Source organism: Marmota marmota, unplaced genomic scaffold (genome assembly GCF_001458135.2).
Source record: "Marmota marmota marmota unplaced genomic scaffold, marMar, whole genome shotgun sequence".
NCBI classification, from domain to species: domain Eukaryota; kingdom Metazoa; phylum Chordata; class Mammalia; order Rodentia; family Sciuridae; genus Marmota; species Marmota marmota.
Genome location: NW_026000242.1, coordinates 6,128,752 through 6,189,699, shown reverse-complemented (window position 1 = coordinate 6,189,699; position 60,948 = coordinate 6,128,752). Strand labels below are relative to the sequence as shown.

General features: G+C 48.3%; 1 protein-coding gene across 1 annotated transcript; it reads right to left on the bottom strand.

The window, feature by feature from the left end:
- Positions 1–12,123: 12,123 nt before the first annotated feature.
- Tmprss13 (transmembrane serine protease 13) lies at positions 12,124–42,919 on the bottom strand. Its single transcript, XM_015489663.2, has 13 exons — positions 42,765–42,919; positions 31,615–31,849; positions 30,728–30,832; positions 28,169–28,291; positions 27,064–27,193; positions 25,168–25,260; positions 23,290–23,333; positions 21,838–22,000; positions 20,838–21,010; positions 16,204–16,302; positions 14,869–15,011; positions 14,583–14,735; positions 12,124–13,979 (listed from the first exon to the last, which is right to left on the bottom strand). The coding sequence occupies exons 1-13, from the start codon at positions 42,858–42,860 to the stop codon at positions 13,953–13,955; spliced, it is 1,584 nt and encodes a 527-aa protein (XP_015345149.2). The 5' UTR covers positions 42,861–42,919; the 3' UTR covers positions 12,124–13,952.
- Positions 42,920–60,948: the final 18,029 nt, after the last annotated feature.

Here is a 60,948-nt window from a genome sequence, read left to right as displayed (position 1 = left end):
TTTGTCTTATCTGGTTCCTCCACCAGCAGCAGCGGGCAGCAAGGACTGGCTGCTGGCACGAGGGAGGGACACAACAGGCTCCCCCCCCCTGCCCCCAGGGGCCACTGTGCTGATAGGAACCCTGCCAGGGCCTGAGAAGCAGACCAGCCCCGGGGCACAGTCGGCAGGCCCAGGGCTCCTATACTGGGGGTCCCACTCTCTGACTCTCTCTCCCCTCAAAGCACTGTCAGGGGGCACTTTCCCCTGACACCAGTCCCCCTTTATTGTGGGACCACCAGGCCGAGTTTAGTTTTAGTGTCCCATTCCCCAAAGGACCTCTGGGTATGGAGCAAGCTGCATGAATGTGCCCAGCTGCCCTTTGCAGCGAGAAGGGATTTTGCCTCTATTAGGAGAGGTCGAGGTCAAGGTCAGATAGCAGGAAGGACTCTCCCAGTGGGCAGAACGGGCAAGATGAGCCAGGGTGGTAAAAATGTCCTTGCTCAACAGATCAGTAATACCATGTGCAGTTTCTATGCCAAAGAACAAGGCTCTTTAGGAAGGCAATAGAAGGCCAGTAGAGCGAGCATGCATAATCCTTAATTGGAATTCATTAATTACATTTGGCCTTGAACAAGTTCCTCAACTTCTCTGAGCAGCCGTTCCCTCATTTGTTATGAGAGTATTAATAATGGGTGTTACTAGGCCTATCCCTAGGCCTCCTGTGCACATTGAATGGTATCCTGTATATAAAGAAGCTGCTGCGGTGCCTGGCAATGCTAACGGCTCAATGGATTCTCATTTCTTAACTTTCCTGTATTAACTGAACCCACTTTGACCAGCCCCAAGATAGAATTTCATCTTTCACCAACACTCATTGTGTACTATGTGCCAGGCATGAACCAAGTACGTCACACACATTAACACTCACAAGAACCTGGCAGGTTGGGTGTCTCTCATCACCGTCCAACCTGAGACTCTCTTTGTGGTGAACTCCATCCTGGAGCCAACCATGATGGCAGTTCACGGTGGATGCAGAGAGGCAAGATGGCGGGCACCGTGGTGTCAGGGGAAAGTGCCCCTTCTTCCGATCTTCCCAGGCTGCCTGGAAACGGAGGGATCCAGGAGGCAAGAGTGAGCCATTGACCCTGGCTCCAAGTTAGGGGCCCTGAGCAGCCCCCTTTGACGGGGAACAGGAGAACTGAAGGGAATCCTCTGCTGGGGAGGAGTTCTGGAGAAGTAACGCAAACACAACAGCCAGCTGTGAGCCTTTCTCCTGTGCCTAGCACGACTCTAATTAGTTGAAGTTTGTCACCTCATTTCTGTACAACAGCCCTGACATATGGATTCTGTGGCTATCCCCACTTCAGACACAAGGAGACAAAGCCTGAAAGAGTAGATCTATCTTACCGGAAGTCCTCAGTTGGCAAAAGTAGAACCAGGACTAGAATCTGGATCTAAAGCAGGTATTTGCTCTGCGTCTCCTTTGGAGAAGAAGTGACCTTGGTTCATGGGTTTTGGACGTTTTCTACTCCTGGTCCCTGCTTCCCGTGAGGAGATCCTGCTCCACAGGGGACCTAGACACATGGTCCTGTAACACAGGGCCCCCTCCCCCACCAACAGCCATCCCTGGCCCTGCCCCTGCTGAGGTCCTGGCACTGGCTCCTGCCCTGTCTCCACACACCCAGAGCCATTTAGCCAAGGGTGGGAAGACATTGTTTCCCGTGTCCAGGCAATCTGTCTAAGGAAGGAGCAGCATGTTTTTCTGCTCTGAATAGGCATTTTTCTTGCTCTCCTAATGTGAACTTCCTGCTTTCTGCCCTCTCAGATTAGATTTCTGTCCATGATTAAAAAAAAAAAAAGTGCACTTGGCTGCTCGACCTGGAGACTGTAAGGAAGGGTGTCTCAGCTGCTGGAGATGGAGCTGGAACCATCATTATTATCATCGTTTAGTCTTGGCTAAGTACCCCAGAGTACCTGTCCTCGACCCCAGGAGGACAAGGTCGAGTGAGATGGAGTAGGCTTCTCGCCACAAGGATGCTCAGGTGCAAATCTCCACCTGCAAGTCAAATATCCCCAAGCCTCAACCACACGAGTGCATTCAAACAAATGCGTCCTCCAGGCCAGGTTCTCACACAGAGAGGCCATCGCTGAGGCCTTGTTAAAGCTCCCATCGACCCCTGGCCCTGCCCCATGTGTTGCTGATGCTGATGCTTCTGGCCAAGGAACAGCACTTTGAGAACCAGTGTGTGCTCATGCCCCTACCAAAGGCACTCAGATCTTCACACACGCGCTCAAATGCAGGTCCACATCCGGAATGCAGGGTCAGCCACAGGCCTCTGCCCACCTGTCTTCATCCTGTGGCCGCAAGTTCCCAGCACGTGGGAATTCTCTCCATTCTCAAAGACATAGTGTCCAACCTCCAGAGGAGAAAGACAGCAAACCAAGGCAGGCCAGCAGGGCCACTCACATATGGGAACAGCAGTAGAGTTCCTGGCAAGATGGTCCCCACTGAGGGCGGAGCAAGAGATCTCTCCTGCCCTCGGTCAAGCGAATGCCACCGCACCGTTAACTCTTAGCTATACTGTCCTCTTTGCAAGAACGCTTTATCTGACCTCCCCATACCACCCCAACCACCATCCCAGACCAGGGCAAATCCTTACTATAGGTGATCATGTCTTTTTATGGTTTGTCTTGTACACTGATGGCAGGTTGTTTGTTTGTTTGTTTTTGTTTTTTTTGTGTCAGAGATTGAACCCAGGGGCACTTAACCATTGAGCCACATTCACAGCCTTTTTTAAAAAATATTTTCTAGTTGTCGGCAGGGGATATAGCTCAGTTGGTAGAGTGCTTGCCCCTAGCACCACCACCACCAAAAAAAAAAAAAAAAAAAATTCTTAGTTGTCAATGGATCTTTTTATTTATTTATTTATTTATATGCCATGCTAAGGATTGAACCCAGGGCCTCACACATGCCAGGCAAACACTCTACCTCTGAGCCACAACCCAGCCACCCCCAGCACCTTTTTTATATATTTTATTTAGAGAAAGTGTCTTGCTAAGTTGCTTTAGAGCCTCACTAAGTTGCTGAGGCTAACTTTGAATTTGCAATCCTTCTGCCTCAGCCTCCAGAGCCTCTGGGAGTTTTTTGCTGTTGTTGTTGTTGTTTTGTTTTTTTTAATTGTATGCAGCATTCTTTCTTTTTATTTTTTTGCTGGGGCTGGGAATAGAACTCAGTACCTTGCACATGCTAGGGAAGCATTCTACCACTGAGCTACATCCCCAGCAGTTTTTTGGTTTTTTAAATACATGTTTGACTCCACGTCAGCTGAGATCATATTCAGTTTTCCACATCGCTAGGTGGCTGCTTCATCATAGATGCTCAAAAATATATCATAAATAAATAAATGAATAGCTCACATGTGCACCTAGGTATTCATACAAGAACACATTCACAGTACCTGTACATCAGCCTTTAGCATTTTTTGAAGCATGGAGTAGCAGACTTGGATGCTGTTGGAGGAATAGCAATTAGTTCAACTCTTCTGAAAAACAGATTAGTATTTTGGGTAAAAATGTAAACAATCCTTCTTATAAGAATTGATCCTTTGGAGATTATTGATTCAAGATGAAGATGTGCACACACAAAGAAATTAATTGCAGTAGTGTTTATATTAAACACTATTGAAGCTGCAGCTGGGCATGGTGGTTCAGGCCTGTAATCCCAGGGACTAGGGAGGCTGAGGCAGGAGGATCTCAAGTTCAAGACCAGCCTCAGCAATTTAGCAAGACCCTAAGCAACTCAGTGAGACCCAGTATCAAAATAAAAAAATAAAAAGGGCTGGGGATGTAGTCCAGTGGTAAAGCATCGCTGGGTTCAATCTCCAGTACCATTTAAAACAAAATTGGAAGCTACCCTAATTAGATACCCACTTAAATGAATGAACTGATACATCCATGTAACAGGATAGTCTAAAACCATTAGAAATGATCATCTAACCCTACAAGAAAGAGGTTCACCTCATAAAGTTGAAAGAAAGAAACCAAGATAGAAAAGGCCTGTATAATATGATCTCACTGGTTTAAAAATCATAGACCTCTGTTATGGTTCAGACATTAGGTGTCCCCCCAGATCTCATGTGTGAGACAATGCAAGAGAGTTTCGAGGTGAAACGATTGGGTTCTGGGAGCCTTAACCTAATCACTGCATTAGTCCTCTGATGGGGTTAACTGGGCGGTAACTGTAGGCAGGTAGGGTGTGGCTGCAGGAGGTGGGTTTCAGAGTATGTGCCTTGGGGTTTGTATTTTGTGCCTGGTGAGTGCGGTCTCTGCTTCCTGGTTGTCCTGTCCTGAGCTGCCTTCCTCCACTGCTTTGATGTTCTGCCCCACCTTTGGCCCAGAGTAATGGAGCCGGCCGTTTATGGCTGAGACCTCTGAGGGCACCCCATAAACTGTTCCTCCTTTAAAATTGTTCTTGTCAGGTCTTTTGGTCACAGTGACAAAGAAGCTGACTAAAACATTCCCTGACTATGAACATGTAGAAAGATTTCCAGAAAGAGTTCACCAAAATGTTGACAACCTTTTCCTCTGCGTGGTGGGACTTTAAATGATTTTTACTTTCTTCCTTGTAATAGTACTTTTTTCATAATGTTGTTGAGAGATTAAATGAGATGAAGTATGTGACGATGTTAAGAGTTTAATACAAATAAATGGTATCTTTTTATTGTTTTTATAGTTTTCAGGATTTTTTTTTTTATTTTTAAAGAGCAATAAGAGCTAAATTGCAAAATTTTAAAAACAATCAAGCTTTTAAAAGAAAAAAAAGGAAAACAGCCGTAGAAAGAGCCAACAATGTGATATTGTGATAAATTGCCTGTAGAAGTGCATCCCCTACCCCAAACTCAAATCCCTGCTCCCAGCATCTAATACTGTGTCAGCCCTAGTAAGCACCTGTGATAACTCACTGAATTCAATTGAGCCTGGGTCATCAGTTATACAGTTAGAGGGATTTTCTGAGAAGGACTGGTGGATTCCTCATCTCTAGTCCCAAACACAGAGCAGATCCCACCTAGACACATTGACATTAAGGACATCAGTCCTGCTTCCCCAAACCTGGGGAGATGATTGAAGTATTTCTAGTGAGAATCAGAGCACGCACATGGAGTGCATCAAGCCCAGGAAATTAAGAACATGCAAATCCCCAATCACTCTTCTTCTCCCACCCACTGGGCTCTTCATTAAACTGCAATTAGATTATCATCCCTCTTCTCTAATGAGACCAGAATCACAGCATGAAGCTGTCTAACCTTAGACCTCTTCAGATGATAGACCTTGGCTTTCCCCCCCCCAAGAACAGGAAGTGAAGCCGTGGTTCCAGTAGAATTTTCAGCAAGTATCTATTCAAAATCAGTATCAGCAGATTTCCCTTTCTGGTCTCATATGGTCTCAGGCAGCAGTACTCAAAGTTTGATCTGAGGACACACTGCAGGGATGGGGGTCAGAGAGACAAATTCAGGTATCAACAGGGTCAATTATTTTCATAATTGGAGTATAATATCATTTGCCTTTTTCATTGTGTTGACATTAACACCGATGCACAAAAGCAGTGATGAGTAAAACCACTTGCTCTTTAACATGAATCAAAGCACTGGCACCCTCTGTACTTGTCACTATGTCCTTTGCCTCCACACACTTGTTAGTTTTACTGAAGAACATTCTTGACGAAGCAGTAAAATTATTAAGTATTACAATTAAATTTTAACATTGAGCAAACATTTTTACAATTTGCTGTGACCTAATGGGGAGTTTGCACAAAGCACTTCTGTAGCACACCAAAGTACTATTTTTCTGGAGGCATTCTGAGCTGCTGCCCCAGCCATTGTGTGTGTGTGTGTGTGTGTGTGTGTGTGTGAAACTATTTTTACTTAAATGAAGATTGATGGACAAACTGTGATTATTTTAGACTGGGTAGTTGGAATCCTTGGCTCAGAAATGAACAAAATAAGCTGCCATCTCAAGGAAAACAGGTGACAAGATTTGTTGCTAATGGTAGAAATTAAGTTCTGTTGAAAATTAGAATTTTAGAGAAAACACATCCTTCACCACGAGTTTGACAGCGTTCCAACCTTTAAAGGCTTTTCTGATGAGATCAGTGGTGATATTAATTACTGTAATTTTTGACATTGTATAATAAAATAGATCAGCGTTGGAAGACATTCAGAAATGATATTTTCTGAATGACCACTGAATAATGCTACAAAATTAGCTATGAGTAAAATACCCAATAGACCAAATATTTTAATTTAACCCATTAGAAAAAGTTCATGGATATGGTTTCTTACTCCACATTGTCAAATTTGAGTGTAGTATCAAAGAAAAGTATCCACAAAGATCTGAAAAATCTACTAATACTTTTCCACTTCCAAACTTTTTATCTTTGTGAAATCATTTTTTTTTGCATATTTCAACCAAACATTTCACAACAGGTTGAATATAATAAGTCTAACAAACTAGGTACAGGCTTTGTAAGCTGAAAATTATAGGATCTATAAGAAAGTAAACAAAGAAGATCTAAAGAAATGCAGCAACATACCATGTTCATGGATTGGATGATTCATTAATCTATAGATTTAACATAATCCCAATAAAAATTCCAACATGATTCTTTATAAACAAGCTGGTTCTAAAACGTATGGAAATGTAAAGGAACTACCCTAGCTAAAAAATTTGGGACAAGGAAAAATGTGGAGGATCCATTCTACTCAATTTTAAGACATCATACTACAAAACAAGAATAATTAACACAGGATGTTATTGGTGAAAGAATAAAACATAGATTAACAGAACACAGCTGAATTTTTTGACAAAATGCAAAGGCAATCGGATAGAAAAATACAATATTTTCAACAAATGCTGATAGAATAAGTGGACATCCATTTCTAATAAAACAAATAAAAATGAACCTCAATGTAAACTTTATCAGTGTTCAAAATTAATTCAGAGTGGGTCATTGGCCAATCGTAAAGCATAAGCAATAAAATTCTTAAGAGAAAACATCAGAAAAAATCTTCAAAAATTTGGATATGGCAAAGAGTTCTCAGCTATAACATCAAAACACAACCTGAAAAGAAAACATTAATAAATTGGACTTTACAAAATTACAGTTTTTTTGTTCTTGTCAAGGACACAATTAAATGAATAAAAAGACAAGCCACACAGGGAGAAAATATTTGCAAATCACATATCCAACAAAGACTTGTATCCTGAATATATAAAGAACTCTAAAATTTCAACAATGAGAAAAAAGCAATGCAACAAAGAAATGGCAAAATTGTAAAACAGACACTTCACCCAAGAGGACATACAGATGGCACGTAAATATATTAAAAGATTCTCAACATCATTGGTCATCAGGAAAATACAACTTAAAACCACAATGAGATGCCATTAGATATCTATTTGAATGGTTGCCATAAAAAATACTGACAAGCCAAGAGCTGGTGAGGATGTGAGGCAAAAGGAACTCTTATATTACAGATGAAAATGGAAAATGCCACAGCCATTTTCACCAGATAATTTCACTTATAGTAATTTACCCTAAAGGAATGAAAATTTTATATTCGTATGAAAACCCATACACAGTTATTGAAACCTATACTTATCTTGAGTTCTGTTATGATCTAATCTGGAAGGAATGACTTTGACTCCAAAGAGAATTTATAGGACTTTGTGCAATGTTCTTAAGAGAGATGAGCCAGAACTGTCTGCTAAGAGAAGGGGACTTGGGAGCTGAGAGAGAGGAGCAGCCTGAGTCTGACGCAGGGAGAGGGGGATTTCTGTAGACACTGGCAGTTTTGGAAGCTTCTCCCTGTTATCTGGACATTATTCTGAGGGGGTCTGGGAAGGCACAGAGTGTGGGAGGCCAACCTTACAGGTGACTGAGTTACACTCCCCAGTTGGGTGCTGAGGCGCTCAGTCACAGAAATGGGTGTGTCTTGCTACAGCCCCATGGGTGAAGCTATGCTCACCTGTTCCTTTGTAATATAACCCCTTGCCCTGTTTAGGATAGAATCTTCCATGGAAGTGCCTTGTGTGTGTCCCCTCCTCTTACTGTGCCCTTGGGTGTGGCCTACCCAGGTGTCAGTCAACCTGCTGACAGTGGACATCATGAAGATAGACTCAGCCCCCTGAAACCTGACCCCTTGCCTCATTTGAATAGCTTCTCCTCAATAAAAGGGGTCAGCACGTGCTCTCTCTCTCTTTCTTTGGACCCTTAAGGTCAGAGGAGCCGTCACAGCGACCCCAAAGAAAAAGGTATTTGTGTCTCTTGTGTGGTTATTTCGTCGCGAGAACAGAAACCTGGCAACAGAGCCTGGAGAGCAGTGGGCAAGTTCTCTTGGGAAAAAGGATTTTATTCAGCCAGACTTCAGTAGTTCAAAGTCAGGTTAATCTGGTTTCAAGAAGAAAGGTGAGATTTCTTACACCTTAGTGACATGGAGCAAATTCCTGCTGCTTCTTAGAGGTTAGTTGGAAACCCAGGAAATGGATGTGATGACCCAGAATTTACCAAGCACCATGAGGAGAGAGCTGTGGGTGATCTCCTGGCAGCGCCACCACAGACTTTGTAGAAGACTGAGAAAGAGCAGCCAGAGGGCCAGAAGGGGAACTGGAGAGCTCAGGGTGGTCCCTGAAGGAGGGACTACTCGGCATTAAAGGCTGTGGAGAATTCCAGGAAGATGGGAACTCAGAAGGTCTACCATGCATGGCAACACAAGGGTTCACTGGTGTCATGGGGTGGGAGCCCCATGCTGTGGTGTGAGGAGTGGTGAGGGGCCAGCTGAGGATGTGTGCCCCTCTCAGATCTGAACTGCCTGACTCCATTGGTGAAGCAGAGGTCACCAGGGCAGGGTACTAACTTCTCCTAGAAGAGAATTCTTCCAGGGACAGGCAGCTGCCCTGGTCCCAGTGATGACAAGAAAGAGCAGGGTGACTTCAACTCAGAGGAGATCCATGAGTTAAAGAAACCACCCGCTGGAAGATCCATCTGCCCTAGATGGTAGTATCAACTCCTAGAAGGTCACCCCATTGCTACAAAAAAACTAAGAGGAAAGTTTCTACAGAGAAAGAGCTAATATTCTAGGACCTGAAGATTTATCCACATTTCCTTCTCACCTCATTTTTTTGGTGAAAGAATATAGTGATAAAAGATTGGCTCTTTATTTATTTATTTATTTATTTAGTTGTAAACCACAATACCTTTATTTTATTTATATATTTTTATGTGGTCCTGGGGATCGAACCCAGGGCCTCATACTTGTGAGGCAAGTGCTCTACCACTGAGCCACAATCCCAGCTCATCTTTTTTATTTATTTATCTATTTATTTCTGCAAATTCAACATTTGTTCAAAGGTCACAACATACCAATCACTTTGCCTGGCATGTTTACATGTATTGTTCCATTTAATTTTGCAACAACATGTGGGATTGATATACCCATTTTAATTATGAAGAAACAAAGATGCTGACTTGCTCAAGATCACATTGCTAAAATCATGGAGTCCAAGATCACATACCTGAGTAAGCGGTGGAGCTGGAATTTGTACCTCCAGGTACCTGATTCCAACCCCAGTGCTCATTCCTCAACAATGGTGTAATTAAGAGGAATTATTCAAAGCAGATTCCCACATCCTTCCTTGCTTGAGAAGTGAAGAACCACTTGTAAGACTCAGGGCTTGGACAGAGAAGGCATCCTATTGTGTCCACATCCCCTGCCCTGCTAAAAGGAGCTGAGTTGGGGAGGATCAAAAAACCAGGCTGTGCCCTGACCTTTCTAAGACATGTCATCTAACAAAGCCTCCTTCCTGAGTGGTCCAGAGCTGCTTATCTCCAGAGCAGGTCCACCCCCCCACACACCCCCCTTCTGTGGACAGACCCATTGTAAGGCCACCAAGGTGCTTACTTCTTGCACTGGGCAACATCATTTTCAAGCAACAGGAAGCCTGTACCAATGAAGAGGAGGTTAGGGAATGAAAGGCATGTGCCTTTCAGAGCCACCCACCCTCACTGAGGAGACATGGAGGTGTCCTGGGTGATGGCCTGTCATGGCTCAGGAGGGTGACCTGGAAACCAACTTCTTCAGCTGAAGCTGGGGGAGGGGCCTCCTCCCACTCAGGATGCCCTAGTCCATGCTTCCAGACACTACCTAGACTAAGCTCTGGTCATGTGACATTCTGAGGAGTGTGCCCAGTCTTCTCTGGGGAGTTGCCCCTGTCCCTGGAAAGATCCAGAGCCAGATGGTGAGCCTAGGAGGTCATAGCCAGGAGGCCTCTGCCTGACACTGGAAAGCAGCGTGTGTGGAGTGCAGAAAAGCAGCTCTTCCAACCAGACAGGCCGGTTCAAAGTCCAACTCTGCCACTTGGTTGTTGCGTTGTTCGGGGAGGTTTATTTCAGTTCTCGTGGCCTTTGTGTTCTCATCTGTAAAATCAGGAGCTCAACACTGCCTACTTCACGGGGTCACTCTGCTTAGAGGAGAGAGAGCACATCAGGTGTTCAGCCCGGCGTCTGGCACCTAGCAAACGTTCAGCAAGTGCTGGCTGTTATCATCATTTTCCTCATCATTATCCTTATGAGAAACCCGCCACATGCAACACCCCAAAACAACAGCTAAGCCATTGTGGGAAACAATGGCTCTTGGGAATTTAACCAAACCCCAGAGGCAGCTGGATCTCCAGTTAGGCTGTAAGTGACTCCTTTGCCCAAGAGCCATCATCTGCCCTACACCTGATACACTCATTTGGCTTCCCTCTCCTTCCCCAGGGAAATTTCATGGAAATTCAGCGTTCAATAGAGTTGGCAAAGCCAGAGGCTCTGACTGGTACTTGGCAATGCCTGGAATCAGGGACACAAAACAGTGTCCCTGTACCCCATCACCACCATAGACCTCCCTGTAGATTCTGGACCACTCAGGGAAGCCCATCACCCTTCTTCTGTGAGTTTTGAAGACTTTATAGATGTCCTGGGCCAAAGGAATGTGTTTTTCTTTTTCTATCTAGAGGTAGCTTTTTCTCTATTCTATTTTTCTGCTCACTCCCCCATACACACCTGCCAATCAACTTATGCCCCAGAAAGCCTGAGAGCCATGGGAAAGGGCCTGATTTCTGAGGAGAAAGGAGTAGAAATAGCCCAAGTCCTAACCTTCTGTCCACGGCCTGGCTTCTGAGGTGATCACCAGCTGCCTCTGGTGGGCAGAGATGTCTGGTTGTTCTCCAAAATAAGTGCTGGTTCTCCCATGGGAATCGGCCAATGAGGACAGTTCCCAGTATGACCTCATCTACTTGGTGTCATGCGACATGCTTGCACATATGAAATGTGAATGGAAATGGCATGCACCACTTTGGGCCAGAGCATTTCAGAAGTGAATATGCCTTCTTCATGTTTCTTTTCTTTTTTTTTTTCCTGGTGAGAAGCAGACAGTAATGGAAATGACAACATCACAAGATGGGAAGCGAAAGTCCTTGGAAAACCATGTGCAAGAAAGCCTACTACTAATCAGAACGGCTTTACCAGACTAGCGGGTGAAAAACAAGCTTTGATTGGGTTAAACCACGGCAACTGTGGGAACCGTTAGAGTAGGTACGTGTTACTCCGCCTAGGCCACCATCTCCTTCCCACACCTTTTTGCTCCAAGAAAAGAATCAGAGGAAGGATTTGCCCTGGCATTGATAGAAGAGACTAGAACAAACAAAACTGAGGCATCCAAAGGCCTCACACTTGGGAGCAGGCCTGCAGAATTCTGTGCCGTGTGTAGAAGCATGAATGTTGTGTGCATTGGCGACATGGGGTGCTGGGAATTCACCAGTGGGATCGAAATCACTGAGGTCTTTATATTAATTGCAGGGAACGTGACTGCAGAGCATGAAGGGGTGGACCTTTTAGATGGGAGCACCCATCCGATATTCTTGAAAATAGCTGAGTAAGCATGGGAGCCTCCTTGTAAACATGCCTCTTGCTGAGCTGGCCAAGGCAGAGGTAGAGGATAAAGGAAGAAGGAAAAGGACAGACCGTTGAGCACCCTTCCCTCTGCCCCTTCCATCTGTTGTCTACTTTGTGAAGCTGCATCTACTCTTTACGACTCATTTGGAACCTCACCTCCTCTGCAAAGCCTCCCTGACCTCTCTAGGTGTGCCCAGAAGACTCCTTGTTCATGTTCCAAGCATGGTATCCACACTCCACCAGGGCTGCCATCACCCTGGGTCATGACCCAGGTCCTGGAGGAGTCTGTTGTCTCTGAACCTCCTGGGCCCAGCACAAGGACCTAGTGGAGTAGACGCTGATACAACCTATGAACAGGTACATGAATGGATGTGTGACTAAGTGAGCAGAACCCAAAGAGAGGAACCCAAACTAAGATCTGTGACTGAGATGTCTGGACAGCGGTGGGCAACCCTGATGTTCTACCTAGGTGGCCAGTAAAACACACAACCACTTCTGCAGGTCACACAACTTTTATTGCTGGGCGCTGCCCTTCACCCCAGTCTTGATAACAGTCCCCATGTACCCAGCCTCATCAAATTCTGGCCACCGCCAGCCTGCCCTTCCAGGGTTGTCTCTTCCCTGGGTGGCTGCCTGCCTCGACTGGGCTGGGCTGATCTGCTTGACCTGCCTCTGAAGATCACAGCACCACAGGGGCCTAGATGGCCCCAGAAGGGTAAGAGTAGGGCTGGGGAGGTGCCCCAGAGAAAAGCTCGGGGAAGCCCCAGGCCTTCAGTTAGCAAGGAGGCCAGCCGCACTGATGGCCTGCAGGAGCAGGGCCTGCTCAGATCCCCCAGGGACGCTGTTTGGAGGGCCTGGGGGCCATGTTCCCTTTCTCTCCATGGCCATTTTCAAGTAAGACTTATGTTTCTGGAACAACAAGGAACTGAAAGATTGAGAAAGCTGAGAACAAATCCTCACAGTCCCAGGATAGTCCTGGACAGTAGGGATGCTGCCCATGTGAACTTCCCTGGGGCTCCTGGGGCTAAATAGGAGCAACAACCACGTCTTCATTTCTTCATGCCTTGGCTGTAGCCCTGGAGGCAGGAACAGTTTGTGGTTCTCTTCGTGTTGGATTTTCCTGCCAGCCCAAATGAGGATTTGCTTCCCTGAGTATCTCAAAGGGGCTCCTGTCGCTGTAGCCTTGGAGATGTCCAGCAAGGCCCTTCACCCAGTTCCTTGAAGCCAGAACATATAGTAGTGGTACAACTCCCATGAGTCCCCTGGAGTTATAACCCTCAAGGCCCCAGGAACTTCTGGAGAATCTTTTAAAATACATCTATTTCTATTTCTTAAATATAAAAATAAAATAAAATCTGCCCCAATAGCTTGTGACCAAACAAATACGGTGTGCCCGAGCCACAGTCATCAGCCTGGACAGTGTAGTTCAATTCCGGGTATCCACATGCAGGAGTCTGAGTGAGAGTGCCATGCTTGTGATGCCAATGGAACTGGCTTTCTGCTGAGGATGGTCCAGGCATGGAAAGGCTGGCACTCCCAACAAAATCGTTATCTGTCCCAGGACAGCAATAGTGTCACGTGGGATGCTGGGTATCTGCCCACTCTGGGCTAGTTTCCTAGTCAGGGTTAGAGAAGCAAGAATTCCTGATGTCACTTTCCAGGCCCTTCCCCAGGCTCTGTGCTGGCTTCGCCTCCTCTGTCCATCTATGGACTCCCCATGGGAACATCCACAGAGCCCAAATTCACATCTCCAGAAGACTTCCAGCCTGAGATTCTAAGAAGAGTTGACAGCTCTCCTGGTTTCTGAAGAACTTGGAAGAACAACAACAACAACAACACACACACACACACGCACACTCAAAGAGGCAGCAGACAGTGGAGGTGGGATTAACGAAGGTGCCTGGTGACCATTAGCCCAGATATTGACATGGCACAGTGCCTTTGGCCAGTCTTCAAAGCAGCTCATGCCGTCAGGTGGAGCTGGTTAGGATTTCCGGAAGCGCACCTCACTCTGAGGAAGAGAGGAGAACAGAAACCCAAAATGAGCCCAGTGGTCACCTGGCACTGCCATCAGAGAAGAGAGGCAGCAGAGGGAAGACAGAAGCATCCTGAGAGCCCCATGCGCTGGTTTCTGGCCGCTCTGAGCTCTCCACTACTCTGCCCTTGCCCCAGAGCCACGGCTAGTCTCCCGGCTACAGACAGGGGGCCTGGGGTTGAGCTGGGTCAGCAGAGTTGGGGGCAGATCCTGCTTCCTGATGCTCAATATCCTGCCATGGAGGGAGTCCTCCTAACCCACTCCAGGGGTCACTTCAGTGGCCTGTGAGAACTCACACTTTGGCCATCCCTGGGAGAGAAGAGGAGTACTGAGGCTGGGACTGAGCCCAGGTGGACCCTTTTACTCCCTCTGGGATCTGTTGAGGGAAGGAAAGGAGGGGAAGAAACCCGGACAGCTGGAGTTGGCCTCCGGGGCCTGACATCTGACTCTGCCTTGAACAAATGCAAAGGGCCGAGGGGACTTCTGTTTACACCTGGGGAAAAGCCTGGGCCCTCCGCCAGCTCCCACTTTGGGGAGTCCTCAGCCTGCCTCCATAGTATCCCTGGGCAGGGCTCTCACCTCCATCTTGCTGTAAATCCAGGGGAGGACTTCCGTCACTTTCGTGTACACACCCGGTTTGTTTCTCTGGCCACAGCCCGTGCCCCAGCTGGTGACACCTGTCAGATACCAGCGGTTGTTCTGCTCGCAGACAAGAGGCCCCCCGCTGTCTCCCTATAAGGGAGAGTCAGCATGTCAGCCAGGAGGGGGAGGGCCTCCCAAGCAGGAAAGGGTGGGGCCCGATTCCCATGCCAATCCCAACACCCCAGCCTTCCCCCAGCCCAGGGTCCTGGGCCCTGAGCCTCACCTGGCAAGAGTCTCTGCCTCCGCGAAGGTCCCCAGCACACATCATCCGTGGGGTAAGGTAGCTGTCGTACACTGAGTAGTCATTGCATTTCTTAAAGTCAATAAGATTCACTTGCACCTCCCTGAGGAACGGGGATGTCTTCTCTTCAATGAAGTGAGAGTAGAAGGAGAGAAGATGGGAAGCCATTGAGACTAGACGGCTTCATGGCCCTCTAACCACACACCACCGGATGCAGACTCAGTCTCCTGGGACCAGAGGGTTCCACCCATGCCTGGACCCAGGCCAAGGGAGGCTCTCTGTGGTGGGACACCCAAGACGAATGGGCACACACACCTTCTCACAAAACACAGCTCACTGCATATAGGACAGGGACGTACATATGCACAAACTCACCAGCTGCGTGGCCACCTGACACATTGTAACACGCTGGTGCATGTTTAAAGCACCATCAGCGATGTCACTTCATTTGTTTTCATAAACTATGTGCCCTAAAGAGGGCAGGCCTTACTGACCCACTTACAGGGGGGCAACCTAGGGCTGAAGTCACAGCCACATGGCTGGTCAGTGATGGAGGTAAGATCAAAGGGCTGAGCCCAAACCAAACACTGCTTCATCTCAGGAAAAGTGGCCCTGACTTCATGGAGCTGGCCTGAGTCCAAGAGCCAGGCTGGCTGGACTGTGCTGTCCTCCTGAGAGACATGAACAATCTTATAGAACCGACATCGGGTAAGGCACTCTGTGACTGGGACACAGTAACACAGAACAACAAGACTCCTTCTCTGTCCTGTTTAAGATCTGGCCAATAAAAGGCCACTGTGTGAACCACACAAACACCCTCTCTCAGCCACATGAGGGACCGCTGCTCCTCCACCACCATAGCTATAGACTCCCTTCCTTTTGGATAAGATTATTAAGTTCCCCAATTATAGAGTTTCCCCTGCTGCCTGACTACATCCAATCTAGGGAAAAGTCCTACTTCTTTGAACACTCCCATGCCACCCACCTGTGCTGAGCCCTTCCCAATGTCCTCTGGTTGAAATGCCCCACAGTTCTCCACCAGGTGAGTTCTCCCTCATTGCCATGAGCACTGAACCCAACTTGTTCAACTGCAGGGCCTTCCCTGGTGGTCTTGCCTGGAGGGCATTGTCACATTGACTGGTTGATACATATGCAGGTGTCTGTACAACACATTCACATGCAAGTTGGGGAATGATCTCCAAACCATCATCTAGATAGACCCTCATCTGTATACCCAGACATGCCCCCCACTACGTGTGCACACACACACACATGTCCAAACGCATGCACACACAGCCTGGCATCTCTGCCTCTCACCATCTGTCTCTTTGGTCTTGCCAAAGCCCGTAATCCAGCAGGTCTCGTTGAGGCTGAAGGTCTGTCCATACATGGGGAGGCAGGCAGGGTGGATATGACCTGAAACAAGACCTCGAGGTGTCAGTGAAGGAACAGGCTGGAGGTTTCAATGGGGCCGAGGGCAGGAGTACCAACGTTCTAAGGCCCATCCTTGCTCCCAGAATAGCTCTGAATCCTCCAGGCCTTAGACTGACCAGGCAAGAAATTCAACCACTTTATGGTTTTTGTCTGTTTGTTTTGGTCCTGGGGATTGAACCTAGAGATGCTTTACCACTGAGCCACATCCCCCATCCATTTTTATTTTTGTATTTTGAGTCAGGGTCTTCCTAAGTTGCTTAGGGCCTCACTAAGTTGCTGAAGCTGGTCTTGAACTTGTGATCCTCCTGCCTCAGCCTCCTGAGTGGCTGGGATTATAGGCATGCACCACTGCATCTGGCTCAATCTATCTCAAACCTCCAGTCCTCAGGATTCTGCCAGAGTCTTCAAGGTCATTCTGATGTCAGTAGTTGCCATGTAGGGAGATTCATAGCCTTAGAAACTGCACTGGGCCAAGCTGATACCAACGGAGGGTCTCACCTCTTCCATGCTTTTTACTCATAGCAAGGGACAGCTGCAGGCTAAACTGCAAATGTTAGGGCCATGGCACTTCACGGTGTGTGCAGCCTGATATGGGAGGACACCTGCTGGTTGGCCAGGGCCCACTGCACTCTATCCAAATTTTTACCAGCATGGGTAAAACAAACAAACAAACAAACAAACAACAACAACAACAAAAACACCACAAGCAGGAGGAGCACATCCCTAGAGACGCACAACACAGCCACTGCCCTCTTGCTCCCACACAGCAATATTTTGAAGGTGCTGTTGAGTATCACTTCATAAATACCCTCTGCAGACTGTGCCCCTAGGTGGTCTAGAGCATTAGTCACCAAACTCCAACTTGCAGGAGGAAAATATTGCTTGAAAAATAGACTTTTGCAATGCTCTCCAAAGTCTGTTGTGTTCATGGCAGCATCCTGCACTTAGAATAGGGCCTGGCGCATATTAAATGCTCCATGAACGGAGAGGATGAGAGGAAGAAAGGGAAGCTCCTCTCTCATAAATAGGGCTTTGAATATCAGTGTCTCCCACATTTTATCTCTGTAAACACACACACACACACACACACACACGAAGGGAGAGCATCAATCATTAACAAAAAATGATTTCTTTTCAATGTCTGAAGTAGGATAGAGGAAATAGGATTAGGTAGAAAGGAGACCACCAGGGAAGGGAGAAGAAACTAACTTTAAACCTAAGAAGCTCCAAGGACACCCTCACCCTCACTTCCCAGGCTTGTTTTCCTCTAGACCTAAATTCCTGAAAGGCCCAAGAATCTTAGAGTATTGTGAATCTGGTTAATTAATGCCTACATGCGCGTTGCGAGTTTACACAACTTATTTTCTTTAGAGTAAATAAAGCCAAAGGAAACTATAGTTAGAAACCTCTATAATGAGGACATTCCAAACCTAAAGATCCAGAAAAGAACCAGATCACGGGACCTGTGCTCTGTGCTGCCACCGCCCCCCGCCCCCATACCTCTATGTTCGCTATTTACAAAGTTTCCTTTAAAAGAAGAACCTGAGACCCCAAAATGCATCTCACTCTCGAGGAACACACATTTTCTGTCCCTTTGAGTGTGTACTCCTTGCATTCCTAAATACATCTCATGCCTCTTTCTGATGCATCCTGATTTTTTTTTTGTTTGTTTGTTTAATCCTGGGGATTGAACCCAGGGGCACTTTACCACTGAGCTATATCCCAATCCTTCTTATTTTATTATTATTTTTTTTTAGAGAGAGAGAGAGAATTTTTAAATATTTATTTTTTTTTTTTAGTTTTCAGTGGGCACAACATCTTTATTTTATTTTTATGTGGTGCTGAGGATCGAACCCAGCAACCCGCGCATGCTAGGTGAGCGCGCTACAGCTTGAGCCACATCCCAGCCCCCTTTTTATTTTTTGAGACAGGCTCTCACTAAGTTGCTGAGGCTGGCCTTGCACTTGTAATCCTCCTGCCTCGGCCTTCCAAGTTGCTGGGATTACAGATGTTAGTCACTGTGACTCTGGCTGTATCCTGAAATTCTTTTGGGCAATGTATATCAATAGCCTACAAGGGCCAAGTTGAGGGCCACTTCTCTCTTCTGGGGAATCTCCTCAGACCTCTGTTTGGTAATGGGCCCATTTTTGAGATGCAAACTCTTAAAAACATGTAATACTGTTCTGTGTTCTGTTATTATATATTCTACTTGTTATTATATATTCTGCTTGTTTTAAGGGAGAATTAAATTCATCAGTGAGTTTTCACAATTTTCTCATAAAGTACTGTAACTCAAGGTGGTTGGCCTTCCAAACCAGTTTTTTAAAAAAATCAGCCCTAATTTATAAACTAAAAGTCAGGGCACATAGTCTGATCACAGGGCTATATAAATCTGAATTGCAATTTTCAAATGAAGGCTCTTCTTCCAGCTCAGGGGCCCATCAAACCCTGGAAAGGGAATGCCACTTTCTGAGAAGGCTGTGCAATATTTCATAGCTTTCATTGGCTTTAGAAACTACTTAATTTGTTTTGGAATTCCTAATAATATCAAGAAGATGGGTAAGAAGTAAGATCTGGATGTTTAGCCAGATGAAGTCCAGGTCTTACAAGATTGAAAAGACCCATTCTGGTCCTGCTTACCGACAGACCCTTGTGTATGTACCCCCCCACCTCAGCCCCAGTCTCTGCAGGCAGGGCTGGAGGGGGGAGGGTTGAGGGTATGGCTCTGGTGGGTGTGGCCTGAGTGGGCGTGGTTCCGGTCTGGCCCTGCTGTAGGAGCTGGCCCAAGATCCTCCTCCTCACCGGACTCTGAGGAGCTAAGCAGTCTGACTCATGTCAGCACTGCCTCCATAATGAATGTGCCAGGAAACACCAGCTCACAGGCTCAGAGCACCAGAATGGCTGGGCTAACCAGAATCCTCCAAGGCTTCCAGAAATCCCAGTCCTCCAAAAGAGGCCCTCCAGCTTTTGCCACGAGTGAGGCTTGCTTGTGCTAGAGGATTCTGACCCCATTCTTGAGGCCCCCTTCACCAGGCCTTTGAGAATCTTGGATCTCTCAGCCTTTCAAGATTGATTAGGTGCCCCCATCTGTGTCACCACAGCTTCCCTGGCCCCCAACATCACACTGGTGGCCCCTTCTGGTTGTCTGGGTGTGGGTCACCTGTTTGGTTCTGTTTGCTTTGCAATGGCAGAGCTGGCCTATAGTAGGTGCACAGTGAGTATCTGGTAAGTGAGCCCATGAGTGAATGAGAGATGAAGCCTCGTTTGGCATCCCTTGTTCGCAGTGACCTGAGAACTTCCACAGCATTTCCGTGGTGCAGCCCCCTCTGGTCCTTAGCTCTGACTTCACGGCAGCTAGCTGTCGAACGTGCACTGGCTCACGCGCTCTGCTGCAGTGTGTACAATCTGCCAGCCCAGAGCCAAGTGGCAGGAGCGTTGCTTGGGTGTCAGATCAACCTGGATCTCACAAGCTGCCACCTATTACTTGTGGCCTTAGGTAATTATCTTTCTCTAGAGCGCCACTTCCTCATGTGTCAGAGGAAGCTAATAATAGGACCTGCTCCAGAGGGTTGTGAGGAGTAAATGCAATAATGCATGTCACATGCTTGCCACAGTGGCTGGCCTCTGCTCAGTCACTACCAGTGCAACAATTCAACCTATTTATATTGACTAAGAGCAGTATCGAAGCCTTGGCTCTGGTAGCAATTTGCAATGTGAGATGTGTCATTTGGAACAAACATTTTTAATCCTTGGTCTCAATTTCCCTGATTATAAAATAAAAGTGTTTCATTTGTAAGGGGACAGATAGATGAGGATGGTGGGAACACAAGGTTAAGAGAATAATTCTACAAACTGAGCCCACTGTACTGACTCCCCCCATGCTTTGTTTGCCAAAAAGCAATCCGCCTGCAGCCCCGCCTGGCCTGAGGGGACAGGAAATATCATATTTCTCAACAAACTGAGGCAAGGGACAGGGGATGAAGGCCTAGCAGTCAGCGTAGATAATGAATAATGGGGGTGGAGAGGATGAGGGCTGGTTATCACCGGGTTGCTAACAGCTAACCTCTGGGATCACACTTCCCAGCTCAATAGGTTGCTAACACCTCCAGGATTGCACTGCCCAACACAAGTGATTACCGCCGTGCTGCTCCTTTCTGCCCTGAGGCATGTACACAGAGAAGAAGGAGTAGGTGGGGGATTCTGGGGGTTTATAAAAGAGTAAGACACCCCCAGTTCTGGGCCTCTTCTCTCAGCAGAAGTCTATCTCTGTCCCTCTCTTAAATAAAACTTCTTTCTACCCTTGCCTCAGTGTTTCTCTGGTGTTTAATCTTCAATACTGGGGCAACAAGGACCTGTCCCTGATCCCCAAGAGCAGTATCCCATCTAATGATGTCTAGGAGTCTTTGACTTTTGCTATGCTGAGGGTCCAGGGCCCCCAGATGAGTCCACAGGCACTGCCAATTCCAAGGGCTGCCAAGGGTGCTGGGGAAGAGAGAAGGGGGCACAGATTCACTCACTGGACAGGGTCAGGGGCTTGGAGAGCCGCACAAGTGCTATGTCATAGTCATCCTGCTCATCCGTGTAGTTGCCATTGATGATGATCTGGGAGATGGAGGCTGCCTCAGGCAGCTGGTGCAGGTTGTGAGTCCCAGCATACACCTTCCAGCCATCCAGGATCTTCTCCTGGGTCCTGCCACAAGAAAGCACTATCCAGTTACCCGCCTGGCAGAGTTCACTGGCAGCCCCTGCTGCACACAGGGAACTGCAGCAGGAGCATCAGCTTGGAGGCAGGAGGATAGATGAATTGACCTCTGGAGGGGACCACTATTGTATGAGATCCAAAGCAATCCCCCACACTCCCATATTCTGAACGAGTCATTCTGCACCTTACAATGTGGAAAACTTGTGTGGCATTTATACTCCACTATCTTATCAGCAGGCCACCAAGGATAACAAGCAGTGGATGGGACAGATCACAGTCATAGTACCCTTAGCAGCCTTGGAGATTTAGATGGGACAGAGTGACCTGCTGAAGACTTACTTATGGGAATCCAGAGCCCCTGAGGTCTGGGCTGTATGGGCCCCTGAGGGGACAAGACTGACCAGACACTATCAGAGCTGACTGCACTGTTCTCTCTTCATCCCCATCCCTCAATTCCTGGGACCGTGTTCCTGACTTCTCAGGCTCCTCTGCAGGAGATGGCATAAGCCCAAAGCCTGTTTTTCCACCCTGCTCTTCAGGGCAAGGGTTCAAAGTCCCTCTTCCTTCCTGCCTCACTTTCCTGGGAGAAATCATAGCATTTTCTCATTCTTAGACCTGCCTCAACACAAGTGCTCCAACTCACACTCCAGGACCAAACAACCACTGCAGATCCTGACCAGCAGCACCAGCCTCTGGCCCAGGGGCACTGGGCTCACACCACGCCCTCCTCCACCGAGAGGTCAGTCCACAATCCGCCCTTCCTGGTGATCCCCTATCCCTAGCAGCACCGAATCACAGGTTCCTCACGCACTTACACAAAGAAGCAGTGGGCAGCGGTGAGCACCCACTGGGCATCGATGAGCGTGCCGCCGCAGATGTGGGTGATGCCGTAGTGAAGACTGACTTGCCAAGGCCACTTGTTCTCTGAGGTCAGCGTCCCTCCCACGATCCTCCCGGTTATGGCTCTTAGACCGCAGTCTGGGGAAGTGAAGAGACAAACCATAAACCATAAACCTGCTCCTCTCAAAGCCCCTGCCTCACTCCCTGGGTTCCCTGCAGGCTCAGGCATCCCATCCTGAAGGGTGCCCACCAGCCACCCTCCCACCCACCTGAGATGCCTCTTTGCCTCACCTAGTCTAATGTGGTACAGCTACTTCCTGCCCAAGCAGGAAGACCACATGGTGGGCCAGCATTTTGGATCACCTGGTAGGAAGTTTGATCCGAGACAGCTTCCCCTTTCCTTCTATTCATTCGTTCAATCTTTCATTAATTTGATCAATGCTTACTAAGTGCCCAATGTTTGTCATTGAGCCAGGCATTAGGGTTTCAGGGTACAATCTGGGGCTGCTGCCAGGGGCTCAGAACAAACAGACAGATTCTAACATGACCCTGAATTGATAAGCATTGTGAAGGGCATCTCTGTCATTCAAAATGATGGAGAAATAAACTTCCTGTGGTACACACGTGGGCTTGTGCCCACACGATGGGTCATTGAGTGCTGTTGGTGGCCCTCCATCTCAGAGAACATCTCCAAGCATGGCTGGAGAGTCACCCTTGCAATCATGGACCAGGAGGCAGCCCCCAGAGTGTGCTTAGACCAGTGTCTTTTCTCCTTGCAAGGGAGAGAGTGAGGCCCTAGGGGGGTGGTCACTCCATCCATAGCCCTGTGTCCTCCCTGCCCCTAGCTGTCACTGAGAACACAGTCATTCTGGGATGGGTCACAGCCTGGGCTCCAGGTCAGACCCAAGGTCAGATACCAGCTTTTCATCTGCCAGTGGCCTGTCTGACCTCCGGCAATGTAAACATTTCAACCTTACTTAAAAGGTAGGTGGACAGTATTAGCATCTGCCTCCAAGGGAAGCTGCAGGCACTCACTGCAGCCTTGATTGTAAAGCCACCGCGCAGTGCCCTCCACGTGCAATATGCTCATAGCTGTTGGCTCCAGATCCTCATCTCCATCTAGGGCCCTGTCTATGGATACAGAGCCCTTAGCTTCCCACAGGCTGCACTCCTGCCCTGTCCTTGGCCTTGGCCTAGAGTGCAGAAGACTTGTGTGGCTTCCTTGGAAAGAGAGAAGTTGCTGACTGACCCCTATCAGAATTAGGAGAGAGAAAATGTGATTCTAGGATGGCCCTTATGGGATTCTGGTCCCGAAGCAGGACTCCTGGCTGAGACCCTCCTCCTTGCTGAGACCCGGGCCACTCATCACCTCCTGCCCCCTGACTCCCAACCCACACACAGCACAATACAAAAAAAGAGCATCTTACGGGAACACTGGAGAGAGACGTACCGCTGGGAAGGGCATTCAGACCTGCAAGAGGACACACAGAAGGTGAGAAGAGTAGCCACCTCCTCCAGGAAGACTTCCCAATTGACTCCTGCTCAGATCCGATCCCATTTCCAGGAAGCTACCCTTGTCACAAGAAGTGGAGACTGACTTTCTCTCTCCCAGTGGGAAATTCTTCCTTCCGCACTTTCTCCAGGAATAGGGATGGTTCAAAGCAAATTATCTCCATTCTCACCTCCCTCCCAGTTCTTTGAACCCAAGTCTTCACTGTTCTAGCATCTTCCACAACTAAACAGGTAACCAACCGAAGGCTCCTCTGATAGGTCCTCAGGGTAACAAGCAAACCCACCTAACCTAGAGCAGGCATCCAGATGCACCACGCCATCTCTCAGACCCTTGCTTCTTCTCTCCCTTCCACAAAGTAAACAATGCCAGCGGGTGGAACACCTCCCCCCCAGTGGATTATGTTACAATTTGGATATGTGCTATCCCTCAAAAGTTCATATGTGAGACGATATAAGAACATTCCGAGGTGAGATGATTAGATTATGAGGGTGGTAGCAATCGATGGATTAGTCCACTGATAAGGATTCACTGTGTGGTAACTGCAGACAGGTGGGAGTGGTTGGAGGATATGGGTCACTGGGGCTTTGCCTCACAGGCTGGTATTTTGTCCTTGGTGAACGGTGTTCTCTCTGATTCCTCATTGCCACATCCTGAGCTGACTTTCTTTGCTATACCCTACCACCATGATGTTCTGCCTCACCTGTGGTCCAGAGCAATGGAGTTGGTTGATCATGGACTGAAGCTCTGAAACAATGAGCCAGAATATATTTTCCCTCCACTAACTATTCTTGTCGGGTCTTTTGGTCACAGTGACCAAAAAAAAAAAAAAAAAAGTGATTAAAACTGACTGGGAGAGGAAGGGCTGCAACACAAGGATGACAGAGAACCAGGAGGTCCCAATGGAGGCTGATGCTTCCTAGATGGGCCTCCTGGTCCCGGGCCACTTGCACCTGCAGTGCCCTTGCTCTTGATCTCCAACCCAATCCCAGCTATGCTTTTTACTGCTGCCCCTACTCCAGTCTCTGCAGAAGCTTTCAGTTCAAACACCTGGCTGATGGGTGGCCCCAAGATTTATTTGTCAGGCAGCAACTGAATTATGACTCTCAAACTGTCCTGTGACAGAGGGGACGCCTCTCTTGGGAACCCTGTTCAAAGGCCTCCATTTGAGACTGCCCTGTTGCTATGGTGAAGCCCTATTCAATAGGAGGTTCTGAGCCAGCCACAGAGTTATTCAGTTCTTGGCCTTGAGATTCAGACACCAGGTGCTCGGGGGTGGAAAGTTATGGGCACAAGTTGACAATCATAATCAGGCTGCTCATACTCATGACCTTGGCTCTGCTTACTTGGAAGAAACGTTCTCACAATAAATCCTTTTGATGTTTGTACCTACGTAATAAACATGCTGAGCTTGTTGCATGTCACCACCTCCTAACAGGGTTGTAGTCAACCACCGAGACCCAGTTTTTTCCTCTATTTGTGTATCTGTCTTTCCTCCATCTCCTCACTTCCTGGCTCAGAAAACTGAATTAAGAGCCATGCAGGGGACATGGCATTTATTAATTGTCACTGACAACCAGGCAAACTCTCAGCCCGAAGGCTCAAATAAGAACTTTTAAGCCAGTAGGCGGGGTGGTGAAAATGGAACGTAACTGAGATACCCTTGAACGTTCATGATGGATTCCTGGGGCCTGGGTCCATGAAAGGCAAGGGAGAGGGGCTCCCTGACTCAAAGACCCTCCCAGCCCCTCATTCCACTGCTCACAGGCAGGCAGCCTGGTTCACCCCACCACACCTGCGGAGGCTCTCCTGGATGGTGGAGTTGTACTCAGAGATTGAGAAACTGCTGGCAAAATCCCTGTGGGCCACCTCGGTTGTCCGGTAAGCACTGTGAGGGAGGAAGGAGAAGAAGAATGAGCCCACTGGAGATAGAGTGTCCCAAGTTCTCCACATGGCTTTAGAGCCCTCACCCCAACAGCCCTGCAGACAGAGGCTGGACCGCAGTGGTCTGAATGGTGGCCACTCTTCCATGTAGCAGTCAAGGCCCCATATAGTTGGACCCCACCTGCATATTCTGCCCCAACCCACTAGCCCCGTGTACCAGCCCAGTACTTCTCAAAGCGTGGTTCCAGACAGGGAGTTCTTTAGAAACGCACATTCCCAGGTTCTACCCCAGACCTATTGAATTGGAAGCTCTGGGGATGCTCCCAGCAATCTTTATTTTAACAGGTCCTCGAGGCAGTTCTGATGCAAGTTTGAGAAGCACCAATCTCACCCTTTTCTGTCTAAACTGTGGTCCATGAACCAGCGGCATCAGCATCATCCCAGACCTGCCGAGTCTGAATCTGCATTGCAAAGATCCCCAGGTTGCTGATTTGCATTTTTTAAGTTTGAGGACCCTAGACAAGTACACTGGTGACTCTCAGGGCACAGCATGCCAGGAATCCCCTTGGGTATGTGCTAAGCAGGTTCTAAATCCTAATCACAGAGATGTGGGTTCTGGGGCACATCTTCACAAGCACCTCAGGTGATTCTGGTGTGTTCCACTCTCTGTGTGGAAATTGTGTACATTTCTAGAATGTGGTGTGTCCTTGCCCAAAGCTCACACATGCTCTTCCTCTACCCAGAGGGAGGGCCCATCCTTCCATCCTCTGCTCTTTCTTCCAAACGCAGCTAGGCACCTTCGCTGTCCTGGGCCCTCAGAGCCCCCACGCATGTCCTTAAGTGGGATTGTTGGTGTAAGCCTCTCTTACTAGAGCATCTTCAAGGGCAGGATCACCTCTTACTCCATTGTGTCCAGGTGCCACATAGTCACTAGCAGCTCATGAAAGCTCAGTGAATGCTCTTTGAATAAACGATATTTAAAGAACTGAATCTCCCCGGGGGTTCAGGCTTGAATGTGGTCACACAATTCATGAATAACAAATGTCATTGGTTTCCATTGGATTACTCAGCATCTCCCTGCCCTCCACCAGGACTCTGAGGCTGAGGAGAGGGACGAGAACTAGTTTTAAGTCCTAGCCCCCAACCATGGTTTTCCAGGTGATTCTTTTACAGAGAACCCACAGGGAGATCCTAAACCTTTTCCCCACAACCTCACACACAAAACCACTCAGCTTAATGACTCAGGCCAAGAGGGAGGTTGCCAACTGGAGGCTCCTTCCGTAGGAAGGTCACGATCCACCCTGCTCCCTGTTCCACCCATCATCATTGGCTCCTTGATTTAAAATCTTTAGAGTTAAAGCTTCTTATGACTTGACCTGGCCACACCTGCCCCACCTGATTTCCCATTTCATGAGTTCTAGTCCAAACAAAAACTAGTACTGCTCAGAGTCCACCAAAGGGCTTTGCATAGCCTGAGTTTCTGGTTCCCAGTTGTCAGAAGATGAGACCTGACCAAACATCCAGCCTCCTCGTGGGGCCTGAAACCATTCAGTGTGGCAATGACACAAGGTGCTTTGCTGCAGAGCTGTAGAGGGGACTGATTACAGCCAATAATTACGGGGCCTCAGGGAAACCGCTTGCCCCACACTCATAGGATCCCAGGGCCACTGCCTTTTTGAAAGACATACCCTGAGCTACTAGGATCAGCCCTGGTGGCCTATGACCCTTTAACAAGGGGTTCCTATGATGCGCCTGCGACACCCCTGCGAAGAGCCTGCTGCACCTCTGGGGCCCTCGGGAGGTTTACCTTTCAAACCCCAGCTGCCGGCAGGTCTTCTCTGAGTCGGAGTCGTTCCAGCTGCTGCTGCAGACGGGAAGCCACTCATGAGAGGACCCAGAGTAGACTTTCAGCAGAGACTTCTCCCAGTCAAACCTCACTGCAGGGCAGAAAAGGGCAGAGCAGATTCTCAGCACCCAGGAGGCTTCGCTCTTGGGGAGGTGTGAAGGGAATCTCCAAGAGGCTCCTGTCCTGGGGCCGTTCCCTCAGGCCTCGGACATTCGGGAGGTTGGCTCCGGCAGCAGTGGCAGGCCAGTCCTCGGAAACCCAAGATGCTGGGCAAGGGCAGAGCCCTGGCCAGGGAAGGGGCAGGGCGAGATCTCTCCACCAAGGACCCGGAGCCACTGGGAGAAGGGGTGCACATTGCCAGGAACCATCACCCCGAGAGGACAGTGGCATGCCCAAAGGAGAAGGTAACAAGAGAAATAAGGTCTGTGATCTGACACGACAGACTGTCACAGATGATTGTAGTTGTGGACAAGTGGACATGTCTATGCACAGGTGAAATGGACGGGCCACCTGTACATACAGGCACCCTCACATACACACCTCAGCAGGGCTGAGTGCAGACCTCACACACTCACGAGCCACACGCTCACGAACCACAACAAGAGCACAAACAGATCTCTCTCTAGAACTTCAAGAAACCACAGGAGTGGCAAAGTGGAGGTCACCCACTGGACAGAGAGGAGGGACACAGGGATGGTGCTCTGGACCCCTTAGTCATCTCTAGTCAGAGCTGCTCCGCTTAGATCAGTCTGATATTTGAGAGTTGTCAGATTTTATTGGAGACTCACTAATCTTGTTCAATTCATTCACTTTACAAATTAAGAAACTGCAGCCCTGAGAAGGTAAGTGGCTTATACAGGTCACACAGCACTGAAGTCAAGCTTTAAACCCAAGTCTACTGTAACTAGGACCCAGATTTTCTGATTCTCTGTCCATTTCCTCCTGTTTGATCTCTTACAGTTTGCACCACAGTTAGAAGTCACCAGAGCGTGCATGCACACACACACACACACATGTGCGCACATGCACGAACACACACACACACTCCCATGTCCAGCCTCCTTACCACAGCCCAGCTCGTCACTCTTCAGCTTGCAGTCCACCACCCCATCACAGCGAACTGCGTGCTTGGGGCAGCTCTCCACGGGCTCCTTGTACTTGATCCCCGTGTGGCCCCGCCAGAAGTAGACTGGAAAAACAGAAGCAAAAGCTGGGTCACAGCCGACCCCACAGAGGCGAGACACTGAGAAGCCCAAGGCCCTGGGGGTTCTGAGACACCGACCTGCAATCCCTCTCGGACTCTGGGGCTCTCGTCCCCCATCTGTATGGAGAGAAAGGCTGCTCAGGAATGCTCCGGAATGCTCCAGAAAGCTCCTGCAAGCAGGGCAGCCCCAGGCAGACTCGAGCAGCCAGCCACCCAGAGAGAGGAGGGGGAGAGAGAGAGAGATGGGGTGCTGAGGTGGGCAGCTCTTGGGGGTCCCCCTGCCCTGCGCGCTGGCTGAGGCAGGGGCTGGAGAAACCACCCCCTCCAGTGTCCTGAGGCCCCTCAGGACCCTCTGGCATCCCCTCTTCTCTGTGCTCCACAGGGTCAGAGCAGACATTTTTATCCATACAATCACACACATGCAGCCACCATGGTCTTGTCCTCTCAAGGGTGACTGTCCTTCCAGCCTAGGGAGTTCCTGGGTGGGCTTCCTTCTCCCTCTCCCCTAAGTGAGGGTGTCTCCTGTGCTATCCTTGCCTCACTACTTGCCTTTATGCCTTCAAATGTCTTCTCACTCAACTCTTCTCACTCAAGTGTATAAGAAAACCTCTTCAAGAACCTTATACAATCAGCTTCTTGACCTCCTGTTTCTAACAGCAATCCCTTTCCAAGCCAGGAACTGTTGCCTTACTGCCTGGAGACACTACCCGCCCCCCCCCCTCAAGATGCCCCAGACAGAGTCCTCATTCCTCACCCGGCCTCCTGGCCTAGCTGACTCCTCAGCCCCAAACCCACATTCTCCCACTGGCCCCACGACTTGCTCTTGGTCACCAAGGTAAAGGCCACTTGTTGTGACTGCTCCTTCCAGTGCAGACACAAATCCCTCCTCTCCATGTCATGGTCCTCCTGTCCTCCTAATCCCTGACCTCTGGGAAACACGGGGCAGTTCAGCTCTCAGAATGTTCGTGAAGTGGCCACCTCAATGTGGATGGGAGCTGGGAGGCTGGGCTCCAGTCCTGACCCCACCATGTAGCTGCACAGTGACCTTCACAAGTCACACCACCTCCCTGGCCCTGATCTCCAGACCTCCCTGAAGGAGCCACTGGGGACTTCAGGAAATGCTCCAAAACCAGGCCAGAAGCTTAACTCTATTCAGGGAGCCCAACTTTGGGTGCCATATGCTCCCTCTGTGGGTCATTTTCCACTCTCATGGGGCAGGATGCAGGAGAGGAGCAGGGTGGGAGCACCCATAGGAGGTGCCACGTGGCCCCACAAGGCCTTTACACACATCATGACGGACTCCACTACATGGTCATCAGGTGGGGAAACTGAGGCTCAGAATGGTAACAACTTGTTGAAGCCATGCAGTTGGTAGGAAGCAGGAGCAGGGTGTGAGGGCAGGGAGTTCCTGGGTGGGCACGTGGCCCCCTCTCACACAGCCCTCTTCCTCAGCCACCCTGCCCTTTGCCCCACCGTCTCTGCAATAGTATCCTTATGCCTCTCTGTGTGGCCTGGCCTTACTGAGCCAAACAGATGACCCCAGGCCCCCAAGTGTGTACTCTCCCCTGTGGCAGGTCCCCTCCCTCTCCTCATTCCGGCCCCCACACTTCCAGCTGCTGCTTATCTGCTCTCAGGCCCAGTCCAGGTCAGAACTGCTCTTCCATCTTCCACGTCTCCATCTGGCCCCTGCACCCTGGCCCATATAGGTGTCACCTCTTTCTCACAGTCATGCTCAGACACATTTGGCCTGAGTGATTTCCAACCTCTGCCAATCCCAGGAGTCAGAGTGTGATGCGTGCCCACTTTTGTTCCCTACTGAGTTCCCCCCTGTGCTGGGCTCTCCCAGTCAACTGCTGAGCAGAGAGCCTGGGGCGCACCCTGGGTATCTTTTCCAAAGAGGGAGAAATTGAAGGGTCCTGAAACCCTGAACTTAGAACTGGCCAGATATCCATGAGATACTTTTTCTCATCAATGTTTTCATGCTTTTTTTTTTTTTCTTTTATCTTTTTAGTAACTAGCATTAGGAGAGTGAGGATTTGTGCCAGGAATTATGCCATCATCTCATTGGGTCCTCAAACCCGATGAAGTTGGAATGAGAGCTGATGGGCACATGGAAACGGGTTCTGTCCCATTTGAAGATGCAGAGACTGAGCTCAGCGTGGTTAGCTCACTTGCCCGGGTAAGTTGCACAGGAAGTAGCCCAGAGGGACCCAAGCCCAGGCTCCTCTGCATCCCACACTCTTAACCCAGCTGCCTCAAAGGCTGTTCTATGGTCCAAGGCCATTTGCAGGAGTGTCTCTGCATGAATGTGGTAGCAGAGTGAGCATGGGGTGCCCTGTCCCTGATGTGTGCCCGCATCCCAGGGCCCTGTGCCACCTGGCAACCACCAGAACCCACCCCTGCTCCCTCCATTCAACTCACAGAGAAGGATGAGCGCGACCACGAGGGCGATGAGGAGGAGGACACACCCGATGAGCGGCAGCTGCTTCTGGCTCTCCTGCCAGGAGAACTTGGGCAAGCCGAGACCTAGGAGCAGGGCAGCAAGGGAGGTAAGGCTGCTGGGGAGGAGTCTGGCAGGTGGAGGAGAAGGAAGCAAGGCTGGCCCGGGAGGGCCCATTAGGACCTCTGCACCCAGAGTATGCCTCCACCCTCCTGATGCCAACCCTTTTATGCACTCCTCTGGGCCAGCCAGGCACTTTGCATATGTTCTCTGACTTCTTTCTCACAGTATCCTTGTAAGCTGAGTCCCATTTTATAGATAGGGAAACTGAGGCTCATGGAAATGAAATAACTTGCCCAAGGTTGCTTGGCTAGGGAGTGACAGGGCAGGGGATCACATGCAGTGTGTCTGATTCCAAAGCCCACTAAAGTGCCTCACCCACTCTGAGAAGCAAGACTGGGATGGTCCCCAAACCTCTTTGGCTAGGAGGAACCCAGCACAGGGGGGAACCTCCGTAGGGTGCAAAATGAGCACATATCACAGAGCCCTGTCCTCAGGGAGCTTAGACTCCTAGGGGCAGGGGCTGAAAATACTTCAGGCCAAATGTGTCTGAGTGGGACTGTGAGGAAGAGGTGTGGAGACCATGGTGGCCGGTCACAGTCAGATATCAACCAGGCCTGCCTGCCTTGGGTTTTCAAGTGACACTTCCTCTCTGCCTTTGCCTCCCCAGGTCCCTCACAGCCCACCCTGGCCATGCCCAACGTCATTATCCCAGAGGCCTGAGGAGCAGAGAGCGCCAGCTGAGATCTCCTGACACCCACAGACTGCTTCCCTGTTCCTCCTGCCCTCCCTGCCATGTCCCCCTTACCTGGGCTCTCCCCGCTGGCCCTGGTGGCTGGCGCTGACCTGGCAGGAGATGCCCGGACTGGGACAGCCCCCACTGGTGTCGCTCTAACAAGACACACTCTTGTTGGAGAGGACGTCGTGGAGGCTGACCTGGCCGATGATGACCCTCCCGATGAGGACCTGGATGGGGAGGCCCGAGCCGGAGACGTCCTTGCTGGAGAAGCCCGGGCTGGGGGCGTCCTTGCCGGGGAAGCATTCTATAACAGAACAGAGGGCGTCCCTCAGGCGGGGCCAGGGGATAAATGGACAAGGGCTGGGGTGGACAAGGAAGCACCTGAGAAGACATGTGTGAGCAAGGGGAGAGAGAGTGCTGGCCCCGGCTCCCCGACGGGGACCCGCAGACGTGGGCTGAGGGCAGGGGGCCATGTGCTGTGAGCTGGGGCACCTCCTCAGGCTGTGTGTGTAGAGGGAGGGTCAAAGAAGGGGCTGCCGGGAGGCACACTCTCTCTGAGATGTGGGATGGAGGAATCCTGTCCCCTGTGGGGAAAGTCACCACCCCCCTCACTCCCATCCTTTTCTTTCATGTATGTGTTAAATTATAAAATACTGTCTCACTACTATAAGCTTTTGTGAAAAAGTAAAACACCCTGCTTAAGAAAAGCCCTCAGCTGCCCTGACAAGCCCCTATTCTCTGCCATAGTATCCTTATGCCTCTGCTGTGTGGCCTGGCCTTACTGAGCCAAACAGTATCCTTTTTTAATATTTATTTTTTTTAATATTTATTTTTCAATTTTTGGTGGACACAATATCTTTATTTATTTATTATTTTTTTTTAAAGAGAGAGAGAGAGAATTTTTTAATGTTTATTTTTTAGTTTTCGGCAGACACAACATCTTTGTTTGTATGTGGTGCTGAGGGTCGAAACTGGGCTGCATGCATGCCAGGCGAGCGCGCTACCACTTGAGCCACTTGAGCCACATCCCCAGCCCAGTCCCACTGGATCTTGCATGCATATGCACATGCGCACGAATCCGCCAGGAGCCTCAAGAGGCGAGAGGCAAGGGAAGAAGGCACAGGCTGGGGTGCGGCTCTCCCATGCTTGGACAAGGACCTTAGTTGGAGTGGTTTTTAATTTATATTTACTGTGTTAATTTATATGTACAGAGGACTTAATGTGCTGTAAGCCCTTTATATATATTTCCTCATTTAATCCTCTTAACAATCCTATGAGGCAGGAACCATTATTATTCCCATTTTGCACAGGGAGGAACAGAGGTGGAGAGATGAAGCAACTTGATCAAGTTCTCAGAGCTAGAAAGTAGCAGAGTCAGGACTTGAACCCAGAAAGTTGGAGTCCAGGGCTCCTGGCGGACGGCTATACCAAGGAAGGCAGCAGCTGGAACTTCAAGGGCAGTCAAAGAACAGCCAGTGCTGCTCCTTTCTGGAAAGCCAAAGCTTGGAGTGATCTAAATCCGGGAGAGGGAGCTGGTGGGCAGAAGTCCCCCTGACCTCCCTCCTGCACCTCTGCCTCTTCAGTCCCCTTCTGAGCCCCCAGAGCAGGAGCTGAACTGGCTCCCGGGCTACATCTGACCATCATTGTAACATCTGCTGAGAACTGGTTGGCTGCTCAGGAGGGCAGCTGTCCTGGCGACAGTGGAACAGTGGAGGAACCCCACCTAGGCTTGGGGACCCAGGGGTGGGGAGGGCACTGGCTCTCTTAGGCCTCCATTTCCATCCCTCGCCAACCACACATTGAACATCCTTCCTAAGCAGACCAGACCCCAGTCTTCCTCATGGGCACATCCAGCCGGAGTGCACCCCTCATCCCTGCCACAAACACCTATTTGGTTTTACTTTTTACATATCTTTGAAAAACTTTTTAAAAATTTGTTTTAATTAGTTATACATGACAGGAGAATGCATTTCAATTCATTGCACACAAATGGAGCGCAACTTTTCATTTCTCTGGTTATATACGATGTAGAGTTGCATCGTATGTGCAGTCATATATGTACTTATGGTAATGTTGTCCATCTCATTCCACCTTCTTTCCTGTCCCCATGTCCTTTCCCCTCTTCTCCCATTTCCTTTGCCCAATCAAAATTTGTTCATTCTTCCCACTCCCCCCACCATTATGGATCAGCATCCACTTATCAGAGAGAACATTTGGCCTTCATTTTTTGTTGATTGCTTACTTCACTTAGCATATATTCTCCAACTCCATCCATTTACCTGAAAATGCCATAATTTTATTCTCTTTTAAGGCTGAATAATATTCCACTGTGTATATATACCACAATTTCTTTATCCATTCATCTGTTGAAGGTCATCTAGATTGTTTCCATAGTTTAACTATTGTGAATGGAGCTGCTATAAAATGTTTATTGATGTGGCTGCATCACTATAGTAGGCTGATTTTAAGTCCTTTGGGTATAGACCAAGGAGTGGGATAGCTTGGTCAAATGGTGGTTCCATTCCAAGTTTCCTAAGGAATCTCCATATTGCTTTCCAGAGTGGTTGCATCAATTTGCAGTCCCACCAGCAGTGTATGAGTGTACCTTTTCTCCCATATCCTCTCCAACACTTATTATTGCTTATATTCTTTTGATAATTGCCATTCTGACTGGAGTGAAATGAAATCTTAGCGTAGTTTTGATTTGCATTTCTCTAATTACTAGAGAAGTTGAACATTTTTTCATATATTTGTTGATCAATTGTATATCTTCTTCTGAGAAGTGCCTGTTCAGTTCCTTGGCCCATTTATCTTGGAAATTAGTGTTCTATCTGACGTTCGTGTAGTAAAGTTGTTCTCCCACTCTGTGGGTGCCAAAAACATACATTGGTGAAAAGATAGCCTTGTCAACAAATGGTGCTGGGAAAATTGGAAATCCATATGCAGCAAAATGAAATTAAATCACTACCTCTCACCATGCACAAAACTCAAAGTCAAGTGGACCAAGGATTAGGAATTAGACCAGAGACCCTGCATCTAGTAGAGGAAAAAGTAGGCCCAAATCTCCATCACGTTGGATGAAGTCTGCCTTCCTTAACCAGACTCCTAAAGCTCAAGAAATAAAATCAAAAATTAATAAATGGGATGGATTCAAACTAAAAAGCTTCTTCTCAGCAAGGGAAACCATCAATAATGTGAAGAGAGAGCCCACAGAGTGGTTTTACTTTATAAATTCCCTCTTCTGTGAGTCAGAAGTAATCGGTTTCGGGTATATCCTCATTTTTGGTGGGGATGAGGAATGAATGCAAGGAAGAATCCCCGGTTCCTGACCACAAGTGACTTGCCAGAGACACTGAGCGCTGCTGTCTGGCAGGCCGGCCTGGGCCAGCAGGGGCGGGCTCGGGTGCATCTGGGGACCTGAAGGCAGCTGAGCCAGGGCTGAGGTCGCCCTCTCATTGCCATTGTCTAGAGCCAGATTTCCATGAAACAAAGGTTAGACTCTGGCCACTCTAAGCAGAACAGGACTGGGGTCGGGACGAAGGTGGAAATGGGGACAGTTGATGGCACTGGTGTGGGTCAGGCAGACCTGGGTCCCAACCCTGGGTCTATTACTCAGTAGCAATGTGACTTTGGGCCAGTACTTTAATTCTCTAAGCCTTTTTTTCTTCATCTATAAAATACCCCTTAGGAGCATCCTTGCTGGCATCTGGCGCACAGAAAGTCCTAGAAAATGGCTGTTCCCCTCCCCCTTGCCCTGAAGCACACAGCATGCTCAACCATGCCTAGATCATCAGCCAGGGACATGATGAGTGGCAGATATGGGCTGAGTGGTGGGTGAGCTCATCTTAGGGAGGAAAAGCAGGGTGATGGGCAAAGTCAGGGTCAAGTCCCACCCATGTAAGACCCTGAGCTTCCCACCTGCTAGGGACCCTCTCTCCTAAGTTCACACTCTACATTTTCCCAACTTCAAGGGTATTTCCCATCGTTCAGATAATAAAATACTAATCACTCATAAGTAGACGGCACTTTAGAGTTTACAATTGACATTCATGTCTGTGGCCTCACAAGGTCCTCATCTCATCCTGAAAAGCTGATCATTCTGGGAGCCCATTTTGCAGATAAGTAAGTCAAGGCTCAGAGCTAGATTACCAGAATCACCCAGGACTCCCCTCTGGCTTACTTGCATGAGTTCCTGCCCCTCTTGAATCAGGAGAGCCTTCTGGAGCAGTCTGCTTATGCTTAAGGTGCTCATTTCACATTTGGCACACAGCCAAAGAACTAGGACCACCAAAGAACTGGGACCTGGGGCCTGGTAGGGCCAGCTGCTCCATTGGGAACCCAGAGGTTCCCACAGGGAAGTCAGTCTAGTGGAACCTTCTGGCATGAACCATGGTTGGGCCCTGTGACCTGCCAGGACTGGGCAGAACATAGTGACCTAGGGCAGTGCCGTCACAGTTAGTGACTGTGCTAGAATCTAGCTGTGTGACATTGGACAAGTGACTTCGCTTGTCACAACTCAGCTTCCTTATCTGTGGGATCCAGTTCACCCCGCTCCGTAGCACGGTCGTCATAGGTGATATACACAAAGCACTTGCTGAAAAGTAAGGGCTTGGGTGACATTGGCTGTGCTGGGGTTGCTCGCTGTGGTTTGGGAGTGCTGGCCTTGAAACAGGTCTGCCTGAAAATGCCTGGGTCGTTTCTAACTGGGTTTCCTTGGGCAAGTAACATGGAGCCCATCAGAGCCTGGCTCCATATCTGTAAAGTGGGCTTAATCTCACCCCCTTCCCAGGTAAATGGGGAATGTACAGGAAAGATCCTGGTCTATAAATGTGTGTTCAACTGTAATAAGGTTAACAGCCCACTAGGGACTTTGCTGCATCCTATTTCAACCCTCTGACAGCTCTTTGTGGTTGGTATCATGAGCCCCATTTTACAGATATCAAAACCAAGGTCCAGGGAGGTTAGGGATACACCAGATTCACCTACCAGGGAAGTGACACAGCTTGGATTCTAACCAGGTCTGCCAGGAGCAAGTAGAGTCTTGACCAACAGTATCACGGGTACCCAGGGGAATTTCCTTCCTCTCTTCAGGTTAGTATTTGTGAAGCTTCACCTCCACTGTTCCCTTTGATTCTCACAAGGCTCCTAGTGAGCAAGCTGGGCAGTATGATTGTCCCCAGTTTCTACAAGAGGAACTGGGGCTCAGGGGGACTGAGGAGTAGGCCTACCCCACCCCCAACCTCTAACGTAATCTTTGCATCCCCAGGGAAGAGCCCAGGCTGTCTCCACCTGAATGTGACTATGACTCTGGGACCCTGGGACCTCATCATGAGGGGTACAACAAAGGGCTGGGCTGGAGAAGAAGGGGTTGAGAGGGTCTCAGGGGGCGAGACACTGAGGAAGATGGCGGGAGGATGGGGGTGCATTCATGATGCTGGAGCAGCCCGGGGTTAGACGGGGGCGGGGGTGGGGGGTGTCGGCAGGCATGCTGGGAAGCCGGGAGCAGCCAGCATGAGCAACGTCAGCAAAAGTGCAGCTGCCCTGAGTCGGGGTGTTCAGCCCTGGTTTTGGCAGAGCGAGCCCTCTGTTGTCAGAGCTGGTGGGAGGCAGGTGGACCAAGGCAAGACAAGTAGCATCCTTAGTGAGACCCTCTGTCCACTCCCTGACTCTGAACCTGGACCCAGCCATCGCAGGACATTAGGAAGCATCTTCATCTTCAGGGGCCATCAGAATAAGAGATCCCACAACCATCCCTCTCAGACATATTATGGCTGGCCACCCCACCCTGCTAGAAGTTCTTTCTGATGTCTAACCTGCTACAGCACTAACTCATTTCCTTCCCTCAATTCTTGGAAAGCAACTACTAATATTCCATCCTCCTACCTACCCAGAGGCTTGATGAGCTTGAGGGCAGATGCTTTTAGGAGGTGGGGAGCAGGAAAGGGAGGAGACCTTTATCTAAGGTCCTGAGATAAAAGGGGCAGAGCCAGAACCAGAACCCAGGCCTCCCAAATCCTTGCCTTTGCCAGTAAGCACAAGACCGGGAATAGGACTCAGATGCCAAATCTCTGCTGTGCCCTGACCTCTCCACCATGTCCCTGCAGACCAGAGGCTCAGCCACCCACATGGGGGCATGTGGACAAGGCAGAGCAGCAGCTCCCAGGGGCTCTGCACCTTTGTCCTGCCCATCATTCTCTCCTGGCCCTGCCTCTCCTCCTCACCTACCCTGGGGGACTCTGGGGTTAGCCCTGGGGGTAACATGGCTGCGAGCCCTTCCCCCACCATGAAAGGCCTGCACTCCAGGGTGCCCCTGCTGTGCCTCCGCAGCTCCCAGGGCTCTGTTCAAAGACTATCTGGACCCTCCAAATATCCTGGGACAAGAGGCAGCAAGGGAGGCCTCTGGGGCAAGGAAAGTGAGGGCCACCAGGAAGAGAGCAGAGGACAGTTCCTGGTTCCAGGTTCTTTTCAGGAGTCTGTAAGGATTATGATTCTCATCTCACAGACTAGGAAGCAGAGGCCTTAAACATCTGCTCCTCTTGACTGGGACTGGGGAAGCATTGAACCCAAGACCCCTTCACCACTGAGCTACATGCCCAGCCCTTTTAATTTTTTATTTTGAGACAGGGTCTCACCAAGTTGCTTAGGGCCTTGATAAGTTGCTGAGGCTAGCCTCAAACTTGTGATCCTCCTGCCTCAGTCTCCTAAATTGCTGGATTACAGGCACATGCCACTGCGCCTAGCTAGACCGGAAACATTTGTGTGTTTTGCCTGAAGTTGTTGAGGTCTGTCTTATGGCAGACCAGGGATTTAAAAACAACGAAATCCAAGGCCCCTTTCTTTCAGTCTGGTGCTCTCTATACTGAGTCCCCAGGGCTGGGTTCTGTACCTCCAGGTGAGTGGGGAATTTTTCTGGTTTCTTGTAGGGACTCCTCCCCCTGGGACTGCTAACCTAGTGGGGGATGGGAGTGAGTTAACAAGCCCCTGAGAGTGTCCTGCCTTTGGCCTCCCCTGTGTCTCCTGTGGGCTCAGTTGGTGATGTCATGGAGGAGAGGGGCTCTCTGTCTGTGCTGAGTGACACCACAGCCAACTCATGGGTGCTTCACCCCTGGCTATGTGGCTGTGCTGTGGACTGAGCCCCAGGCTCTGCAAAGAGGCAGCAGCATGGACTCTTACAGACATGGTCAGTCTTATCCCCACGCAGACAGTGAGGAGGACGCTATCTAAAGCTCCCCTGGTAGACCTGAAGAAGATCCAGCGACCTTGGTGGCAACCTCCCAGCCTGGGGCAGGCCCAATGGGTCCCTCCAGGTCCAGTCGAAGCTCCATCCTTGGGGACATCCTTTCATTAAGCTACCACCCCTGGTGTGGGGGGCTGGGCACTTCAGATTGTCAGAGCTGGGAGGAATTTGAAACCCCTTCAGCCCAAGCCCTTTATCTGGATAAGGCAATGAAGGACCAGAGAGGCTTGGTGGCTTGCTGAAGATCACACAGCCTGTTAGGGACAGTGGCAGGACTAGAAGCTCAAACCTCTAGCCACATCCTTGAGCTGTCCCATGACACTGTACTCTCCCACAGCCTGCCCCTCACCATCCTCCAGAGAGGAAAGACCCTTCCCCAGACCTAGGCCTCAGATACGCACCCTCTTCCCCAGAAACTCTGCATATCAAGGACTCTCAAAGGGTGGGCACAGGCAGGACCATAGGCTGGAACCCCAACACTCTGGACTAGACAGGAAAAGCTGCCCCCAGCCCCCAAAAGGACCAAGAGGGGCAGGAAGGAGCTCCCCTTGTTAGAGCCTAAAATGCTTCCCTGGGGGCTACTAAGGACCCCATGGGCTACAGTGGGGTGGCCCTGACCCTATCCAGTATGACAACTACACCGGGCTGGGCTCTGGTGGTAAGGGCTTCTTCCCCTCCTCGCCGCCTGGCCCAGGCCTTACTGTGCCTTCAGGGCCACAGGGCTCTCTCCCACTCTCCTGTTCCCTGAACCTGGAGTTCCCGGAATATAGGCAAACTCACCATCGCCCCCTGGCGCCGGCTCCCTGCCCACCTGCTCAGTTCACCCCTGTTGTTGCTAGGCCAAGAGGAAGCTGTTTTGCCAAAACAAGACACTTAAGAGGCCATTGTTCTATTAACCAGTCTTCCCGCCCAGCACCCAGCCTGGAGCCTGGCACACACTCCCACACACCTGTGTTCCCATTGCCAAGTCACAGAGGACAATTCAGGGAAGACAGGCAGGTGTAACAGGCAGAAGGCTGCTCAGGACCAACGATAGCATGATGCGGGTCTCAGGTGGGGGCTGTGTCCCTACAGGGGCGAAGGACACACAGAGCTTTCAGAGGTGCCTGCACTTTGGGCTGAGGTTGGCAAGGTGAACTGAGTCCACGGGCCTGCCACCTTGGGAGCCTGCCCAGCCCGTCCTGGGGAAGGTGCCTTGTCCTAGAGGGTCCTGGATCTCACCAATCCAGAGCATGTGTGGTCTTGGGTGATTTGGAACCAGCATAAGAAATAGGAATTCCCAGCATAAGAAAATCTGTCCCACAAAGGATGGTTGTTTTATCAGTGGGTGTACTTCAGTCTTTCTCTAATAAGCACTGCAGGTCTAATGTGCACCATTGGGAAGAACAGATGCATGTATCCAGTGCGGCACCCGGCAATCCCACTCTCTGGGATTCCAGCCACTGTTAGGGAACCAGAAAGGGAGTCGGGGAAGTTTGTCCAACCCTCTTCTTTGGAAGGTGGAGGAAAACTAGATGTAGAGAGAAGATATTTGTTCAAATTTAGAGGAGCCAGGATTAGACCCCAGAGGATGACAATGATGGAGGTAATTCCTAACACTGTGGTTATATCTGCATCTCTATCAACGTTGGAACGTTGGATGTTGTTCTAGAAGAGGCTTACTAAGTGAAAGACCTTCCTTCCTTCCTTCCTTCCTTCCTTCTTTCCTTCCTTCCTTCCCTTCTCCTTCCTCCTCCTCCCTCTCCTTCTTTTTCTTTGTTGTGTTGGACTCCAGTCTATTTTTCTACACTTTTTATTGGTGCATGATAGTTTTACATAATGGTGGCACTTGCTGTTACATATTCTTACATGCACACAATATAACAGTATCTATTCTATTGGTGCTGTTATTATTCCATTTTATAAAGGAAAAAAACTAAGGTACAGGGAGGTTTAGAGCTTGCCCACAGCCTGGAACTTGGTCAGTTCTCTGTCCACCACAGCATGAAACTTTTGATTGGTTTTGGGTTTTTGTTGGTGTTTTTGTTCATTTGTTTGGTTAGTTGGTTGTTTTTGAGATGGGGGTCTCACCAAACTTGTTCAGGCTGGCCTCCAACTTGGATTCTCCTGCTTCAGTCTCCCAAGTCACTGTGATTCTAGGTCTGCAAACAGCACCTGTCTCACCTTTGCTTTTGAATATGGAGAAACTGAGCGCCTTGTCCATCCCTTTCCCAAGATCCTTCTGAAGACTTAGTTTCTCCCATAGGAGCATTAGCAGGCTCATGCCCATTGGCCACCATCTTCCTTACTAGTGTTTAGAGCTGAGACAGAAACTGAAATCATCTCTCTGCAGTAAAGCCCTCGGGGAGAAGGCTTGGCCTTATTGACCAGCATCTCCCAGCCCATTCCCGTCTCATCAATCTCAACAAATACTTCAAACATGATTAGCAGCCCCCTCTCTAGCTTGCCCTGTCCTTACCCCAGAGAATCCACCTAAGACCAAAGGACAAATTTTAAAACCTTCAATAAGGAAAGAATGGTTCATTTCTTTCATTTTGAAGTAAGTTCTGACAATCTCCCTTCCAAGATGATCATGGCCTACCATACCTTTGACATTTAAGTATTAATTAGAAGTCTTTATTTTTTCATTAAACATAAAAGGTTGTTCTCCATCCTTTGTTCCTCCAGCAACCTTTCACATGGGTTCCTGACTCTGGGGACATGGACCTCCTGGGACCATGGGCCTCCTGGGTGGACACCTCCCCATCACCCTGCCCCAGGACCAGGTCCATCCATTCACCTCCACTGTGAGCACAGCCTCCCTCTAGATAGCTCAGCCCTTCTCTTTGGGTATAGGGACCATCAAATTTAGACTCCCACCAAGCCACCCAGGAGGACACCATTGTTGTGACTGCAGTTTCACGTTCTCCAGGCTTCCAACAAAACTCCATTCCATCCTATATGCCATTCTTTCTGATCACCAGCAACCCCATTGAGTCTCAGAGGCCTGAGGCCAAAAGACCTTGGTGAGGTGGAGACATGAGCCAAGGAGACCAGAAGGCAGGGGAGGTGGCCTGGGGAAAGAAGAGTCAAGAGGGCACAAAAAGGTTGGTAGGAAAAATAATGGTAAAGCTTCCAGAAACACATCTGGAGTTCAAAATGGACCACAAGCCAACTCCAGGCTGGAACACAGAATGAACTGATCTTTCTCAAATCCAGGCTGGCCCGTCTCCCTCGAGTCCCAGATTCTATCATATCAAGAAAGTACAAAGAACATGGAGAGGAGCAGAAAACAAGACCTGAGCACTCAGAAAAGTCAGAAAGCAGAGGCATAGTTGAAGCCTTGGGAAGGCTTTACACGTCTGTAACCAGCTTTTCCGCCCACAAAAAACAGCTCAGCTGCTCTCTACTACCCCAAGAGCAGCAAAGGAAAAGAACCATGTTGTAGCAAGGAATTGTGGTTAGACACAAGGAAGCCCTTCCCAAGATGAGGATTATTGAGCAAAAATAAGTGACTAAGCATGGTTGAAAAATCCCTTAAAAATCTTTAAATGTACACAGAAAGTCATATTTTTCTGGGAAGGTTTTGGAATCTACTAGGGGATTAAACAAGGTAGACTTGAAGATCAGGTAAGATGCTCTTGATTCTCAAACCAGCAAAAATCAGGTTAGGTTAGATTAGATTAGCAACCAGCAAAACTGACCACTTAACAGCACAGATGTCCTGGCCAGACTGCTCACAGGTCACAAAGAAGGGCTCAGCCACTCAGTCCTGGGACCTGAATCCAAATTCCACCAGCTTCTCCCCACAGAAGCAGCTTCCAGGGATCATGATGCATAGGAGGCCCAGAGATCCTAGTCCCCAGTAACTTCCGACCAGAGGAGGCATTCTTTTCCCCGCAAACCAGAGGCACCCGAGCGGCTGTGCCTCACTTGTCTCCCAGCCGCCCCTGTCCCTCAGCACCGGGAAGATCAGCCAGCAGAGACCCACACGCACACTTACCCTGCCGCTGTCCCTCTCCATGGCCTCCCAGGGATGAGTCTTAGGCTTAGCTGATGTCAAGAGGAAGGTCCATGTTGCCCCCAGCTTCCCAGGCATGTGGGGAAAAGGAGGTTGAGGGCTGAGGGCCGGCCCTGCGAACGGGCGGGGAGGCTGGCTGGATGTGAGGTAATCCTGAGTATAAACAAGGCAGAACTTGCCAGACCTGTCCCTCCGCCCTCCCTGTTCATCCCAGTTACTCAGCGAATACCGAAAACGGGGAGCATGTGCTGCCTCTGCTCCTGAAACTGCCCCCACAGAGGCAGCTGGAGGGCGCTGGCCTGCCTCCTTCAGAGGACCAAGGAGGCCCCATGAGGATGGCTGAGCCCAACCGACCTGAGCCCCCATCACAGAGGCACCGGATCCGGGATGATCCTGTCCCCACAGGGGACATCCATGGCCAGGGACAGAGCCCTACCCAGGGCAGGACAGTATGGAGCTCCATGCCAAGGGTCACACATCTAAACCCCACATCAGGGCAAGTGGTCTGGTAAATTTTTTTCTGAATCCAGGGAAGTTATTTCTGTGAAAACTCTTGATAAAGAAATTAAAATCAAATGGCTTTAATTATGCACGTAATGAATTGCCTCTATTGAAAACAATAAAATTTATGAAACAGTGCAACAAAGTCAATTAAATTGAAACACATAAATATCTGAATGGAAACTGTTCCAGGAATTATTGGGCTGACTCATGATCCCACACCTGCGTCCCATTCTGATCCTCAGAGTCAAAAGGAAGAGCTTCATGCACCAAGCCTGGCCGAGCTCCGCTGAGGAATGCCAGGAGAAGGGGTTGGGAATTAGCTGGATCAGGGGAGGTTTCATATTAGGAGCATCTGGGACACTAAGATTTTTAGAGTGAAAGGGAAGCTCAGAGATCATCTGGTGGCCAGAGGACTGAAGGATCACAAGTCACCTGTGGCAAACAACAATAGCAATTATAATAAGAATCGGAATGTCCTGTGAGACACTTTACATAGGTCTTTCATGCATTCTTTCAACTAATATGTATTGAGTGTCTGGCCCTGTTTTAGGGATACCATAAAAATCAACATGGCTGCAGAATGGTCTTTTCTAAGCATTAGAGATTTTTCTGGCAGGGGTAAATTGCCACACAGGCATCTTATCAGGAACTGGATCTGACAGAGGGAACAATTTTCTGAAATCTAACAATACTTTCTGAGAAATATTAGATTGGCCAGTTCGCCTATTGACACAGACATTCTAATGTACTTTAAAAATTTTATGCCAAACATGGTGATGCACACCTGTGATCCCAGCAACTCAAGGAGGCTGAGGCAGGAGGATTGCAAGTTCAAAGTCAGCCTCAACAACTTAGTGAGACCCTCAGCAACTCAACGAGACCCTGTCTCAAAATAAAAGATAAAAAGGGCCTTGGATGTGACTCAGTGGTTAAGCGCCCTGGGTTCAATTCCCAGTGCCAATATACATACATACATACATACATACATACATAAATCTATGATCACCCTACTTTGAGCCAGTTTCCAATTGCTGAACTTATCTCAAGCCTATTTATATTCCCCAAAGAATGCTCCCAACCAGGGACCCTGGTTTCTGCACAATTATTCTGCACCTGAATGAAACTCTCTTTGCTTTTATTTCAGTCTATGATTTCTTGGTTTACAATAGGTTCTGGGAACACAATAGCTAAGACTCAAGTCTGATGGCACTGGGATCGGGATGGGGGAGGCAGACAAAAATCAACAAACCAATTAAACAGCACATTAGACAGTGAGACATGCAATAGAGGAATAGAGAAGGGACGGAATTAAGAAGGTGGAGGACACAGTCACAATTTGAAATATGGTGTCCAGGGGTGGCCTCTCAGGTGAGCTTTGAGTGAAGACTTAAAGGAAGTGATGATTCCCTCCCCCATTTACATTTAAGAAAATACAAGCTTCTAGCTCAGGGTGGAAACCATCGGCTCCACCTTAGGGTAGCTGAGGGGCATCTAATGCAGAGGCAGGGGCTGGAGGAAAGAAGTTCTGGAAGCCCCCCAGGGGCTCTAATTCTGTGGTGCTGGTTCCCTGGCTTTCCAAGAAAGCAGAACTCAGCCACAGGCCACATCCCCTTCCAGCCTCCCCCCAGCCCTCCATGCCCCAGAAGAGGGACCCTTCCCACCTGTCGTCCAGTCCTGAAGACAGGCCTGCATTTGTCCTCCTCTCTTCCTCTTCCCTCTTTAACCACCAGGGAGCCACAGGCTGCCCCTGAGCCTGGGCATCCATAGGCCAGTTGAGGGTCCCCACTTTGTCCCTAAGCAGGCCACTTGCCTCTGAGGGTCAGCCTCAACCTCTTTCCGTGAAGGTCTCACTGACCTCTGGAAAGAGCTCAGCCTTGGGGTTCTGGGCGACGGTTCTGGAAAGACTCAAGGTCCAGGTCAAGTTTGTGACCCTGGAGGTCTGCTGGTCCACCATCCAGACAACAGGTCTAACACGTCTGACTGGAGAGCGTGCCTGGCACCGGGCACTGGCTGGGCTCTAACAAAGATGAGTTTATTTCACATTTTTTCCCTTATTTTCCATCAGAAACACGAGTCAGCCTGTCCTGGAGAGGAGCAAAGCTAATGAATTCAGGACTCCAAAGGAGGAGCCTTGTCCGAAGCAGGAGACAAGGAGAAGATTGGGAACAGAATGACCCAGAGCTCTGTGTCTCTGCCTGGAGCCCCAGAAAGGACTTCCTAGTGCTCCCAGAGAGAGCCAGCTGGGGCAGCCGCGAAACTGGGGGTTTAGTCTCAAAATGGTTGTGGGTTCATTCACTATTTTGGAGGGGTGTCAGATGTCATGTGCTTGTTTGCGTGGGGGCTGGCACATCTTTTTATGTAAAACTGCTTTCACCCCAAATGGAGGAGCTGGGGTTGACGGAGCCACTATCCGCCTGCAGAATCCCTCCGAGGGCCTTGGCTGCTCTGTACCAGGCCTACAGGGCTGCTGGGAGCCGTGTGGTGGCCGGGGGAGTAGAGGATGACAAGGAACAAAAGGCAGGGACCTGCCTGGGGGCACACGGTGGCATCAGATTCTTTGTGGTGGTTTTCCTGTTTCCGGAGTGGAAAGTACAGGGGCTGGGCTTGAAGACCTGGACTCGTCCTCAACAAGTCTGTCTTGGAGGCCTGGCCCTGCCCTTGGCTTCTGCACCTGACCTTGGCTTGGCTCTGCCCTTTCCTGGTTCCCTTCTTTGGGTCTCTTTGGCCCGCTGCCTGACTGCACAACCCCGGTCTTCTTCTGACTGACCCTTCCCTTGACTTTGCTCCCCTCCTGCCTTGATGGCTGCCTCCCTCCCTCCAGCTCCCTGGCTGCCTTCTGGCACGATGCCAGGCAGGCTCTCAGCCTTCACCACCCCCACACAGGGGCCACCCGCAGCACCTGGCACCTGCCTGTTACCTCCCTGTGTGGGGACCACAGGCTAGCTACCCGGCAGTCCACAACCCCAGCTTCTGGTTATTTCCATTTGGGGTGAAAGCAGTTTTACATAAAAAGATGTGCCAGCCCCCACGCAAACAAGCACATGACATCTGACACCCCTCCAAAATAGTGAAGGAACCCACAACCATGTTGAGACTAAACCCCCAGTTTCACGGCTGCCCCAGCTGCCTCTCTCTGGGAGCACTAGGAAGTCCTTTCTGGGGCTCCAGGCAGAGACACAGAGCTCTGGGTCATTCTGTTCCCAGTCTTATCTTCTCCTGTCTCTTGCTTCAGACAAGGCTCCTCCTTTGGAGTCCTGAATTCATTAGCTTTGCTCCTGAATCACCTGCCCCCAGACTCCTTCCTTGGGGCCCTCTACCCTTCTCTCCTTTGCATCCCAACCTTCTCCATCACTTAGAGCACAACAATGGGCTTCCCGCCAGGCCTGAGGGTGACCAGGACACAGACCGCATACCTAGAGGCCAGATAGGGCAGGGAGGAAACACTGAGCCCACACTGGAGGGACTGGGTCACCAGTGGTCACCCTCTGGGCCTGACGCAGCATATACCCTCAAACCCAGCCCTCTTCCCAGCCCAGGTGAGGGCCGCCACTCCCACCCCACTCAATTCCCTCGCAGTTTTGAATCTCTGGACTTGGTTCTAGCCACCCTTCTTACCCTAGGCCTGTGGAAGGTTAGTAGATGCTGCCTAAACTGCTGGTCAGAGGTATTCCTGGTGCTGGAGCGGGGCCTGGGGTGTAAGGATATATATTTTTTCAAGCTGAGAGATAATAACATAAGAGCCTAAGCAGAGTCCTGATCCCCAGAGGGTCTCTCAGCCCACCCTAAGGAAGGCTTATGGGGGACGCTGCCGGTGAGGCAGCTCTAAAGTTCAAGCAGATATTGGGCCTGTCAACCGAGTAGTGGGACAGGGAGGAAGAAAGGACAGGTGCACCAGGAGGGGAAGCCAGGAAATAAACAAGGCCAGAGGACCTCCAGTAGTTCCACCAGTGGTTCTAAATCCTAAACCCAGGAGGCACGAGGCTGTTCCTGGCTATGGATTGGCTGCTCTGTGTGTCGTTGAGAACACGAGGGACAAAAAGGGATAAGGACCCATTCTTTCCCCCTCAATTGGCATTGTTCTCACTGCATCATCAAAAACCTGCTGTTGTGGGGATAAACCAGGGAAGAAGGCCCTGGCGGGACTCCTGGCAGCCTCTGCACACACAGGCCCCACTTCCTCGGAGGCAGGCAGAGCCAGCGGCTGGGCCCGCCCTCCAGGACCTCCCAGGCCAGAGCCGCTGAGAGCACCCCCCGTGATGCTGGGCCTGGTAGCCGCCTGCCTGTGCCCAGGTGGCTCCAGGCAGTGGAAAATCCCATTCCCCGCGCGCGCGTGGGTTGCGTTCTGTGTGGAGTGGCCGCCTCTTTCCAAAGAAGGAGCTGATGCAGCTGCCCTTCCTTGTGATTCACCCGCGTGTCTTTGGCTCCTCACTCCCCTCTATGGGGACATGTGGCAGAAGTCAAATCACACTTCCTCATAACAGCCATTCTCACACTTGAGGGCAATAGTTTGGTGACCCTTTGAGTAGGTGGCTTTTCACACTGAACACACCCAGTTCCTTCGCTTGCTTCTGGGGTGAGGGAGACACAGGTTTCCTCACCTTGTGAGTTTCCCCGTGGGCACCATAAGTCTCCTAAAGTGGGGGTCTCGTGGCCATATTTACACAGGCTCCCCCACTCCATTGATAGACCCCACCAGATGGTCAGTGGAAATACTCAGAGCATTGCCGCTAATTTTCCACAAAATGAAGCAGCTGCAGACAGATCAGAGATGCTGATGGACAGGCAGGGCACGAGCCCAGCAGCGCAAACCTGAGTCCCCCTACGTGCAGCACAGTGCACAGTCACAGAGTGTGGAGGGCGAGCGAGCAGCTTCCTACCGTGACCAGGAGAATCACAGCCAGACAGGAGTGTCCTCAACTCCTGCTGATCCAGTGGAGAAGGATTTCTGGGGGAAGAGGTGAGATTCCAGAAGCTATCACACACACACAGTGACACAGGCTGAAACCCTAGGGCTGTCATTCAGACATTCACAACAGACTTGGAGGCCAGATGGCCTTGGAATCAAGCTCTTCCATGCACTGCAGGTTGTTTCCCTTGTCTGAAGGGTTGGGACCAAAAGCATTTTGGGATGTATATTTTTTTTCTGATTTTGGAATATTTGCATATACCTAGTGAGATATCTTGGGGATGGGACCCACGTCAAAATATGAAATTCACTGATGTTTCACATACACCTTGTGCACGTAACCCAGAAGTCATTTTATACATTGTTTTTAGTGTACCTGCATTTTGACTGTGAGCCATCAGGTGAGGTCAGGTGTGAAACTCCAAGTGTGACCTCCTGTCAGCATTCAAAAAGCTCCAAGTTTTAGAACATTTTAGATTTTGGAATCTTGGATTAGGGATGCTCTGTCTATACCTCCATATCTTTGGGCAAGTTACTTAATCTGTAAAATGAGAATAAATATTCTTCTCAAGAATATATATATCCATTCAATGAAATCATTTGTATGATATATTTGACACAAGACTTGCCACATAGGGTCCACTAATAAATAGTGTGTGTGTGTGTGTGTGTAATTTGTGTGTGTAAAAATTTGAGCAACAAATAGTAGCTTTTACAGAAAAGAGACTGTGAAGTTGTGTGCTTTGTGGCCAAAGCCCAAGGAGAAAGGTTCTTTGCTGGGCTGAAGGACTGGGCTTTTGCTGGGGTTCTTAATTCTAAGCAGTGTGGTGCCCAGATATGAGCTTTATCATCCTAAAAAGTGAGGCCCCTTTTACCTTTGGCGAGGGACTCTAGGAGAGGAGAGTCAAAGGTAATCGGAGGCCTGGAGCTGGGAAGCAGAGGATCGAAAAGAGAAAACAGTCACAGTTTGAGAAAGAAGCAATCGCCCCTGACGATTGCCTGTAAGACAGGAATGGAAGGATGGTCAGAAACCAGAGAAAAACCAAAACAAGGTGTCCTTATAATATATGATTTCCCAAGGTAAAAACAAAAAGAAGCCAAGAAACAATAAGCCATATTTGCCAAACACTGCACACAGATTACTTAATTCTGTCCCTAGGATGTCTTTGCATGTGTTACCACTACTCTCCCCACTTTAAACAAGGAAGCAAAGACTCAAAGAAATAGACTTTCCAATGATCAACAGCTTATAAATTTAAAGCTTAATTTCAATTCACATTTTCTGCCTCTTCCCCTATGTTCTTAGCAGGACAGTGTCACTAGTAACAGAGAAGTGTAATGGGTCATTACATTTCTAAATTTCCTTAAATGTCACTCTACTGTTTTGATATCAAATTTTAAAATGTCAAGTTTGGATATTCTTGATAGAACCTTTATCTTTACTCTTTGCAACTGAGAAGGAATACTTTATCTTGAAGCAATTCTTTTCGTAGGTTCCTTTCTCAGCTGCTTCAGATGTGTTTTTATCAGTGGTGGTAAGGGCACCGTCACTGAAGGTGAACTCCTGCAGGTCCCCAGATTAATCATGTTGTGTTTTGCCAACTGTCACCCAAAGACCAACATATCATTTGCTCTGTGAAAGGAAAATGTTATGCATTTTGATTTTTTTTTGTTTTTGAATGTAAATGATTAAAAAAGATACAGCTAAGTACAGTGATGCACACCTGTAATCCCAGCTATTCTTGAGGCTGAAGCAGGAAGATCAAAAGTGTGGGGACAACCTGAGCAACTTAGTGAGACCTTGTCTCAAAATAAAAAATAAAAAGGGCTGGGGATGTAGAGCATGCCTGGATTTAATCCTTAGTACTTCAACCAATAAGTAAAGTAAAGTAAAATTGAGATGAGAAAGATACAAAGTTGCCCAGACTTTAAACCTGGCTCATGAGAAACTTTGGGTATTTGAGCATGCGGCTATGTTATTCTATTTCTCTTCTAGGATATTTAGAGGTTGGAAGAAAAAAACAAAACTCATGAGTCTGCTCTTTCCACTCTCAAAAGACTTCTCCTTTAGAACAAATTCATCTTAAGGACTATGATTTATTTCTCTATGTACATAGAGAAGTTGAATGAACTATGGGGTCATTTCTTAACCCAAGACCTATTTCCTGCTCTGATTCTCTGTGCAATCAGCATCCTTTGACTCAGCTTAATCCAACTCAGATTGGGTAGAAAAGTTGGTATATGCTGAGCTAAGCATACAGCAAACAGGGCAAAGAGGCTGTTTCCTGTAGAAGTGCCTTCAGACACTTGACATTGAGTAGAAGCTGTTAAGACTCAGAATATCACATTTGCAAAGCACTTTCTCTTCCTTATCTCATCTGGCCCTTAGGATAACCCTCCAAGGTAGACAAGACAGGTAACACTCTCTCTAATACCCAGAGAAGCTTGATGACTTGCTCGAGGCCCCAGGGCTGCTGGCTTGGCTTAGCCTGGCTGCAGCCACATTATCTCTGAAGCTGTGCACTGAAAACATCAGTGGCACATTCCACGAAGCCTCAGAAGCCTTCATAAGTAGGATCGATAGAAATAGAATGAAGATATGAACACTTACCTTGAACCTGATTCTGTTTCCAATCTATGGCACTGCATAGGAAGAATGCATCATGACCTTGGCCCAGCCCTGGCTTGGCTCCTTCCCAGAAGTAGACCTGAAAAACCCCTTCACTTGAGTTCTCTCAACTATGATCTGCTCTGCTCTGTCTGCCTCTTAGAGATTAAACAATGTGTAAGATGGCTTTTTGGAAACTCTCAAGTATTTAGAGGACATTGGACATTATTACTCTAAGTTTAAAACTCTGCAAGTGGATCTTTACAAACTGTCTTCACTCGATGCTTCTGATGTTCCCTCTTGTATCGTGTGAGAATTCAGTTCGTCTTTTGAGGTGTATAGATTCACACTGTTTTCCTTTTCTAGCCAGGTGCAACGGCACATATCTTTAATCCCTCAGGAGGCTAAAGTAGGAGGATCATGAGTTCAAAACCAACCTCAGCAATATAGTGAAGCCCTAAGCAGGTAAGCCAGATCATCTCTAAACAAAATATTTAAAAAGGGCTGGGAATGTGGCTCAGTAGTTGAGAACCCCTGGGTTCAATCCTCAGTACAAAGAAGCAATCAAAGTTGTTTTCCTCCTCTGCCATAGTTTTCCCACACAAAGGAATGTCGATCTTCCTAGTAGCTCCTGATGCAGACCCTGGAATCATGGAAGCATCAACTGAGGAGCATTACTCAAGAGGAGGACAAGGTTTCCAGTGGAATTCCAAACTTCTCCCTGAAAACATTCAGATTCCATTGGTCTTTGGGGCAGTGGCTGCCTTTGGACTACCCACGGGTATACTGCCCCCAAAACTGTCTGTCAGAACTCTAAGATCCTGACCTTGAGTCAAAATAGAAGGTCAGGGCCACAGCCCTACAACAGAGCATGGATCACCTGCTCCCTGCCACTTTAGCAAATCAAAACTCACCCACTCAGCATCTGCACCTTGCTTAATTTTTAATACATTCCATAAACAATTGTACTGTGTGCCTGCCATTATTGCAGGCACACCTTGGGCCACTGAAAAAGAGCAAGGAAGGGACAGCTGGTCTGTTGTGCCTGTTTCTCATGGACTCGGTTTTGAGTGCAGAGCTTCTTTCTCCTTTGTCCCTGCCCTCCTCACCTGGGAATTTTGTTATCAGAAAAATAACAGCTAATGGTTATCAGACCCTCCTCGTGTGAATGTCTTCGTTGTCACATCAACCTTGTGAGTAGAAATTATTTTTATTCCCTTTACATTACAACAGAGGCTCAGACAGGGTAGTTTGCCCAAGACCACATAGGAAATGGGGTTTGAATCCAAATCTGTTTGACTTCTGAAGCTGCTTTTAATGTTATTCTGTGCCTGTATACAGTCTCCCAGTGCAATGTCAACTTCAGAGGTTGACATTGAAATGTTATTAGTTGTTCTGTTTTCGAGAAAATTCACAATGCTTTCAGTCAGGTCTATCCAGACAGAGGTTCTTGGAGAGCATTACTTGACAGCTCTCTGATACACAGGATTCTAATTTTCTCTGTGGTTTGTTTTCTGTTCTAAACAAGCTTCTAATCTGTAAGGTAATATAACATAGTGATTAAGAACATAAATTAGGTTAAAAAAATTTAAAAGCCATCTTACATTGGAATTCTGGTTATATTACTTACTATTGGAATCTTAGTTTCATCATCCATGAAATAGGGAGAATAATATCTATCCCATGGGGTTGTAAGGATTAAATGAGATAACACCAGGGGGAAAAAAAGTTATTCTACAGCTTTTTTCTTAATCACAATTTTTTCAATATCTTTCGATATTGAATCTTTTCAACTTATTTAGAAAGTCTAAAACAAAGATGGCAAACTGCTATCCAACTGGATTAATAGATGCAGTTCATTCAATTTGGACAGTGCTCATTTGTCTCAATTAATTTCCAACGTTTAAAAATTCGACTATTAAAAAATCCAAGGAAGCTGAGTGTGGTAGCCCGTGCCTATAATCCCAGCAACTTGGGCAGCTGAAGGAGAAGGGTAGCAAGTTTGGGGCCAGCCTGGACAACTTAGTGAGACTCTGTCTCAAAATTTAAAAAAAGGGTTGGAGATATAGCAAAGTGGTAAAATGCCCCAATACCAAAAAAAAAAAAAAAAAAATCCAAAGAAGTATGTATGATCTTCATACTGACATTGACCATAATACATACTCAATAAATACTCACTAATAAATTGATAACAATTCTTTTGCATCCCCTCACAATGTTTATCATAAATCTAAGCAATCAGTTAGTCAATCAACAAGCCTTTATTGAATCTCTACTATGTGGCAAACAGGAGTTGCTTCATACTAAATTGCTCCCACCAATCTCCCCATCACAAAGAAAACTTGCAATGTCCTCCTACAAAATAACCTTGATCGAGTGAGTCATGGCTCTTCCCTCTGGAGATAATTCTTATGCCACACATATGTTCTTCAAAGTAACCAGAAAGAGCCTGGATTTCTAGACTTACAGAATGAAGGCAGCTGGGCCATGGCTGACTGAGGCCTCCGTGTCTGAGTCAGGCAGACCTGAATTTGAATACAGGCTCCACCATATGGAAGGTTTGTGACGTGGAGCAAATAATTGATTTGACTTCTCTGACCCTCAGGTCCTCCTCCGTAACCCAGGTAGAGTAGGAAACACCCCCTAGGGTCACGTGAGCATGAAATGAGGTGGTGTGGGTAGGGCTGTCCCACAGACCAGTGGGTATTAGCAAACAAACATGCAGAATGCAGGATTTGGAAGGAACTCCAGAGGCCCTCTTTTCTGACTAACCCATCACTCCCTTCATCTTCTTCTTATTCTGGAGAAACCCTCTAATGCCATGTGGAAGGCGGTTTGAGAGGCCAGGATTCTAAAGACCCGCTTCCTGTACTTACTATATCTCCTCTCAGGCCTCAGCCCACGCCCTGGGGCTTGAAGCCTGCTCTGTTCTCCTTAGTTCAGCACCAAACCACAGGCCTCGCACCCAGAGTTCAAACCCTCCAGGCTGATCGCAGGGTTGACCAGTCGCAGGCCTCAGCCCAGCCTGGAACCATGCAGACCCCACCCACTCTGGGTTCCACTTTTGGGGTGAGGAGTAAGGAAGACCAGAGAGCGCTTCTGTGCACCACCCCCTGCTCCCCACCGCCTGCGCCCAGCACTGGTGAACTGGCTTTCTATTCACACCAGTGCCTGGATGAGCCAGTTCTCCCAGTCTGCACTGGGCCAGGGCTGGTGTGATGCCACGCACCCGAGTCATCAGCCGGATTCAGTTTAATTACTCACATGTGTAGATGACACATCCAGAGGGGCGAACGGCAGTAATTACCCCGGGTGGGGTGACAGCCCAGTTGACTAAGAAAGTGGTTTGTTCTGACCACAGAGAACTGGGGAGAAATTGCTAGGATCCCATACTGGTCCCAGACCTCCAGAACCCCCTTCCCATGAAATCCCCAGTGCATGCAAAGCCCCAGGGGCCGGGGCTGCCGAGCTGGAAGGTTCACGCACACAGATTGCATGAGCTGCCTGCTCTCAATTGTGCACTTCCAGGCCCAGTGACCAGCTCATAGGACACGTCCTGCCTGATTCATCTCCTGCAAGAGCCAGGACAGGATCAGAGGGGCAAATTTCTTTATTCACTCCACAAAAATTTGCTAACAGCTTTATTGAGATAGAATTCATGTACCATAAAATTTATCTATCGAAAGTGCTCACAATGGTTTTTTGAGGACTCACAGAGTTGGGCAACCATGGCCACGATCAATTTTAGAACTTTCCCATCACCCTCAGAAGAAACACCCTACTCATTAGCAAAAGAAAGAAAACAAACACAAAAGACCACACACTATTAGATTCTATTTAAAAGAAAGGTCCAGAACAGGCAAATCTATTGACACAGAAGGGTAGGTTAAAGGTTGCCTGTGGCTGGCAGAAGGACATTGGGGGTAAGTGGGAAGTGACTTAATGAGTACTGTGTCATTTGAGTACAATGAAATTTGCCTTTTTAAAGTATGCAGTTTGATGAGCTTTGATAAACACTTCCAGTTACGTAGCTACTGTGTGGCAAGCACAAGATATATTATTTCCATCGCCCTAAAAAGCCCTCACATGTCTTCTCAGTCAGCCCTCTGTACACACTCTCAGGCCCTGGCATGGATCCTTCCCGCCCTCCATTTGTAGAATGTTACATGACACATTTATAATCATAAAGATGTATTCCTTGGCGTGTGGCCTCTTTCAGAGAGCACAATGCTTTTGAGATTAATTCATGTTGGTGTATTCCATGATGTTTTTCATTGCTAATGGTATTTCATTTTATGGATATGTCATCCTCTGTTATGCTCATGTTAGCTGATTGTTTGGGGGGGTTATTTCCAGTTTAGGACTATTAGGAATAAAACTTTTATGAATATTCACATACATCTTTGTATGGACATATATTTTCATTTCTCCTTGGGCATACATTCTAGGAGTGAAATTACTGGGCTATATGGTAAGTGTTTGTTTAACTTTATAAGAAACACTGAATTGTTTTCTAGGGTAATTGGACTATTTGCTCACCCACCAGCAGTGTAGGAGAGTTCCGGTAGCTCTATGTCTTCACCAGTACTGAGATTATCATTCTTTTTAATGTTACCTGTTCTAGTGGATGGTTTTTAATGTGCATTTCTCTGATACTCAATGATGTGGAACATCTCTTTCTGTACCTATATGTCATTTCCATATCTCCAATGATGTGCTAGTTCAAACTTTGCCATCTGCTTCTTTTTTTTTTTTATTGAGTTCTCTCTTTATTTTTGAGATGTAGAATTCTTTATATATTCTGAATACTCTTTGCACATTCCAAGTGTATGTTTGCAAATATTTTTCCAATTTATGGGTGTTTTTTAAAATTTTATTAACAATGTCTTTTTAAAGATTTGTTTTCTTTTTGATGAAATCCAAAATATCAAAAATTTCCTTTATGATTTATTGAACTTGCCTAAAAATATTTGCCTAACTAAAGGAAGTTTCCTTGTTTTATCCCCTGGAATTTTTATAGTTCTAGTTTTTCTTTTTTCTTTTTTTAGTACTGGGGATTGAATCTAGAGCCTTATGAATGCCAGGCAATCACTCCAATGCTGAGCTACACCTCCAACCCTTTTTCATTTTATTTTGAAACAGGGTCTCAGTTGCCCATGGCCACTGGCCTTGAAGTCACTCGCCCTCAATAGCTGGGATTACAGAATGTGGCACCACTAACATTAGCCTGTACTCTTAGATCTATGATCCATTTCAAGTTCATGTTTATATATGGTGTGAGGTAAAGGTCAATGTCTATGTTTTCATTGTGGACATCCTAATTATTCTAGTATCATTTACTGAAGAATGCCTTTTTCCATTGAACCTTACTATCTTTGTCAATCATTAGTTGACTGTATACATGTGGGTCTATTTCTGTATTCCCTATTCTGTTCCATTGATCTATACATCTGTCTGTATACTAACACCATAATAACATGATTATTGTAGGTTCCCCCCACCCTGGTACTGGGGATTGAAAATAAGGTGCTCTATCACCAGGTACATCCCCAGCCTTTTAAAAATTTTCTTAAAATTGCAAGATCAGATCTTACTGAATTGTCCATGCCAGCCCCAAACTTGAGCTTCAGCTTTAGCTTCCCAAGTAGCTGGGATGACAGGTTGTGCCCCCACACCAGACCATTGAATAGTATATTTTAATTTCTATTTTCAATTATTAATTTCTAGAAATACAGTTGTACCCGAACCTTGTACATTAACTTCGAATACTGCAAACTTTCTAAAATCACACATTGGATTTTTTTTTTTTGGAAATTCCTTGTAGTTGTTTTTTTTTTTAAATGTAGATTATCATGTTGGTTGTTAATAACAATCGTTTTATGTGTTCTTTCCCATATGCATGCCTTTTTTCTTTATTGTTGTAGTATAATGCTGAATAAAAATGGTGCGAGTGGACATCTTTGCCTTGTTCCTGAGCTTTAAGAGAAAGAATTCAGTCTCTTTTCATTAACATATCAGTTCTAGATTTATTATTATTGAGGATATTCTTAGTTTTCTAAGAGTTTTTAATCATAAATAGAAGTTAAAATACATCAAATGTTTTTTCTGCACCCATTGAGATAATCATGCTTTGTTTTGTTTTTTATTTTTTAGTATGTTGATATGATGAATTACATGGACAGCATGATCTAATTTATGTTGTTAAATATCACTTTTAGGGGTGAATCAGAGAAGAGCAGGAAGACCAACTTCCTCAGCTTCCTCCTCTGTAAGATGAAGTTTTAGATTAGAACAGGGTTCCCAGGCCTGGCTGGTTTGGAAGTTCCTGTCATTGTCTAGGACAAGGCAGTTTGGGCCAAGCTGGTACTAGTGGGTATGTTTTAGAAGGAGCACTGGCTTGACAAAAGATTGCATGTGTGGAGTGAAGTTAATGTTTCTCCACAAAGTGTTCCCTGGATAATTGACTGGATGAAGGTGCCATTTTTGGTCTCATGTAAAGGAGGTCATCAGCCAGGTAGGGAAGCTTGGGGGAGGGGGGCCCTGAAGCACTGGGAATATTCTTCCTCACACGGAGCCCCTTTGCCACTAGCACAGAGGTGGTTTACAGAGGAGGTTTACAGACTGTATCCCGGAATGTTGGGTAGAGCGGGAGCTGGCGTGGGTTGGGCCAACCCCCAGGAGTGAGTGAAGCAGGAAGCCATGTACCAGACTCTGATCCCAGTGCAGCAATGAAAGCCGGGCCTCCAAGCAGCCACATGGCCCCCAAGTTATCCCAGAACCTACATGGGAGGAGCACATCCTGGAAATGAGAAGACGGACAGGGAGGGACTCCTGGGCACAGCACCTGGCTCTGTCCCCAGAGAGCTGTTTCACCTCCTTTAAATGAGGAGTCAGAGAAGCTGGGGAAGGGGAAACCCAGACAGAGGCGGAGGTGGGACAGAGGGGGAGATGACATGGATTGATCCAAGACTAGGCAGCACAGCAGGGGGGAATCAGTGTTAGGCACTCAGGCAGACACAGGTAGAAAGAGAGAGAAAGAGGGAGAGAGGAGAAAACTATGCAGTGTCACCAGTAGGAATAACAGTGTCAAGAAGGGTCAGTCTGGGAAATTGGGGATAAATGAACTAGTGGGTTTATAAAAAAAAAAAAACCCTGGATGAGCATAAAGAGATCAACTAGAACAATGGTTCTCAGCCTCATGCAGCACCATCTGGGAAGCTTTTAAAATTCACTGACACCTGCCCCAACTAAATCTCTGGGGAGGGAACCTGGGCCTTGGTGCTTTTTAAGAGCCTCCTCAGTGGTTCTCATTTGCAGCCAGGCCTGGGAACCCTGTTCTAGTCCAAATTCATCTTACAGGGGAGGAAGCTGAGGAAGTTGGGCAGTCACTAGAACAAGGGTGGCTGACTACCCTGGCTTGCTCTGGACTCAGGGGCTTCCCAGGAGGTGAAACTTTCAGTTTTAAAACAAGGACAGCCCCAGAGGATGGGACTTTCAGTGATAAAACTGGGAAAGTCCTGGGAAAATGGGGCCAGTCAGTCACCCTATTTGCCTCTCTCATCACCGTGTTTTTATCGGTTCTTGCCACTCAGAATGATGATAGACTGGGTGACCGGTGAGTCCTGCACAGCCAACTGGGTATCTTCCTACTGCATCAAACCCATCATGTGGTAGAGCTCTCCTGTGCAGCCGCCACTCAGGTCACGACAGCCCCCAGATTCAGCTACAAGCAGTTGGCCAATTAGCCTCTCAGGGGGCAGGAGTCAGGTGACCTCAGAAGAGGCCACATCTGGCCTGGCTTGGATATGTTTCCAGTCTCTATGGGGTAGAGAAGGGACTTTTTTTCTGGCTAAATCCTCCTATGACATGCTCTCATGTCACCATGTACCTCTCTTGTGGAACACATGCTGCAGTGGTAATTTTATATTTGTGTGATCATTTGTTGCCAAGATTTCAAACTCAGCAAGAACAGGGGCTGTGTCTGTTTCAGCTCTTTACTGCATTACCTAGAACAGTAAGGGACACACAGGAGGTGCTCAATAAATGAATGAATGTGTGCTTGTGCCAACGAATGAGAAATGAATATCATTAACCATTATTGTGCCCAGGGGATAATATTGCCTTGTATCCTTCTATCACCAGATTTCAAGCGAGTATGAGATGAGTGTCAAGTCTTTGTTCAGTGGGGCCCTCACTGTTATGATAAAGTTAGTCTTTTTCACATAAAATATAAAAGCCCAGGAATGGTAATGAAGGTAATAATGGCCTTGCTTCGAGGCCTCTCTCAGGTGCCACCTGCTACCTGGAGAATGGCTGCTTCTGGCAAGAGAGCTGCTGACTACTTCATGCCCAGCCCAGGCACCTCCCTGCCTCAGTGACCTCTGACATTGTTATTAACCTCTGTGATGCTCGGGGCCTGCCAGGCTGGGCCGGCAGCCTCACGGCAGATGGCCTCTGGATTTATCAAGCTCAGCGGATCTTTACTGAACATGCCTGTGTCGGGGTACCGTCCTGAATGCTGGGGAGCAGGGGCTGGGTGGAAAGCTGGTGAGATAACAGTATGAATCAGATATGACCGGCATGTGCTACGGTGCAGCAGTTGGGGAGATAAGATACATACTTAGAAAAAGCTTATCAGACTCTAGGGCAGTTTGTAATAAATGCCACAGACCTGGTACAGAAATGGTATCTCATTTCAGAGGAGGCAGAGAATGAGAAAGAACTGTGTTCTGGGCCGGGCTGGCTTGGGGTGTTCTCCACGACGTCATCCATATGGCCCATTTTCTGTGTCCAGATGTCATTCCTTGGCCCTCGTTCCCATCCTCCCACTTCACTGGCCAAACAAAAGGAACAAGGCAGCAGTCTCTGAGGAAATGCTTGCAACATCTCTCTGGACCTGCTGCAGGGTCTTACACTCCGAGGTCAACTCCTTAGAAAGTTGATCGATGTAGCAGAGTGAGTGAGTAAATCAATGAGTCAAGAAGACTACCCCAACTCTACCCACCACCCTGAGAACAGCACAGCTAGAAAGGGGTGATACAGCACCCTGGGTCTCTGCCACTGATCCTAAAGAAGAACACCCAACTGATGACGTCAACCCGCTGAGTCATTTCCTGAGAAGTGCAGTGAGAAACAGCTCCTTCCCTCTTTGCACACCCAGCCTTCCAGGGCTTGGCTTAGGGCGCCACCTGGGGACACCTCTAGGAAAGGCTGTCCTGTTCATGCCACCTCCTTCCCCAGGCTGGGTAGCCTCAGATCCCTTCCTACTGGGAACCACCTGTAATCACAGTCCCAAGGTACAGGACAGTGGCACCAACCCTCTTCCAAGTTCCCCTCCCCGTGACTATAATCCCACTATGTGGCCTCAGCCATAAACATCCTCTTGAGGAAAAATGTCACTCATATGTCAGCTTCTTAGATGTCCCTGAGGCATCCAGGTGGTTACCCACTGGCTTACCCAGTGGTTCGAAGCCCAGGTATGGCGGAAGCAGGGTCACTCTCCAATCTCCAAGGACTCTGGAGGGCAGTTGATGCTCCCCAGGGTTGTCTCTAGATCTGCTCCTATTCGTGCTGTTCCCTCTCTGGACTATGCGCCCCATTGAACCATGCTCCTGGCCTTTTACTTCCCAAAGGGCCACCAGCCAAAGGCTGTACCTATGGAACACTTTATTGTAGATCTGGAGTCAGATGAGAGGGATCAAATGGTGGTGGGGTCGGGGGACTTGCAGGCAAATAAAGCCAAGGGTTAGACATTCTGCTCAGCACTGTCAGGAAGGGGAGCTTAGGCGAATACGATGCCATCTGCATACCTGACCTTTTGGTGGGGAGACTGGCTCCCCCGCAGCTCAGGTCTGTTTAGGGTACAGAGTGCTGGGGTATGCAGGTGAACAAGAGCCCTGCTCTCAAGAAATTTGTATTCTGGGGAGGCAATAGGCAACTGGCTGCTTTCCTTAGTAATGAGTATTATAAAGACAAGAAAATGAAGTTAAGTGATAGTAAGTGGCCAGTAGGAAAGGAGGGAGATGCCTCAAAAATGACATCAGTGATCAAGAAGGTGACCTAAACCAGCACCTGAAGGGTGTCAAAAGATTCAGAGAGATGCAGGAGAGCACTGAGGGAGGAAGGAAGAGAGGGCAAAGGAGCCAGGA

What these genes read in the sequence shown, in the direction of transcription:
- Tmprss13 (XM_015489663.2), bottom strand. Translation starts at nt 42,860, where the DNA reads ATGCCTGGGAAGCTGGGGGCAACATGGACCTTCCTCTTGACATCAGCT. An exon ending in GGTCGCGCTCATCCTTCTCT is followed by an intron (nt 28,292 to 30,727) that starts GTGAGTTGAATG and finishes CTGTTTTTCCAG; the next exon opens with TCTACTTCTGGCGGGGCCAC. An exon ending in CAAGACCAAAGAGACAGATG is followed by an intron (nt 15,012 to 16,203) that starts GTGAGAGGCAGA and finishes ACTTCATTGAAG; the next exon opens with AGAAGACATCCCCGTTCCTC.